We start from the raw sequence: 71653 nt of genomic DNA, 5'->3' as shown, positions 1-71653 counted from the left end.
GCAACTTTAGTCTGGCATTGTTAAATTGAGTGCATTCAGTCTGCACTGTTTTCCATACGCTTCAGGATTGGATATATAGCTATGTTATGAGACAGAGCAGTACCACACGTGGGACAAATACTTGTGCTACGTTATCATTACAGAAGGCTGACTCAGTACTGCTAATGGGTATATGTATATATATAAGTATAGTCTGTTTTTAACCTCTGAAGAGAGCCACCTGCTCCTTATTTTAACCTTAAGCCCCTGTAACCTTCTTAGGCATTGCCCTGCTGTGAGGGTCAGTAGGAAGAGGTCACCAAGCTCATGCTTGTTTCCTTGAAAGAACAGCCCCAAACATATGGGGATGGTTAGTCTGTCAAGGTCAAGGTTTCCTGAATATGGTGTGAACATGATGTTAGGGTCTAACTGAAAGAGTTTTGGGTACTGCTTGACAAAGTCAAAGATCAGTTTGCCTTCTCGGAGGTTAACTGCTGTTTTAAAAAGCTGTTAGGCGCTTAACCTTGATGGTGATAAGTTGCTCTTTTTAATATTTCTCAGATTAAATGAATTGTTATTCATGAGTTAAAAATAAATGCTCTCTCAATGTAAAATTTGTATATCTATTCTAATATCTCACCAAATGAGTTTTAATGCTTTATTTTGAAAAAGAGACAGTGCTGGGTTTGAGTATGTGGCCTGTCATGAAGAGAGATCTACGGCTTTGGGATTTAGCACTCGTAAAACCATTACCATAACTAAACACTAACAAGACTATTAGGAAAGGGCTGGTTTTTGAATTGGTTTTACATATGCTTAATCACTACTGTTGCTGAGGTTTGTGGTAAATCTGCCTCTTAATGTGTGAAATCAAGGAGCTTATTGTCACAATCGAGATTCAGTTAGGTTCTTTTCTCCCTGGTGATAGGTTCTCCGCAGAGCTGAGCTCAGCAAGAAGGACATTGGCTGTAATTTGGTGATGTCATCAGCGTTGTGTTTGTGTTTGTGTTTGTCACAACAATTCACTAAGGATAGCCAACAGCCTAAGGCAATGAGATGTTCATAGGCTACTGCTAAGATGTTTTACATCCTTAAGAACAGGGAGAACATTAGAAGGTTAGAGTTGAATCAGGAAGCCGTAACTGCGCAGTGCAAATGTGCAACGTTCTTCTGTGAATATATTTGTCTGGTTGGACCACCACTGCATTAAACAAATAAAGCACAGGCCCACACATCTTGATCCAGTTTTAGTCCCTTCCCTGGATTTTTTTTATTATTATTGAGCTCTTGAGAAACTTGGCAAATTCATGATTAACACTGAGTTTAGGCAAATGACCATTTCAAAATCCAAGGTAAACCACTAATTCATACTTATGGTGGAAGAGACAACCCTTGTTCACATATCAATATCATATAAGCAGATTATGCTGACCGAATTGTCACTCTTTATCGGGTATCTGTGTACTGTTTACAAACTAAACAGTCAAACAAACAAATAAACAAACACACATACATACATACAAACAAAATACGGTAACATTTTTAAGAGCCGTGACAGATGTGTACATGACATGACATAATGGCACCATTTGGTGCGAAGCACATTTCCGTCTCCTACTTTCATTCATATCTGTCTTTGTATTGTGTCAGGTCTTCAAAACAATCAGAAAATTTGCTTAGATTATCACGGACATATTTATCCTTCAAAATATGTCTGTTCCTTTTCTTCCCAAAGGATTGAGAGAGACAGGGAGTTTGCGACGAAGAAGGCAGAGAGAGCAAACCTGCGGATTCAGCTGAGGGACAAATACAAGATTCCTGGGGTAAACACCTCCTCATACTCTCGTTTCCAATGCTATTTTTCTCAATGTGTTACTTTACACAAATCCAGACAGACTGAATGACAGAACCCTTTGTATTGTATCTCCGTGTCTGACATTACTGGAATTGTAACCATCACTTTCTCTTCTTCCAACTCCATTCGCTAGATCTGTAGTAGGCTTAACAACTATATCAGCAACTCAGACTGGACTGTTTCATTTTTTATGGCTCAGGCTGAAACACGTCGGATGACTGGGGAGAGCTTTTCTGATTTAGTGAGATCTTCTCCGCCATTGCCCCGAGGTGGTGGAACGACCTCCCCCATGCAGTCAAGACTGCGGAGTCTCTTACCATCTTCCGCAGGAAACTGAAAACCCACCTCTTTAGAACACACCTGTCCCCCAATGCCTAACCTCCCTTCCCTGAGAAAAAAAAAAAAAAAAAAAAAAAAAAAACCTTTGTCTTGTATTTCTGTTTGTAAAAGTATTCCAGGGGCGCAATGCGAAAGGGCAATTTGACGCTCAGTCTTATTATGATCTCTGTTGAAGGTATTAGAAATCCGACTGATGCACCAATTGTAAGTCGCTTTGGTAAAAAGCATCTGCCAAATAACTAAATTGTAAATTGTAAATTGTACTGTATCGATCTACTTCAGCCTGATCTCGACTCATCTTCTCTGACGTGTTCCATCCTCTGCTCTCTGAGTGACAGTTATCTTTAGTCAGAATGAATTTATACTGAAAGGAAGGAAATTACCTTTGCAGAATGCTCAGGATGACGCTACTGTTCAGATGGCTGGGGACGACTTGGATCTGCCTGAAGACCTGGCCAAGATGGTGGAGGAAGATGAAGAGGAAGAGGAAACAAACGACTCATTTTTGGGTAAACTTCAGAACATGGATTTGGACTTGGACACAATTAAAACTAAAGCCCAGACCAGAATGAACGAGGCGAAGCAAGCAGCAGAGGAGAAGTGTGTTACCATGTAAGGACTCACTAACACGTCTCCTCAGGCCTTAACGTAATCTTTACGTTCAGGTAAAGCCTGCAGAACTGAACAAACTTCACAGAAAACCGATCATAGAAAGGTATTGCTCACAATTAGATAAAAAGGGCAAGATTTCATTCAATGTATTGTTTCATTCACTGAATAATTCTTATGACAACATTTAACACATAAACGTTTTAATAAAATTTAATGCAGTATGTCCACTACTGATCCATAACACATTTCACAGTGGTTTTTAAACATTTATAATTGATTTTTAAATGCTTTTAATGAGCTTATTTAAGTTCTGTGATACCTGTTTAATCACAGATAATGTTCTGAGTTAAATTACTCTCTGTCATGTTATAAATATGTGTTTTTCCCCAAGACTGTTGTTGTACTGAAATGTGTTTATTTATTTTTTAATGAACCATGTTCATCTTTTAATTTATGTTACTTTTGTGTTTAAATCTGCAAAAGATTTAGATGAAGTATGTCATTTACTGAATAGTAGTATGGCATGCATTCAAAACACATTTTTCATCAATTTAAACATCTCATGTGCACATGTTTTAACATTGAAAAGTAAGCAACTTTAGGATGTAAGAGTCTTAACTGGTTGTAACGACAGTCTTTGACATTGTTCAGTAACTGGGTTGAATTTGCAAGTACAAAGATCTTGTATTTTTTAAATTCACAGAACAGTGTTCTTGTACAAAGTTTGCTCAGATGGTGGTACATAAATCCAATATCAATAAACCCAAATTAAAACACACACACCCACCCACACACACACACACATGCACGCACGCGCACACACACACGCACTTAAGTCCCTGTTAAGGCAATTAACTGAACTAGTAACATAGCTAATTATGAAAGCTTCAGCCAAGTCACTTTGTGGTTAAATATGAAACTTAAAAGTTACAGTACTTATTGAATATGAAACCGATTGTGGGGCAGCTTTCATAATATTCCTAGTTTTTGATAGCTTGTTGTACTCGGAAACATTACTCAGATGAGTGATTGTTCAGGTAAGAGTTCATCTGAGGCATTCTCACAAAAGCACACAGGAGGAAGGGCTGGGTGAACTCAGCGAGAAGAAGTGAAGCTGTGTTTGGTGGTGGGGGCAGCAGGAAGGGTAAGGTGAGTTTGATTGACAAGCACCCAGACCTAGAGGAAGATTACACTACTCTCCAGATCATGTCAAAGACTTGGTAGGATTTGTCATCATTAACAGGCCTAAAATTACCACATAGTGAGCGGGGAACAAACACATCCACTGCAGAAAACACTGTGCCGTAAGTACGCTACAACATTTTTGGCAGTCAAAATCCCTGGTTCGCGACATCGATCAACAGATACATTTATAAAACTTCATCAGCGGTTGCTGTCCATAGTTTGTGATTAAAGTAAAATGAACAAACAGACAGACAGACAGACAGACAGACAACAAATTAAACATCACCAATACAACATCTAGAAGCAATATTTCCCTGCAATCACTGGAATTTTGAATTTTGGGCACAGCGAGTGATGCCTGATTTAAAGATGATTTTCTCTATGACAAGATTAATTGCTGTCTAAAGAGATGGCAAACAGCAAGTCATAAACAGTAACTACTGATTCAAGTACTGCCACTGAATTTAGTATCTAGTTCTGCAGGTTTATGAAAATAAGTTTTGGGTTAGGTTTAAATATATATGAAGGAGTGTTATACAAGTAATTTATATTTATATACCATGCATAACATTTCTGTGAAGCATTCCTCTTTCTAGGTCAGAGCAGAGGAATTCTCAAACTACTGCTGTGAAGTAATGCTCTACAACCAGATATCTTAAGCAAATCCAGCTTAAGACCTCAAACATACAATGAACCCAGGGTGCATGCACTGGGACTTCTCCTTCCAAACTTTAGAAACACTGTGGACCTTTAGAATTCTCATTCTCTCATTCTCTCTCTCTCTCTCTCTCTCTCTCTCTCTCTCTCTCTCTCTCTCCCTCTCTCCCCTCTCTTTCTCTCACTCTCTGTCTTTCTCTCTTTCTCTCTGTCTTTCTCTCTCTTTACCTGTCTACCTGATACACCCCCTTCATCATTCCTTCTATCTTCTTTCTCATTCCTTTTCTCTCTCTCTCTCTCTTTCATTCTGTCCCCTCTCCTTTCTTGTTCCATCCCTCTATCTCCTGGTAAGCTGACACAGCTCCTTCATGTGTTAGCTGCTTTGTCAGTAATAGGATCACAGGGGCTTAAATTGTCATCTGATAAAACTAAGCAGCTTGATAGCTACGCTGCTCCCCCTTAACCAATTTGTACTCAATTAGGATAATGAGGAAACAAGCAAAGAGGGACAGCCTTAACATATTAATGTGATACAATGATCATTACCCTCTACTTTGACGGCGGCTCTTGAACAGCTGAGGAACAATCAATTTGTTAGTCTCAAGTTGTTTCCAGAAATGAGCTGTAATTATTATTAGAGTGGTCTGATCCACGTTTAGTTAGAGTCTGGTCCGCTGAGGAAATGTTCCAGTCAATTACACCAAAAACCCATCACTGATTTTGTTATTCTCTGTTGTACATTTTTCTTAAAAGGTATTACCTTGTGTAGACACTGATAAATAACAAGATCAGCTAATGAAAACATGCATAAACAGATAGTGTCACTTTAAAGACTCATACTGAATGTGAAATGTACAGTAAATCTTTATGTTTTTATGAGTGTGTTGTTATAGCTCTACTTTTTGCAGCTGATGTAAAGTATTATTGTAATAAATATATAAGGCCATCACTTAGCCTGTCTGTTAAGTTTGGGTTATGGACACCAACAGTAGACAAAGAAGAAATAACACATTGCCATCTGAACAAAGATTCCGGTTTAGTTGCAGACCACCTCTTCCCATCAGCTTACTCAAAGTAATTCACCAACACCTTTAAGGATTTATTATAGGAGAACACTGAGAAGTTAGAGATAGAGATAGAATGCAGATCTCTTCGTGTGCATGCATACGTGTGCATTTATGTGTGCGTGTGTGAGTTTGTGTGAGAATGTTGTGTGTACAAGAACAGGATATGCTCAACCCAAACATTACTGAGCAGAAGAAAACACTAACATTTTATACATAAGAACAAATAAACAGTTTACTCCACCACTAAAGACACTCTTACCCTGTTCTCATTTTCTCTCTCTGTTCCCATTAACTCTAAAAATCAGACAGTTTCTTTGCATGGCTGTTTTTTTGTCTTAGGGTTGGGAAGGGACAAGGTCTCTTCCCAAGGATCCCACTGAAGAAGTCCATGACTACACCATGTGCAAGACACAACTGCATGAACAGAGTATGATATTATACCCAAGTATGAGACCATAGAGATTATATTAACAGCCGTTAAAATTTATGGCACACACCTGAATACTGAAATGTCACCTGTTTTGAGCTGCTGACTTTGAACAAACGTCTTCTATATGTTTACGCTATTGAAACCCACTTGATATGAAGTACCTACATGTTATATAAGGGCAACTCTTACTTTTCAGCCACTTGACATGGTTCTGACAATTCATACTGCCCAGGTTCAATACGATCCTGACATCAATGAATGTCAACATGACATCAGTCAATGTGACTTACACATTGGCTCTTTGTCAGAGAAAGGTCTCTAAATAATGTGGTTTCGGGTACCCTAAGGACAACTTATTACCATACTGTGTGTGTATCATCTCCTAGGAAGACTTACAGGCGTGTAGCTTTCCTAAGGCAATTACAACCAGCTCTTTTGGTGGTCACAATTGGAATCCACGAGGGTCCAAATGCTAACTACTAACACCTCTTTACCATCTTATGTTCAAGACTGAGTTCAGGCTGCAAAGAGGATTCATTTCTGCCGGTCTTGGAAGTCTTTTGGAGTTAAAGCTTCTGCTAATTGAGCACATGTAAATGATAAAATAAATGTGTTTCTAAGAGATGACCTGATTGACTCTCATTTACTAACACAGTTTTTAAGAAATACACTGTCGTGGCTGACACACCAACTGATATAAGGTAATAATATTTCTATGTTTATATATATATATATGGAAAAAAAAAACTTGTGTTTCTTTTGTGTATGCAGGTTACTGTAATTGTTGAAGCTGTTAAGGAGTAAGGACAAACCAAGCAGGTTTGTACATACTCCATTCCAAGCCATCCCATTTAGCAAGCCACAGCATACGGAAGCTTTCACTCCAGCAGATGGTTAGCTAGCTTTGTGCGCTAGAGTCAAGTCCAAGTCAATTATTTCTCTCTAACATTAGGGACAAATCCCACCCCTCAGCTATTCCTTTGCTCCATAAGTGGCTTTTCGGTCTGCTTTTTTCCTAGAAGTTTAGATATTCTATCATCCTCCTTCTTGGTCACTTCGACTTCTGCCAAAGCCGATCTGGCCATGCTGTGCCGTGAATAGATGTTGAGGACGCATTGACACACTCTCTCTCTGGCTCAGATCAAGACCACTGGGTCAGAAGTGAAAAGCCTGCTTCTTCACCACAAATAAAGTTCTGTTAGACACTAGGCTTTGAATCCACAGATGGGAATGTGTTCAGTTTGGACATTGCCATTGTCAGCATGCCTTACCTCTGGCAAAATAACATTATTTCCTCTAGAACCATGTCAAACACTACTGCTGTGATTTCAGCTGTGCCATCACACTGCATTAAATGTCTGTTGGGTTTCTTTCAATCATTGTTAGTGATACTGACAATTAGTGGGTTTCTTTATTTCACCGGCAAACTAGAAGTGTTAGACACAAGCTAATACACACACACACACACACACACACACACACACACACATATATATATATGTATGTATCTATGTATACATATTACTAATCTGAGAATAATTCAGTTAACATTCACTTAAACTTTTTTTTTTAATTTAGGTTTTTCTACATTCTCTTTCTAGTAGAAGCTCCTTCTAGTAGAACATTCTAAATGGGAGTCTGTGAGGCTTCTTAAACTTATCTTTAGATTTCATTAAGGTCAGAGGAAATCTCTGGAACAGGCTTTAGGCTCATTAAGGTGAGGGTTGATCTCTGTGACAGTTAGCCTCCCTGGCTTTAGCCTGTCCAGCTGGCAGTGAAGGGCCGGCTGTGGCTCAGGGAACTCAGGTCCTGTATCTGCAGCACAGTAGTGGTCCGTGCCTAAGTCTAAAGCTCTCTCACTTGTCCTACATGTCATCAACACAACGATAATAAGTTTATTAACCAGGGACAGTCAATTATTCTCAATTTCACCTCGTAAGGTCACCTGAGAATCTAATTAGCCAGGTGATGTCTATTGAGAATCTTTTTAAGGGGGTAAGGTCAATTTAAAGCCTGCTTATCTAGATAAGATCAAACGAACCTGTTTATTTTAGGTCGTGTCCATTAGGAATCTATCTGAACAAGTGAGGCAAGTAAACAACTCGAATCATGTAATACGAATTAATTCTTGAAGACCGTGACTGAGTATAACTTGCAGTACAGATAACAGGACATTAGCACTTGCTGCAGTCGACACAGAATTTGATGAGAGGCAGTGCGATGACTTTACTTTTCAGGAAAGCACAACATTCCTCCAGTGGAATCTGGTCCAGTGGCATCTTGGCAAAATATAACACATTACAGTTACAGGTGTCTAGTCTACTCCTTAACACTTTCTTAACACACATTTGCACAAAATGCAAACATTATTTTATTCTGTATTTTTAATTTCAATCGTGGATGCCACATTGTGTGAATGCACCATAATAACTGTACCCTGGCATTGCGCCACTGAAGTAGATTATAAAGGCCACAAGACTTGTGTGGCTAATGGCTGGCAATTATTTAGCACCGTCTGTGTGGTATTCAGTTCACATCATTACTGCTTCCCTAATGTGATCATATTCATCCAGCTGCATTTGCTTATATAATCCCATATAAGTGTTTAATCGTTTAATTGTTAATTGGACCATTTGTTGTTTAGAATCAAAGAGCAGATTAACATAGCCTTTTATATGCATAAAATATCAATATATTTACGTTACTAAATAAAGGATTTATTTCCAAGACTCCAGATTTTGGAATCTCAAAATCTTAGGATATTAGGAAAGTCGGGATAGGATGTAGCTGTTATGGTACATGAAATATGTAAACGTTTTATCTTATCTGGTTCCCAGCAGCACATTTATGGGACACTAAAGCCCTCAGTGACACTAAAAAAAAAAATCTTAGTACATTGTATGTTGTCTTTGTTAAGAAAGGGATTAAGGGACATTTTCAGCTGGACCCTATTATCATTTAAACAAAAGATTTCTGAAAGAAAGTTTTGTCAGGGCATCATTAGTCCAGACCTCCCTCTGTGGACCGTGCACGAGCCTCGTTTAGAGCAATTACTCGAGCAGAGAACAACTGTCAATCATTCTTAAAGGGGAAGGATTCCAATTAATAAACCTCTTAAGTCTTTTCCTTTTACCCCCATTCTCTTACACGGCGTGGTAGCCTGTACGCTGTCGAAATGGCTTCAGTCTGAAGATCAGGTCCTTTGGTCTTTTCTGGGATGCGATGTCTTTGAGTGTTTTGAATGTTTTGCTCAGTTTGATGACAGTTGCCATTTGATGGTAAGCAAGGACTGACAAAGCATATATTCAACCAGTTTACTCGCCCTTACCAAGGACCTTAACTTGTACAGTGTGGGGAAACAATGTGTGAGAGATTTTGAGTGCTGGTGGACCTTTGATTAAAAAGGTATGTAAAAAGTTTATTTCTTATTTTAAAACGTTGTTTTTGTTGTCATCTTCTACCTTCGAAATTTCTATTGATCAAAAGATTCATTTAGTTTGATTACGACACTCGTATAAAGGTGCAGGTCTTGACATTGTCAACACGTATTATTTACTTTGATCTTATTCTAATATAGTACTTTTGTGCAGTTCTGTGGTTCTAAAGACATCTCAAGACCTTATTCACTATCACTAATAAATACAACAGTAGTTTATTATTATTATTTATTCAAAAATAAATACAACATGATTCACGTATATTTAAATAAAATTCATATTTGTAATGTTCTGATGGAAATGATTGTATTTGTCCCTGAATATGTAATCTATGAGGTGTGAAGGGTGTAGAAGGAGCAAATAACATCTTGAGTTAATTTTGTCGGATTTATAATGCCACAAATCTAACAAAACTACATTCTCATTCTGATATGGCGGTCAGTGTTTTGCACACCATAAGCTGGATTCTAAACACGTAAAACAGTTCTTTAACTTTTTAACTGAAGAAGTTGTGAAGTTACAGGCCTGCTGATTTTCATTTAACTGGACAGGTTTGGAGAGGCATATGTGTACGTAGCATGTGTATGTAGCATGTATGTCTTTAGTGAGAAAAGTAACTGAAAATTACAGGCATGTAACTGAAAATATGTACAAAATTTAAATCTTCATCTCAAGTTTCCCTTTTGCCAAGTTAAAATGGATAATCAACATGAAAGTTAAAGAGCAATAACCTAGATTCAGCAATGCTAAAATTCAGATACAGAATCATAGTTTTACCTTGGTAAGTTATATTTAAAGTAATCATGTCCAATCAAGCCTCATCAGACTTGTCTCATCAGAAAGCATGAGACACAAAAGCATGTACAGGATTTTAGGAGTGACAATACCCCACCCAAAAGACAGGGCAATAGTTTGGACTTTTTGGTTTAGCATGTATATTCATCTCAGTCAGTTTGTATGAGTGTGACTAAACCACACAGATAAAATGAACGTTGTAAACTTTTACTCAGCTGTTTCCTCAATTCATATAAAGTAGTTGAGGACAGTCGTTGGTATTAATTACTGGTGTCTTGGACTAACAACTCTATCTTTCTCATTAGAGAGCACTCTTACATTGATCTTGGAGAGGCGCCTCTTTAAGCCACTGCCTGGCATAAAGTTCACTCTTGGTCACTTCCCACTGACCTATCCTTCCTTGACGAGGAATCGTGCCCCAGAAGGGTACGAATGCATCTGGCACTGGAGAACATGAACATGGTAGACGACGGCTGCCTATCAGACAACTACCATGACCAAGGGAAAGGAGGGGGTTCAACAATGGGCAGCCGTGTCCACAGCATTGATGTCATCCTGGGTTTCAGCAAGGACCAGGACCCCTTACTGAATCCAGCTGGGCCTGTTGGTTCTCATAAAATGGATGGAGAGGATCTGAGGGAGCAGAGCAAGCAAGAGACATCTAACACCTACGCCCACCTGCCTAGTCTCTCTACCAGCTCTCAACAATCAGGATATCATGGTGAGTCCTTTACATTTTTATAGTAAAGAGTGGTCATCTTCGTCTCATATTTGTTTTAATATAAAACTAGCGCTCCAGTTACTAATCAAGAATGTGATGACAATCAGCTAATATGAGTCAGGTGTGCTACAGCTTGATTATGGCAAAATATGACATGGTTGAAGGTATATCTGTAAAGGATTGGGGAAAAATGAAACAAATTCTACAATACTGATAAGCTCTGACACACAGTCTGTGTGACAAAATGTAATAGGCTCCATAAGCCTACATAAGCCTGTATGTTTTGTCATGAAGGATGCCAAAGAGAGTAAAACTTTTGTAGACTCAACAAATCTAAAACATAAAATATGTACTTTCAAAATGATTTTACTATTATACATTATAATGCAGGTAACAGAAACATTTTCCATGATATAAACTACCAGTTAGTTTATATATTCACAGACATGCTTAGGAAAGTTCAACAACAGCTTTCAGGACACCTGTTGCTTATTATTTATGCATGAGAAATTTGACTTTGAATTACAAAGCACAGAATTTATTACATAAACTATATAGCAATTCATTAATAAGCCATGAATGATTAATGTCAGAACATTAAATCATAATGAATTGATATTGATGTAATTGCCTTAATGCATTTGCCATTTAATTTACAGTAACCTGGCCAAATGTCAACAACTATTGGAAGTAATGATCCTAAAATCATAGATTAAGCCCTTACATTTAACTGAATGTCCAGTTAGTCTGGTCTGGGTATTGTATCAGGCGCTGATTGCTGACTTCATTGAATTATAAACATTATAGAGGTTCAGTGTACCTTTGGAAATGTCACTATCAATGGATGCTTTGTACTATCACGAGTGTAAAACATTCAACCTGACCTCGCGTGTGGAGATCAAAAAGTATTGCGGGCAAGAAAAGACAAAACATCAGAATAGGTCAAGTTATATGTCAAGCTTCTCTATATATCTCTCAGTTTATTATATTTCTTATATAAGTAGTCGATTATTCTTAGAAACTACCATAAGTATTATTCATTGATGTCTTCCATGTTTGTCAGCTCTAGAAATGTAGTTTATTTATTTGATCTGATTAGTTTTAATCAAAATCAGGCAACTCATTTGATGTAACGGGCAATGAAAGTATGAAAGAGTTTAATAATGAATTCTCAAGATCCACTCAATATGCATATTTTCACTCTACATGTTACAGGGCAGACATGTCATACACTGCTTTATGACTATAAGAGTAACTGTGCTTGAAATGCAGACAGTCTAAAGACATGCTAAAAATTCAGTTATCATTTTCAAAAATCTACTAGGATAATGAGAGCCGTTGAGCTCTTGTTATTACTCAGTAGCGCGAAACACTGAAAACAGATGACGGGCACTTTGTTAAAACAGAACTGGACTTCAAGGACTCAGCTGCAGCCCTCTGCCAGAGCAATCATAACGTCACAAAACATAATCTTTCAAAAAAATTGATCAAGAAACATGTATGTGGTTTTAGGAGTGCTGTCTTGGGAAACAGTTGATGTGGATCAGAATAAGTAATAACGTTAATAAAGAGTTGGATGTGTTTTACCTCAAAGAAACAATAACTTTAAACCAATGTTATGTTCAGAAATAACACTCTTTTGACTTTTTTCCTTTCTGGGAATCTTTGGAGGCTGTCCTGGTATTTTCCCGATTATTTTCCTTTGAGAAACTAAGGTGTAAACTGTAGCACCTCTAGTGTCAAAGAAAAATATGTTAACATAAGAAGTTCTCAGGCTTTATCAATATAGATTGCTGTCAAAACACATCGTGCACTGCTGGACTGTAGACAAACGGGATTTCTCTTCTTGAACGTTGAATCAGTGGAACGAAAAATGTATGGGCTACACTGTTCAAATTGAGGTTTTTGTTAAGAACAAAACACACGAAGTCTTGCTTATCAGTTACATTTGTACTGTAGAAATAAGAAATTGACATGTGCCGTTTCACGTTTTAAGTAGCCTACGTATACATTTGGGAATACAAATCATACAAACAGTAATTCGCTCATAAGCCTAAAAGTACTTTGTAAAACGATTAAAAATACCATCATAAAGTCATCTATAACAACCACATTTGGCACATAGACAGACATACGACAAATTTGAACATGATTTCAACTTTAAATAGAGAGGCTTCCAGTATTCTGCAGGAGGGCTGAAGATGAACTACTTATGTTTTGGTTTGTTTTGGTATGGTTTTTCCCCATATTCAGACCGTTCTCTTCTGGTATTTATCGACCTCGCTTCACATTGTCATTTGTTTTTAATCAGTTGACATTTCTGCGTAACTGTTTCAGTATCTATAAGAAACAATTACATGTTGACTGCATGCTAATATTTCGTAAAATGTTTGACGCTAATGGAGTTAGAAATCCTTCCCCTAACTTAAATTCGCTGAAACGTAATCTCAGCTCAATCAGCAGTTACATGGCAGGGATATTGGTCTAGATAAACCACGGGAGTTAATTAATGTTACGGTTGTAACATTTTCATGTTTGGTGCAGAACGTAGGCTATGTATTTTTTTTTAACCATTCAGCACGCACACGTCACAGTTTCAGTATGGGAAGAAGCTGTTAACTGATAAAAACGTACCTGCAAATTAATGAGCTTGCATAGAGTCCGAACGCACCAAATATTCGCAAGAGTAAAAAGAGATGGTGTTTAAATCTCCTCTTACGTACACGATTAAGTGAAAGAGCATGGCCTCAGCTTTGACTGCCGAGCTGTGCGTAGTGTATATGGTAATATGTAATGGAGTGGGGGAAACGTGAAACAGAAATAGGAGACGTTGCCAAATTCATAAACTTTATACAGATAATTAAACAATAACGACGCTGTTGTGACACTTGTCTTGATGTTTGTAGCATATTCATTAGTGGGGTCGCTACAATTTGTTTCCATCACGTCCCACGGTGTAAAAGATGACTGAAACAAGCAGATATTTGCAGGGATCTGCACTATAAGTTTTTCTGTTCTCACACTCCTTGATAACAATTACAGAGCCACACCAGTTGATCCTATTGAGCCAATATATTATAACACCTTTGTTCATGTTTGCATTAAAGAGGGACCAAATTGCTTTTACACATTTACCACTTTGCACTTTTAAGTGTCCAAAAAAGAGCTGATTATTAAAACTCTTTTTTAAGTCTTCACTTAGAAAGTCTGTTCAAATTGGATGTTTAGGGATCATGGACAAATCCCCCACCCCCATCCTTAACATCTCAATTCAGTATTACTATTTTGAATATATTTGAACGTGCCGGAAATCGACCTGATTCGTGGGGACTCTCAGCAGACTTGTATGGCCTTGCATTATTACACGAGAGCAGTGATCTGATGATAATCTCACCTAACTTAATTAGATTCATTTGGGATCAGCTCCAACTACAATGTAAGGCTGGCATTGCTCTTTATCTTTTTCTCTGAAACGCAAATCTCTCTCGCTCTCTCTCTCTCTCTCTCTCTCTCTCTCTCTCTCTCTCTCTCTATGAGTTGTCTCTCAGTAGAAGCAGGGAAGCTCTGTGAGGCTCTTAGGGGCTGGATTAGCATACCGGGCACATGAGGTCCCGCAGGTTTAAGGCCGCATCTGCTTGCCAGGTCTGGGATTACTCAAGGAAATACATGCTGGGAAACATGCACTGCTACTCAACAGGAACTTGTTTTACATGCTGTGAATTAATAAATTCTAATTGAGAAAGTGTGTCATGCTTATTTATAAACATACTGTATTTAATACAATTGTTCAGGATTAGAAGTGGCTTTGCTTTATTGCCATGAGTGAATTTATGAAGAAAACTCTACAAAAATAATTGTATCAAGTAAATTTCCTTACCTATATTTTAACAATTTATTTAGCTTACTCATTGTTACGCAGTATACTGTAACTCACTGGGCACTTCAATATATGAAAACTCAACACTACAATATGTAATAATCACATCAGTATGTATTGCCTAGCAAAGCAAAGGAGTAAACATGCAGACCACAGGACCAAAGATCTTCTCAATGTCAAACTCTTCCACATCACTGAGGCGGCTAAGCTAAAACTCAGTTTTCATGGCTAATATCCTTTATGCAGATACTGGACTGTTCTCCAGCGATAAGTGTGATGGGGATTTAGGAGAACTGCAGAGAGGCAGTGTGGAGAGCGACAGTCGATCTCCAGATCCTCCAGAGGAAGACCAGCCAAAAAAGAAACATCGGCGTAACCGCACAACCTTCACCACCTATCAGCTCCATGAGCTGGAGCGCGCCTTTGAGAAATCTCACTACCCTGATGTGTATAGCCGAGAGGAGCTTGCTATGAAGGTCAACCTTCCTGAGGTCAGAGTACAGGTATGTGAGGTTCAAAGCTGAAAGTAAAAGCCCTCCTCCAATACACCTTCCCTGCATCTCACCCTGTCTTCCCTGGTGTTCCCCTTATTTCACTGTTTCTTTTCACATATAGATTTAGGGCAGTTATCTGAGAAGGGATATTTTGGCTCTCTGTAATGGCATTAGGTTGAAGGCTTGCAAATGAACCTGTTAGTGGCGTTCGTTTGCAAAGGCGAGGTGTTAATAAATAGGATGTTATACAATGTGCATAAGTGACTTTGGATGCTCTGTCGAACTCTCAGTGAAGGCCTAATTGGAGTCACTAATCCAGGGGCACTTGAGATTAATGGACCATCTCGTACACACAACACCAGACCCTTTTGACCCGTTGTTAGCGTGTTTACATTAAACCACAATGATGCTGATTTTTTCTCCAAGGTATGGTTCCAGAACCGACGTGCAAAATGGCGTCGGCAGGAAAAGATGGACACAAGCAGTATGAAACTGCACGACTCACCGATGCTGTCCTTTAATAGACCACCCATGCCATCTAACGTGGGCCCAATGACCAACTCCCTCCCTCTGGACCCCTGGCTGTCATCACCCCTCACTAGTGCCACGCCCATGCACAGTATTCCAGGGTTGATGGGCCCGGGTCAAAGCCTACAGCCTGCCTATCCAAGTCATCCCGGTTTCCTCAACTCTTCCCCAGGAATGGTGCAGGGAATGCAGCCGATGCCACCTCCTCCATACCAGTGTCCACCCTCTTTCAATGATAAGTACCCATTGGAGGATGTTGACCAACGCAGCTCCAGTATCGCAGCACTAAGAATGAAGGCTAAGGAGCACATTCAGTCCATGGACAAAACCTGGCAACCCATGTCATGAAACCCCACATGGCTCTGAACTCTGCATGTGGGAGTCTTTTTTTTAGAATACCACTGTGATCAGGATCATCATAGATATGCTATTCTGGGTTTGTTTATCTTTTTTTGATGTAAGAGTTTCCCTGCTGCGACTGCAGTATTATGTATGAGAATTAAGAAGCCGTTCCGATTGTCTGCTCATCCGTCTACTGGAAGTGGACCTATATGTTACTGAAACTGATAAAGGCGTGTTGATTTTCCATGTGTAATTGGTTTAGTGGCAATGTGGGCAAGCAACAGGATCTCCTGACAACAAGCATGATCAAGCTGTTTGTCTTTACACGGGTGAGGTCATGCCAGCACAATACTGGACAATATCCGAATCACATTAGAGATGATGTTACATAAATTCCCGAAGGTAAAAATAATCACATCAGTGTTGGATTATCTCTCATTTGAGGAAATAAGGTGTCGTGTGAGATGCTTTTTGCAAGAGGTCTATGATTCGTCAGTAATGCTCTACACTGCTTATAGACCTTCGAGCGTTTGATTTTGTGATTTTGGCAGCCATTCTGTTGGTAGGATTACAGCCATGATGTTATTTAGCTTCTTAAGGTTTTCAAAGTTAGCATGTGCCACGCTCCTGTTTCCTTTCTGGTAAAGGCCATTTGAGAAACCAGGTGTCAGGGGTTGTCATGATGACTCGTTTAGGCACTCAGGAGAGGCTCTTCACACCTCATTAACTACGTTCAGAGAGGTTAATACTTGTCACAGACTCTTCAACACATGCTCCAATATGGCCCGGTCCTCTGTGTGTACACACAAAGGTGTGTCAACATTGCTCTTACACAGACTCATAAACACATTAGGCAACATTTGGGAAGTGTTGATCTCAAAAAGCATTCTTTGACAAAAGAGTTTTTTTAATACAATTAATAAACAAACCATCTGTCAAGCCTCTATCCTAACATGCTTCACTCCTGTCCACTTTCTACGTTGGTACTCCATGCAAACGTTGGGATAGATCTGAATAATGCTATACATGCATTTTGATATACAACTTGCTTCATTCAGAAATCATTGTACAGTGTTTAAGGCAAATGAAGACCGCAACCTATCCAAGTCTTTTAATTAATTTAATGGTGATACATTTACCTTATAAACCAGTTGTTCCACCGACACCAGCACTTGTTGCTAAGGATGAGGTCATGAACGCATCGTGCAGCTGTCACAGCCAGTGTGTGTAGAGACGCGGAAGGAGAGTGGGCCTGTGTGACATCCCCACTCTGTCCGCTCATTATTGATCGCTCCTCTGTGTAGAATTCTTACAGCAGAACAGGCCGAGTCTGGATAAATAGACATCACCATCAGAGATTGTGTGTGCTTCAGTTGTTATCCTGAATTAACCGCTGCTTCAGGAACGCTGCAGTCGGCTGCTTAAAGAACTTTTTTTTTTTTTACTTCACACGATTACAAATGTGGATTTCATGGTTGCTTTACTTTGGTATCCTCAGTTGATGATAAGAGCAAGTGATGCTGAACTCATTTAAGTGGTTAGTTGTGGATTATCCTAATGACTGCTCAAGGAGAGGAGATAGTGAAAAATTATGATTAACAAGAGGAAGACAATGAAATTGTGTAAACAACCAGCAACGTGGAATCTAATCAAATGCATGTATATTTTTTACTTCAAACTATGGTGATTACATTAAAAAAAAACTTTAAGCTTGAAATAAACTTTTTGTTAATGCAATGAATGTAATTCACTTTTACATTTTGTGTAGCTGTCTTCAAAGTGAATTGAAATATTTTTATGGAATCCTTTTATCTGAGGTTTTATTACTCATGGTGATCTGAGAAGCCAAAGACGTTTAGATTTTTATAAAACTGATCTTCTGAAAGGTTGTGAAAATTAGTGAGCTCAGTGAATTTTGTGTGATCTAAAGCATTTTTTTTTGTTTATATTGTAATTTTCTTATGCAGTCTTTGTTATCTAATTGTACATTACCGTTGTATTTGTTTTAGACAGATGTTGAGTGTCGAAAGTTTTGCACTAACAATTGCAATAAAATAACAATAGATGATTTAATTCATGATTGACTCCCAAATGTGCAGTGCTAAACAACTGTTGTTAGAGTATCAGTGCTCTCATTATGCCACATTACCATGCATTTATGCTGTAAAACCACAGAACATTTCAAAGATCTATTGAAAACAAACACAAAAAAAAATTCAAAACTTGCTGGTTATTAGAGCCACAGCACAATGGCCTATGTTGGGCTGAGAGAAGCATGACCTGTCCCCTCCCCTCTCCTCTGCACCCCTCTGTTTTCTTTTTCTCTTTCCTCTATGTTGGCTGCCTGGTGGACTTGAGCCAGCCCGTTAGGAAGATGAGCCTCCACTCCATCAGCCAACCCCAGGGGACAGGGGGAGAGAGGGGCTCTTACCTCTAAGGCCTAGTCCTTAATTACCCCCATGGCCTGGTTTCTACGTCTCCATATTAGATGTTTTCCTACAAGTCAGTAACAAAAGCATAAATTTAGTACCTTAGACTGGCTGGTAGAGAAAATGTTGGATTTATAAGTTTCAATCATAGTAGACTGAACAATAGAGTTGAGTTCATAATTGGTGTCCAAATACCTGTTTTTTTCAACAGAGACCTGTTTTCCCTGTCTTACTTCACTGTACCCAACATAAAGGGTCTTAAACAAGATTTACAGCAAAAAAAAAAAAAAAAAAACAAAACAAACAAAACAAAACAACTTGGTGGATTTCGCTTTCGAAAATTGGTTTATGGTCCTCGTAGTTTGAGGACCAGAGTTGCTCATCTGGCCCATGACCACATATTGTAGGAACAATAAGTGCTCGTTAGTGGGGGCAGTGTCCATGTGATACACAGTTTGCATGCATAGCGTGACCATGTTTGTGTGAGTCATGAGGCATGAGCAGTTCGGATCTTGAGCAGAATACTGATTAGTGACCATATGGGCTTGAGCAGCACATTCTGACCATCAGCAGTCACTATGTATGTACATGTTGATTACAGAATGATCAAAGAGTCTCCCTAACCCCTTACATGTTTTTCATGTGTTTGTCCTCTCCTCAGAACTATTATTTATGACTTTGTAAATCAAGAAATAAATACTCAGTTAATGTCTGGGGAAATGTCTGGGGAAACACTTACCTAATGCACTGAAAAGACTGTAGTTTCATATAGTCAATTTCCATTACAGAGTTTGAGGACATTTTCACACTTGGTGGCGTTTAATTTGTTTGTTGAAGTTTAAATCAGAGTTCAACCACATCTCTGAGGTGATGAATAAAATATTTTGAGAATAATAACTTTGGTTTTGACTTTCCAAAATCAAATAAAGCTTCTTGTGGTGCTTAAAATGATCCTAATGGTGATGGTCAGTGAACAGAAGGTGGTCAGTGAACAGTCTGCCAGGACTGTTCATGTGAATCAAATCTCCTCTGATGTAGCTGCTGGTCAGGGGTCAAGAAAGGGTCACAGTGGGGTGAGGGTCAGACCCTTGATGACATAGACTTAGTGTTGAATGCTTCAGCATGAACAAATACAGACAGCAGGCATAATGTACATCATTGGCTACCACGAATTTGGTCAAACATTGGGAGGTTTTATGAAAAAAAAAAAAAAACCCTTTGCTGATCTCCATAAGGAAATCACCATTGTCGCTGGCATATAAACTAGCCAATGTCTACCAGTGGCACAATGAACAAGTTAATGTATAGATGGAGGATTTGGGGTTCTTCTCTCACTTGAGCACTTGAACCCTCACTGAAAGAGTTAGGGTAGAGTTTTTGCTATACTGAGAATGATATTTGAACAAATCACGAGTCATCCAAACCCAAAGCTCAACTTCAGTGAACTAAAGTACTAGATGAGACTAGCAAGAACTTTGCCCCTCGTACGATTCTCTCAAAAGTTCTCACTGCTAAATGACCAGCTCTATTTTTCTCACTTGAATGAAAGTTTGATAATAATGAATTAATTGTCTGTCCTCTTTAATTGTCATGCTGTGAACTGTGTGGAGGCCTGGGCTGCAGTTAACTCGCTGATTAGGAGGACATGCTGTATTGCGATAATAATAAGGGAAGCCAGCGGAATTAATTGGGTTTGATTTCAACAGCTTCACAGTGCTCACAACTCTCTCACACGACAAAATGAGAGACCGGATGGAGGAGGGGTGTGTGCACCACTCGTATGCAGGCATACACGCACACGCTCCAGCACAGTAGTTCATGTGAGATGCTGGGGAGGGGATGTGGTTCCCAATCTAGTTCTGACAGCATTTCATAAGTTTGCTTACTGTTCAAAACATCTTAAAACATCTATCACTATCATAATAGTGATACGTTGTAAGTTAGATTTACTGCGGACAAATAAGATGCTTAAACAAACTGTTTAAGCGTTATAAAATTGATATGCAGCGTTCAATGACCAGACATGATGTACAATACTTCGTAGCACTGTTCTCTAGTAATGTATTACTGAAGCACTATCTGGATGAGGTCACTTGACGGAAAGCCTCGCCACGTGACCAGTGCGCACTGCAGAGCCGAGTCGCCATCCATGGATGAAAAACTGAATTGCAGTCTAGAACTGGTTGGCTACTTGGAGCACGAGCTAAATTTAAATTGAAAAGTTGTACGCACTACACCAACTACAAACAGTTTTAAATCAAAACTGAATTGCAGGAGGGAATTATAAAACTGTGCTTAGTGAACCGTACCTCACCCGAAGCGTTACCTGAAATATCAGGTGGAAGTGGCAAGTGGCTAAAAACAAAATAAGACTCTGATGAATAGATATAAATCAGATGGATATTTATTTCAACTTTGTAAGCATAAGCATGTGACTTGCATTGCATTGTGCCATAACACGTTTTTTTTTTTTTTTGCCACCCGCAAACAGTCTTGCTTCCTCAAGGAACCCGTTTATGGAACGTCGACGCCCCTCAAATTCAGAGAAGCAGTGGACGACCTGATCCTGAATCTGCGTCAGTCCTTCGTCGCTAAGGGCAATGAGCACAATGGAGGTGCCACACGCTGAATCAGAATCAGCATTTAAGTAAGCTGACTGCATATCCGGTGTAGGACAGCCAGACACTTCGTGGTCTCCTCTGATTGGTCCAAATAGTCGGCTTTCGACCCAATGAACGATAGACATCTGTTCACCCATGCTTCTCTGAAATTGCCAATAAACCTTCCAAGATCACGGTGATTTGGGCAGAAGTCTGACAGTGTAGACAAGTGTGCATTCGTGAGGTGTTTCAGCAAACAGCGAAAATGCGAAGCGTAGCTTTGTTTACGATATTTTCAGCCGCACTGTTAATACATTCAATCGACGGTACTGTGTTTTTCAAAGAGCAGTTTCTTGATGGAGGTAAGTTCGTAATTCGTCTCGTAAAGGTGATGTCACGGTGTCTCATGCAGAATATGGTGAAAATTCAGAGATGCTGCCTTTATTTAACTCCGATTTCTTGCTCCATTTTGTACATAGACCTGACACTAAATAATCTGTGGTGGGGTAATTCAGGGCACTTAAACGCACAACGTGTAGCAAAAAGTTTACCGGTCAGTCTCTCGCATGCAAGTATAGCACATTTTTTGCCACATCGAGCTCGCTGCCTAACAAGCTATTTTAGCACAGAATCTACAAGGAATGTAAACGATGCGTTAAATTTTTGTTGTCAGTAAATTTGATATTCATTGAAGCATGGGCTGTATAGGACTGAACTCACGCGAAACGAAAGTAACTCGTAGCTAGTATGAAGGTTAACCATAAGTTGCTGAGTTGTCTGAGCAGGAAGTAGATATATCCCTAACACCTAAAACAAAGCAGGAATTTCCTGTACTTTTTCGGAAATCTCGGATCACTCCTATGAAATGAAGCAAAACGTATTTCTCTCTCATTGCCTCCTATTAGTTGTAAAGGACTGATAATTTGTTAAAGAAGTACCTTACCACTCCCCTTCGGGTGCCAACCTCTTTACATTACTTTTCTGATCTTAAGTTGTGATGGTTGCTTGATTTTATTCAATTCTGTGCAGAGTCCATCATATCCTTCAAGTCCTTTAAGTTCTAATGTTGAGTTTGTCTTTCTCCAGATGCCTGGAAGAGCCGCTGGGTAAACTCTGAGCACAAGTCAGACTATGGTCAATTTAAGCTAACTTCTGGAAACTTCTATGGAGATGTAGAGAAAGACAAAGGTAAGCACTCCTGTTTTTTTTTTTAATGTATTGTAACCATCATCTGTCTTTCATCTCATTCATTCCTTTTTCATTCATTCGTTCATTTGTTCCTCTTGGCATTCTTTAGGGCTGCAGACCAGCCAGGACGCACGCTTCTATGCTCTGTCTGCCCGCTTTGAGCCCTTTAGCAATGAGGGGAAATCCTTGGTTATTCAGTTTACAGTCAAACATGAACAGAAGATTGACTGTGGTGGCGGATACGTCAAGGTCTTCCCTTCTGATCTCAATCAAGCTGACATGCATGGAGACTCACAGTACTACATCATGTTTGGTGAGTTGCAGGTCTATTTAAATGAAAACTGTCTTTGGGAATTGACAGAGGCATGAGTGTGTGTTTATGCATATGTCATCTGAATATAGGCGAAGCATCTACTCTTGATATTCCTGTATTTTCTGGTCATGTGGGAATGACATCAGAGTTGATCTAGATACAAGACGCCTACAAAGTCTTTGAACACCTTCAGACTGTCATGATTACAGCTGAATGGATAAAGGTTTTTGTAAACAAAGAGTGGTCTTACGCTAATGTCTCTTTCAAAGTTAAACAGAATTACAGGTACTCCTCAACTTACAATGGTTTGACTTACAATTTTTCGACTTCACGATGGTGCAAGAGCAATATACATTCAGTCGAAAATGCACTTCGAATTTTGAATTTTGATCTTTCCCTGGCTAGCGATATGCGGTACGATACTCTCTCGTGATGCTGGGCAGCGGCAGCGAGCCGCAGCCAGTCAGCCACCCGATCCCGAGGGTAAACGGCTGATGCTCTACAGCAGTGGTTCTCATTCCTGCTCCTGAGGGACCCCTGCTCTGCACATTTTCCGTCTACCTACCTGACTGAACTCGTCAGTGGCACTTTTGATTGGCTGAACACACCTGATTTAATCAAGAGCAGGGAAAGGTGGAAAACGTGCAGAAGAATGGTCCCCCAGGAGCAGGACTGAGAACCACTGCTCTACAGTGTGCTGTAGACAGCGTCTCTGAGCACGTTTAAGGTAGGCTGGGCTAAGTTATGATGTTCGGTAGGTTGGATCAGTGGTTCTCAACCCCAGTCCTGAGGGCACCCTGCTGTCCTGCACGTCGTTGTTTTAACAAGGGGCCCTCAGGACTGGAGTTTAGAACAACTGGGTTAGATGTACCGCATTAAATGCATTTTGATATTTTCAGCTTAAGCTGGGTTTATTGGGACGTAACCCCATCGTAAGTTGAAGGGCACCTGCACATCATGACAGCTCCTCACACTTTCTAACGCTGTTCATTTACGCACCGCACTGTATGTTTCATGATTTTTACGGTTGTCACATAACGAATTGCGTTATGACAACATCTATGTCCCCTTTGTCGTTTCATTAGGACCTGATATCTGTGGATACAGCACCAAGAAAGTCCATGTCATCTTCAACTACAAAGGCAAGAATCACCTCATCAAAAAGGAGATCAAGTGCAAAGTATGTACGCTCTTTTTGTTCTCTGAGCCTTTACCTACAGTCTAATGAAGGCGATACAACATCCATAGCACACAGACTGAATATGAACTGCACTATGACAAAATGCAGCGGAACCAAAATTGACACTCTGAAACCAGTTTGTAGGACTTGTTCAAAGTGTGAAGTCTATAAAATACCATATTAACACAATTGAATGTTTGTCTGATTCTCTTCCAGGACGATGAGCTGACTCACCTGTACACACTGATTCTGAACCCTGATCAGACCTATGAGGTTAAGATTGACAACGAGAAGGTGGAATCTGGATCCTTTGAGGACGACTGGGATTTCTTGCCACCTAAAAAGATCAAGGACCCCAATGCTAAGAAGCCAGAGGACTGGGATGACCGTGCTAAGATCGACGATGCCGAGGACACTAAGCCAGAGGTACAGCTTTCGTCTGCAGGCCATTGTCTTTGTTACACCTCTTCTGAGTTGACAAGAGTTTTAATTCTCCTGTGGTATTTTAGGACAGCCAGTGGTGTAATGTGTTAGAGAATGTTTACAATGGGTGGGGCTTGACCGTGGCTGGTCTGGAAGTCTGAAAAGAGAATGGATTACAGGTGGGATTTGCCCCACCCTAATCCTTCATTGTACTACCACCTTAGAGGTGTAAGATGGCCCAGCCTAATTAATATTGAGTATTTACCAACATATCAGATGATTTTCAACATGGAAGTGTTTTTTGTTGAATTTTTGTACCTTTTTTTCCCCCCAGATAAAATGCTTTGACTAAGTTTTACTATTTCAATATCTTAGCTTTGATAAGAATTTTCTTTTCTTTTTTTTGTTGCTCCCACAGGACTGGGACAAACCTGAGAACATTCCTGATCCAGATGCTAAGAAGCCAGATGACTGGGATGAGGATATGGATGGAGAATGGGAGCCCCCTATGATTCCAAACCCAGATTATAAGGTAAAACAATGAAACACTGCTGAGCTCTTCCTGATACTGCAAAAATGTGACAGTTGTGTGTTTTTTTTTTTTATCTTACTTGTTTTTCAGGTTATACCAGAATTAGCTTTAGACTTTAACGATTGGCAGTGAATTAATATTCTGAAACTTTTGTGTTTTTTTTTTTTTGTTTTGTTTTGTTTTGTTTTTCTCTCTCTGCAGGGAGAGTGGAAACCCAAGCAGATTGATAACCCCAATTACAAAGGTGCTTGGGTCCACCCTGAAATTGATAACCCTGAGTACAGTCCTGATTCTAACATCTATAAGTTTGACAGTATTGGAGTGATCGGACTGGATCTCTGGCAGGTATGGTTTTTTTATTTCACCTTTTTTGTTGTGTTGTATGTAGGTCAGCCATTCAACACAAAGTGTTCTAACTTCTTAACTTCTATGTGTTTGCAATTCAGAAGAGAGAGGAGCATTAAGAATCAGGGACAATATGTTCAGTGCCTGATGTGGAACATGTGATTATAACTTTTCAAAGTGATGTCCCTTATTTACGAAAATAACATACAACGAAGTTGTATAGGAATTTGTTATTCTGTGTGAAATGAGCTGTAATTATACCTGAATAACATTTCCAATACATATTTCCACTTTTTTTGTTGTTGTTTTTTTTAAACCTAGGTCAAGTCTGGCACTATTTTCGACAACTTCCTTATATCTGATGATGTGAAAGAAGCAGAAGACTTTGGGAATGAAACTTGGGGAGTTACCAAGGTACCGAACAAAATGTGATAATTGCTATTTTGGACTGTTTGAGTAGCCCGTAGAACCATACCACTGCAAACAAAAGAGTCTTACACAAAGGTCATACATATATGCTAAGTGCTGAAACAGATGAAGTGTTCATTGTGTGTAGTGCCTCTTGTTTGCTGTATCCAAACATTACTTATTTGCATCAATACAATTATTGTTGCCGTAGCTGAAGAGGAAATTTTGCTGCTGGTGGGAGATGCAACAATCCGCTGATGCAACACTTAACATGGCAATACATGTTTTCTCTGTTTTCACAGGGACCCGAAAAGAAGATGAAGGAGGAGCAGGATGAGAAGAAAAGGAAAGAGGAGGAAGAGAAAAACAAAGAGCAGGACACTGAATCGGACGACGATGAGGATGAGGAGGAGGAAGAAGAGGGAGGACAGGAAGAGGAGGAGGAAGAGGACAGTGAAGAGCCTCCTAAAGAGGACGATGAAGATGATGATGCACACGATGAACTCTAAACCAGGATGGAGGGTCTCTCTCCACAATGCACATTCAGTGGTTTCCAGGGATAGGAGGGCGGGGCATCATTCTGAAGTGATGTCATTTGGAATGTGACTCAGTCCCAGTCACTATTACATATATATAAATTTTTTTTTTTTTTTTTTTTTTTTTTACAGGGATAGAGGGAGAGTGGTACAATTATTGACTTAATGGATATTTCTGGGTTAAAAATTTCCTGCATTTCCCTCTCCCCAACCATATCATGGCATAAATGTTCCACAACAAAACTGCCCCTTCATAAACTCCTTAAATATAACCGATCATAATTGTTCGTCGTAAAGATTAGGCATCTCCCCTCTGAATGTTTTGGCTCCAGGGCCACACCGTCACTCTAATAAGCAGTCAAATGTCATCCGATTAACAGAGCTTTCCTTAAGTGTAGAAGGAAAATGCACACACACACACGCACACATTTTCTCACAATAAATCCACGGATGTATGAAACTTATCCTTCTCTATTGAAGTTACTGGAAAGGTTCTAGGCGTGAATCTTTGAGCCCTCCTGTTGAAATCTGTTGTCTTAAGATCTTTATCATGGTACAAATTGCAGTCAGACAGCGCTGAAAGAGCATCAGGTCTTTTGAGCCTTTACAAACAGTGCTGTTGTTTGATAGCGTGGTTTGCCGAGGACAGCTATCATTACCCTGAGAAAAGAAAAGACGATATTTCACAGTATCTTGTGTTCCATGCAGATTTTGTTTTTACTGTTGTGCATATGGAATTTTGAATTACATAAATGTCTTTTGGCACTGATTTTTTTTTTTTAAAGCAATGTACGTTTTGATTTTTATCCCAAACAATATGTTCTCGTATATTCCATCTATATTTATTACAATGCCTAGTTGTATGTTTGGAAATTGTGTATAAAATTCATTATCCTTTTTGCAGAATAAGTACTTCACACAAAGTCCCACTCATTAATTCATCTGTCTGTTTTCCTTTTCTACAAAGATATCTGACTGTTATTTTTTTACTTGAAATTAAAAACTGCCTTATAGAGGGAACGGTATCCTTTTTTACAGAAATATCTCGAAGCCATGGTAGAACTGCAGTCTACTCTCATCACTGTGAAATGTTGTCCCTGTGTGTTGAAAGTAATCATAGAATTTGTTGTACTGCAAGTCTTTTTGACCGAGCAGTCTTTCATGTGTCAGTGTCGTAAACGATGCCAAAGTTTTAATAAATGAATTTATTAACTTAAAGACTGCATTATTACATTACATATACACGCACCGTTTTTACACACAGAACTTGTAATTATATCATCAGTCATCTACACAATCTATGAAATAACTAGTGACTATTACTTCGGCATGGCACTGGCTACTTTATTTCTTATTCGTGTACAGTAAAAGAAGCCCAACCCTTGTAGTTGTTCCTGCCCGTTCTTCTGGTAGTATTAGCCTACGGATGTGCTCAGTACTCGCAGCAGTTATTCAGTGCTCCTCATTCTAGCCTGGGCTACAATGACGTGTATTAAAGGCGTGTATCAAACTTCACGACCTAGAGGCAACCCTTCCTGTGTTATCCTTTGTTAGAGAAAGTGTTGCTTAAAGAGAATGTGTCTAAAGCAGCATATCGCAAACCTAAATGTACTGTGTTTTTGAAAGTTGTCCGTTTGGCATAAATATAAGGTTTGTAAAATCGTACAATATGACAATCAGTCTACGTAATGTTCGGGTGAGGTGAACAGGAACTGTCACTTAACTAGCGCGTCCACGTTAAAAAGAATGTGCGCGTTCTAAACTTTGTAGGAAATATGGCGGCGCTCATGTCCCTGACTCAGGTAAAGTGTTTTAAAGTTTAATGTGTTGTTAATTCTTCCATGGCTCCGTACTGGAGGACTACTGAGAATTTGAGATTAGGCAGATCATCAAACCGTAGTAAGAACCCGCTTCAAAATGAATATGAGAACAATAAAAGAGGAAATGAAATCGGTTGATCGCATAGCATCTGTTTATTTCACCTTCTTGTGCGCTGACAGACTTAACCATTTAGCGACACATTAATAACTAAAAGCTTAAGACTAAGGAAGCTTTCTAGTTACTTCACTTTTCAGCTTTGTTCAATCTCAGCCTGTAACGAGACATGCAGTTTTCAATATCTCTTACAGTGTAACAAGTGCAGTCCACTTATTTCAATACAATTGTTTTGACTTTGCGCATAGCAACGTATGAGGCGTCTCTTTAGCCACTAATATTACATCCTGGGCATAGCAGTTCTAACCAGCCTGACTATGTTGCTAATATTTTGCGTCTAAATAAGCGAAGAATATTTATTTACAGTAAAATAAAATCAAGGAAAAGTTGCCTAACCGTTTTGTTTAGAGGAACGATGAAACCTGTCATTTTTGTCATACACCAATGCAGTTGCAAAATCTGTCTGAAAAACTTCCTTAATCAACACCCAGACTTTGTCTCCCTTAGATATCAAATGGAAACCCGGCATATGAGAATTATTACAGACAGGTATGTTGTGGGTGATATATTCCATCTTCTTGTCCAGTGGCCTTTGTTGATTACACTCAGGCTGAATACAGACTTTAGATGTTGAGTTGTACTGTTCTCGGTTGACGGGTGCAAGTGATGTGGTCATGTAGCATCCATAATTATAACGCCTGTTTATCGTGCTCGTTCGTGTGATGCGTTAGCCTGTAAAACCGTCTGTTCTTGACATGGTGAATACAGGTGGACCCAGCCAACACAGGGAAGGTGGGAGCTGCAGAGGCTGCACAGTTTCTGAAGAAATCGGGACTTTCAGACAGCACACTAGGCAAGGTGAGAGAGAAGCAGCCGCGGTTTATCAGTCACTCCTGTAGACCACCACTACAGAATGTGTAAGCAATGTCGTTACATTGACTGAAATGGTTTTCACACAGCTCAAACACCAGAGGAAGAGACGTTTCATAAAACCTCAGTGTTTTATGCAGTAAATTAAACTCCACTTAGTCTAAACTTATTATTTCCTTCAGTCCTTAAGTTGTTGGAGAAAAGAGTGAAAGGCGTGTCCTTTGCCAAAAACTTGTGTATTCTTTCATGTGATTTGGCTACAGTATGAAATCACATGATTCAGGATAGAAGAAACTGTTTTTGTCTCCAGTTTTGAGCTTTATTTATTAAGAGGAGCAAATGTGGACAAACACTTTAACGCTCCACTAGGAGTGATCACTCTGGGTAGTTTACATTATTTAAAAAAAACAAAAAAAACAGGCCTATATCTACATTCCTCCCTCTTTCTAGTTAAGCTCATTCTCAGTGTGTCACCGAGAGAATTAGAACTAATGACACATGGGGTTGTTATGTGTTACAGCAAAATGCTCACATATTCACAGAATCATAGACATTTGAGTTGATGGTGCTATAGTGTCTTGTCATTCTATTTAGGTCTTTGCTGAGTCCGTTACTCTACAGTAGTGTGTCTCAAACCTGTATAATAGATCCTTTTTAATCAAATGTATCTACTGAAAGACAAAATCATTAACTCTGTTGTAAAAGTACCTTTTCACTCTTCCATGAACCCCTTTCAGATTTGGGACTTGTCTGACCCAGAGAAGAAGGGCTATTTGGACAAACGGGTATAGTAAACTGTTGTCATGTTTGTCATATTTCATATTGTAATGTATTGTAACATTGTATCCCCATTGTAAATACATGAGCTCTGTGTTAACGGATGGGGTTCATAAAATGCTGCCATAACACCGTTTGACATACTTCCTCATTCATTTGGAGATCCCACAAGAGGCAACTTGGCTTTAAAGGGGATTCGCAAGGGACACCCTCTCACTGCTTGATGAAAGAACTTATTCATATACACTACCTCAAGTCTAAACTGACTCTCAGAAAAAAAAAAAAGAAAGTTGATTGTTGAGCCCCTTCTCATCACTGGAGTGACAGCACACAGAGTAGAATAGAGTATGTGATCAAATTTAAAAAAAAGGTTATTGCACTCTGCACATGTTCTGTGAGGGTTATGAGGTCAAGTGAGGTCATCCATCACATAAAATGATGCTCTTTATATCTGTCATGTTCTCCCTCCCTCCTTCCCTCCCTCTCTCTCTCCCTCCCTCCCTCTCTCTCTCCCTCCCTCTCTCTCTCTCTCTCTCTCTCTCTCCTCCTCTCTCCCCCTCTCTCCCCCTCCCTGTGTGAGTGTGTGTATAAAATCATGTTCATTTAGACTATGTTCATAGCTTTGATAAACTAATGGTGTGTTCCACAGGGCTTCTTCATAGCTTTGAAGCTGGTGGCCTCAGCACAAAATGGCAATGACGTCAGTCAGAACACTCTGAATCACACTATATCTATACCTCCTCCCAAATTTGTGAGTATTAGTCTGACCCAGAATCAGTAATCACTATAGTTATAAATAACTCCATGTTAGTCACTGAATATTTCATCACTGATGTCCATATTCCTTCACACTGCATGTTTTCTGTCTTACAGAGAGATACAGCTAGTCCTGCCCTTGGTAAGTCATCTGCCACCGGTGACTCCACTTGGGCTGTGAGGGTGAGATGATTATTATATTAAATGAATATATTTATTATTATATAAAATCAAATGATTTATTTGAGATTGGGATGTCCATCCTAATTTGATAACAGGCTGTCAGTGGGAAGATCCTTTAGATATCTTACAGTGGTCCCGAAGTGTTTGATGTTGCCACTGTAAAAGATAAAGAGATCTAGACACCTGTTAACCTTAGGCATCCTCTGGACCACGACTCCAGATATTAGGGTCATAACTGTTATCTCAGTATGCACCAGGTGGGCAATGCTCAGCTGCTCCCTGTCTCTCTCCACCTTTTGTCCCTCCAGCCTGATGAGAAAGCCAAGTTTGATGGGATTTTTGAAAGCCTGTCACCAGTCAATGGCCTGTTGCCGGGAGACAAGGTGAAACCAGTTCTGGTGAACTCTGGTCTTCCTCTGGAGGTGCTGGGAAAGGTAGAGAATTTAGTATTTATGTAACTGACTCAGATATTTATAATAAACTATCCGTTGTTTAGTTTCCATATGTACTTTAGTCCTCGGTTTTAATCCATTGCAGATTTGGGAGTTCAGTGATATAGACAGAGATGGACACTTGGACAAAGAGGAATTTGCAGTGGTAAGTTAGACTGTCAAAAAAAATGCCAAAGCCAGTAAATAGTTTCAGGTATTTTGATCATCTTAATGATTAAAGCTGTCACACCTCTTACACACTTTCAGATCAAGTCCTATCACATCTGTGAGCGGTCTTTCTGTTTGACTAGAGATTATCTCATAAGTAAATAAAGTCACATGGCAAGTTCCTAGATCCACACAGTACGTGCCTCCGCTCTAAGTGTTGGATTTTGATTGGCTCATGTTACCCTGTGTCGGTGTTGCTCCTCCTCAGGCAATGCACCTGGTGTATCGGGCCAGAGAGAAAGAGGCTCTGCCCTCCACGCTGCCCTCGTCTCTCGTTCCCTCGTCCAAGCGGAAGAAGATCGCGGGTGCTCTCCCTGGCTCTGTGCCTGTACTGCCATCTAGCCCTTTCCTGCTGAAAGAGAACTTAAGGCCTACGACTCCTGTTACGAGCAAGAGTCCGCTTACCTCCACAACCAGCCTCTCGCCGAAAAACTCATTCAAAAGCTCTACACCGGCACAGGTACACACACACACACACACACACACACACACACACACACACACACTTTGTCACCAACTGATACCTCAAACCATATCAGTTCTTCCAGGACTCTATACCAACACACACACACACACACACACACTTTTGTCACCAACTGATGCCTCAAACCATAGCAGTTCTTCCAGGACTCTACACCAACACACACACACACACACACACACACACAAATCCTGTCTCCAGCCAAAACACCAGCCTACCAGCCTGTCACATTAAGATTTCCTTGAGCTCAATATCAGAACAAGTCTGCATATACATGCATTAATTACTTTAAAATCAGCAGATATACACCTACACAAAAATTCAGACTTTTCACCTCAAAGGTGTTTTTTTTTCTTCCTGCAGTTGTTAATTGAATAAGGACTATAGGGTCGTTTCATATTCAGCCAAACATAGTTTCAGCACGCTCATGTGTGGAGAGCTATAGACAGCATGGAAAGTTGTCCTTAAGAGAGTTAGGCATGACGGCCTGCTGTAACTCTACCTTTGAATGCAAACGAAAGGCTAGAGATCACTGGAGCTGTCCAGCAGGAAGGAGTCTCATTCTCGTAACGCTGTTGCGCAAGACCCACCGTTTCTTCTGTTACAAACCTGATCACCCTGCTTTCTCTCTAAGGATCACTGCTTTTCATACCGGTCTGTCTGCATTCCACGCTGTACTGGCCTCTCAGCTCTGTTTCCTTACAGTACAACTAGTGTTGCTGTTCCTTTTTTCAGTTTCTTGTTTGTCAAGAGAAGATATTTAAAGCCTCTTCTGAACGATATGAGTGTATCTCTGATAAGTGTTAGGATATTCGTTTTTGGCACTTAATCATGCACAAGTAACTGCCAAGATAGAGGAACTCCTCAAGTAAACTGAGAAAATAGATGTGTATTTAAAGTAAGTGCTCCCACACAGGAGTGGTTTCTGAGCTAATTACAAAATGAGCTTGCTATTCTTAGGGTCAGGTAAAAGAATGTTTGTAAGGCCAGGTCCCCCAGTGGGATTTGGTCGCCATGGTTACAGGAGGTGTCAGTGACTTTGAAAGAGGGTGACCGTCAGGGTATATGGCTAAAGTTCTGTTGGCATGGCAATCTGAGAGGGAGACATCATCGGCTTGGTTCAACTAAGGAGTCTATACTCCACAACAGACCACACAAACAATTTGAAATGAGTCAAAGACCAAAAGCATGAGAAGGCAGTGGTGTTAGGAGCTTCACAGAGAGGAATACTGTGACTGTGTTGTAATGCATAAACCCTACAAATAAAATATGTATTTGAGAACACAATCGTGCAAAAACACACACACGCGGTTCAGTGAGTACTGAAAAAAAACGATAGGTTTGAACAAGTCATCCATCGACCTGTTGTCATCAAGAACACGTGTGGTACATCCCTAAAGAAGTGTACAGGCCTGAGTATATTGTTTTTCTCTTACTTTAATGGAATTTGGCTGCTCTGTAATGACATGAGATGCATTTCCCTGGCGTGATTTAGACCTGCTCAGCTCATTAGAAAAAAATCTGAAGTCATTTCACAATGCTTGCTTTCAGCCTATGGTGAAACATTTCCATTCTGACAGAGGTGGTCTCTTCTAGAATGACACGGCCCCCCCTCCACAGGGCTTGAGTTGTCCCTGAATGCTTTCATACGCATGAAAACTGTACCAATGAGAAGCCCTCTCTGTCCCTGGCAGTGGAGCAATGCCTCAGATCATGACTTTCATACCCGTCAACAAAACGTAACAGGACAGGATTTCTCTATAAATCATGGTTTAGAATCCTCTAGCAAAATTCCACAGACTTGTAGAAAGTAAAGCTAGGTGCACAGAGACAGTGATAGTGGCCTGTGGTCGTCCAACACCATAGTATAATGTTTCCTTTGCTTTGGCACTCAAAAGAACTGTTTGAAGAAATATTTAAGACGTGTGAGGATGTTAAACGCCTAAGGGCTGTTATTGATACACGGAGCCGGTTTTGCGAGATGAGAATGGGAGATCTGGTCCTATTGGGAGTGCTGTGGTGAATCAGAATGTAAACACCCTGATTTGACTGGCAGAACCGGGTGCCGGATGACAAGGATGTATGCAAAGTTTTTATTTACATCTGCACCTCTGCATGACAAAGAATCGCCTTGACAACACGCGTTCTTACTGGAAACAGTTGACAGTATGATTGCTGATATTTGCCTTTTTTGTTTGTTTGTTTGTTTGGTTTTTTTTTTTTTACAAGTTTTGGTAGGATTGTTTAACGTGTACATATTTGAGTGTGTGTCTTTTGTGTGTGTGTGTGTGTGTGTGTTTCAGCCTACCTCAGTGAACTGGGTTGTTCCTCTGGCTGATAGAGGGCAGTATGAGGAAATTTTTGACTTGGCTGATTCAGATTTTGATGGCTTGGTTGGAGGAGGTGAAGTCAAAGATATCTTCATCAACTCGGGTCTTCCACAGAGTGTGTTGGCACACATATGGTGAGAGACAGAGAGAAACAGCAACACAGTTGTTTGTAACCCCCAATGACTGTTAACCTTTCCCCCCGACCTCAGTGCTATGCATTGTTTTTGACAGCAAAATAAAAGTCCCTTTTGAGATTAGGCAGCCTTATAGGAATATTTATGTTCATGATCAAAATGTTATAGGATCTTACACTAGAACTTCACTACACTTCACTACACTACACTTCTTTTTTTTTTTTAAATTAAAAGAGCATATTTCAGTTTACATGTGTGTTATTTTAATTTAATGAATACAAACTGTTATTTCAGTTTATGGCCATGTAGACCTTGGTTAAAGAATCACTCAAACCTTTGCTGAGTGAATTGTTAGATACAGATTTATAGTGTTGTTATTGTCGTTTCTCTCTCTCTCTCTCTCTCTCTCTCTCTCTCTCTCTCTCTCTCCTTCTCTCTCTCTGTCCTCCAGGTCGTTGGCAGACACTAAACAGGCAGGGAAGCTGACCAAGGAACAGTTCTGTCTGGCCATGCACCTCATCCAGGAAAAGGTCAAAGGTGTTGACCCACCACAGAGTCTGACCCCAGACATGATCCCACCATCTGAGAGGGGCAGCACCCCAGCCTCTGTGAGTAGTGACTGATAACCTCTAAACCAGTGCTCTGTCTTTTACTGCTCTGTGTGCAGATGCTGCATTGTACATTTATTATTTTCAAAGACAGTTTGTTACACAGTGTCCGAGCATAATATTATTATTATTATAATCAATATGATCAATACTTATCACAGACCAATATCGAGTCTTCATATTAAATGCAATGTCTCATACTTAACATATGCACATGCTCTCTCCCTCTCCCTCTCCATCTGTCCTTTCCCTTTTTGTCATAGAGTGTCACGGGGTTCTCAGCGTCTGTTGGGTCTGAATTGGCCTCCCTAACCAGCTTACGCAGAGTAAGTGGTTGTTACACAGTGTTTTCTGTGTCACATGATAGTGCACAGCCCTCTGGTCCTCATCACAGGGACTGATAAAGCTACAGTCTTTTAACACACTCATGATGTCCACACCATCAGCTCTTTAATTAAATCCAACTATTCAGCTAGGCTTATCTTGAGTAACACTGCCACCTAGTGCCAATTTGCATGAATGCCACAAATCTGCTGGCCCTTACCTCTTTCTCATCTCACCTAAAGAAAGCCAACCAGTCAGCTAGTCTTATCTTGAGTAACACTGCCACCTAGTGCCAATTTGCATGAATATCACAAATCTACTGACCCTTACCTCTCTCTCACCTCACCTTTCTTTTCTCTTCTCTGTATGATTTCATTTGATTTTATATTGTATTCAATGCATAATTACTAGCGATAGTTATGAGTTCTTAGTCACGTACAAAAGAATAAAAATGTGTCTATCTTTGTGTCTGTCTGAGTGTTTGTGCATCTGTCTGTGTCTGTGCTTGTCTGTCTGTTTCAGAATAGTTGAGTTTGTGCATTTGTCATGCCTCTTTCCTGCTGAGCTTCTGGAAATGGGAATCTGTCACTTTTACCTGAATTTCTCTCTCTCTCTCTCTCTCTCTCTCTCTCTCTCTCTGTGTTTTTCCCTCTCTTTCTCTCTGTGTCTCTCTGAAGGACAGCACCAGCTCTACGGGGTCAATAGAACTGACGGGAATCAAAGAGCTGGATGACATCAGTCAGGAAATCTCTCAGCTGCAGAGGTGAGTACCCATGCTGGGAAAGACACAGAGACTGTTAATAATGAACAACAGGAGAGACAATGACAGTTACTGCCAGCGCACACTTTCCTTTTACCAAGCCTTGATTGTTATAGCAGAAAAAGTGACTCACCACTGGCCACTAATGTATCTGTCATCTGCCTGCAACATTTTCACAGTGGTGTGAAAAACTTGCCTAACCCTTTAGAATTGTCTGTGCTCCTATAGTCTTCATGAGATCTGCTCTTTTTTTTTTTAATGTCTTTATAGAGCGCGTTAAGCCAGCATTCCAGATTCTCTCTTTCCATTCTTATGAAATCAAAGTTTCGTCCAAGTAATACAGGAGCGCAGATCATTCTACAGGGCTCATAGCACTTCCTTTCACCACTTTGTATGACGTTTGGTTCCAGTTCGCTTAGTGACTTTTTTTTTTTTGCCCCACAGTATCAGTCAACTTGAGTGTCTCTTGACTCTCTATTAGTTCGGTCCTTGTCCCTCAGGCAGACTCTGCAGTTTTTCCATCGGTTGGAAAACAGATGTGACTTAGCTCTTTCCCTGACTCTGCTTTGTGTGTACTGCTCTTGCACAGCGAGAAGCGTGCCCTGGAGAAAGAGATCAGAGAACAGGAGGAGACGCTCCGTCACAAGAACAGTGATGTCCAGGTATGGCCATACACGTTTATAACGACAGCTCTCCGTAAAGTGGAAACCCGACTCAAACCTCTCTAGCAGCATTTTGGCAGGATTTAATTGGATGTGACGTGCTCATCTCTATCAGTTCCATATCTGTTTTGACCTTTGAATTAGTGTGCTTGAGAACACTTGACATATGTCTTTTACCTGAGGCATACACGAACAGGTTGTTGCCTGTAAACTAAGGAAAAACTTCAACTTACAAAGAGCTGGTGGATCGTTTTGACAGCAGTGATTTACAAGAACGGTCTTAAAGCCGTCGTAACTGAGAGTTGACGAAACCGTCTCTTTTGAGCGGGACGTACGGACAGATTCGCGGCAGGAAAACCGTGATGTGGAGGGTCCTGATGGGTCGGGCCCGAGCGCTGTCAAAGCCCCTGCGCTGACTGTTTTTTACCTCCTGTAGAAAATGCAGGGAGATCTGGAGCGTGAGAACAGCGGCGTGCAGGAGCTAGAGGGGCAGAAACAGGTTGCTCAGGACAGACTGCGTGACATGGAGCAGCAGAAGGCGAAGCTGGAAGACAAGCTGAACGAGGCCAAGCTGAAGTGTCAGGAAGAGAACAACAAGGTGAGAGAGTCCAGATGACGAGTCGACCGTAAAAACCAAAGGAAAAAGACGGATTTGCAGTAGCGTCTTGGATGGCCCGAACTGAACCGGGTTGTGTCTTAAGTTCATTGCGTGTTTTTGTTTGTTTGTTTGTTTGTTTTTTTGTTTTGTTTTTTTTTTTTTTTTTGGGCTGCAGATCATGACATTGCAGACACAGATTCAAACTCAAGAGGCAGATGTGCAGACTCAGGAGAAGGAGCTGAGCAGGACTAAGACTGACCTGTATTGCCTGGAGGAGGAGGAAAGACAGCTGGAGGAGAACATGCAAGCTGGCAAGGCCAAACTGGAGAGTATCCTCAAACTCCTCAGGACCTCCCAGGACGAGATGGATCAGGTCAGACACATACATACGTTCATACGTACATACCTACATATGTGTTCACATAAACAACAAATATATGTACGCTACACCTTCTGTAGCAGGACGGCCGAGGTGCATTAAGAGACAGTTCAGTTTCAGTCCAACACGACGTAGACACATTCACACAGTTCTTAAAGACAGCCTTGAGGAACGCTGTCATTACCTGTGAATTTGGTCCTCACATGGTTTAGTCGTAGATGATGTATCAATTAGTGTGTTCTGATGAAAAGTGGCCTCATTCCTGACTGTGAGTTTTGGTGGCCTGAGCAGGCTCACGGTAAACTCACCCAGATTCAGAACAGCCAGGAGGAGGTGAACAGAGCCATCGAGCGTTATAACAAAGCCCTGAATGGTAGCCTGAGCGAACTGAACAAGATCGAAGAGTTGGATGAGAGCAGAGACTTCAATACCACAGTAAGTACACAATGAATCCGTTTATTGAAGTATTTCTTTCATTTTATGGAGCATTTCTGAGTATGTGTCAATTCTGCTTCATATTTGCTAATCAGAATAGTATCTGAGACTTACCAAGAACTGACAGGGTCAACAGTTGAACGTTTTTACAGCTTTTGATGTGCGACTTATTATCTCATATGACAGCGGTTAGGCATGATCATAATTTTCTCATGAAAAATTAAGTTGGAAGTGTTTGTGCACTAAAGTAGACTACATATATGAGTACTGTAGAGAGGTTTGTTTGAGTTTCCATGAAGTCACTGTGGTTTTGCTTCTGTGAACATTATTAAAAAGTTTCAGATTTCTGGTAATCATGTTTTCAGAAATGGATCTCATCATGTATACATGACGGGGAGTGTGAAAACACACACACACACACACACACACACACACACACTTACTCCAGAGTTGCAAGAACCAGGCTCATGTAGATTTGCAAACCTATCACACAGCTGTATACTGTGAAGTGAAACCTTGTTCCCTAGAAAGTGCTCCACATTCCACATTATTGAGTCTAAACCATTTCCAGCACCGGAAATGAGTGAATGAATGAATGAGTGACCTGTTTATGGTGCTGGTACCATGTCAATATGAGTAAGCGCAATTCTCAACGTCCATATTACAATGATAATATTTTCTGCAGTAGTGTAAATAAAGCTCTGAATGGTGTGTGTGTGTGTGTGTGTGTGTGTGTGTATGTGTGTTTCAGGGGGATTCTTTCCAGTCTAAAGTGACCATGTTCAACAGCAGTTCTTCAGAACTTAGTGCAGACCCCTTCCAGACTGAAGACCCCTTCAAATCAGACCCCTTCAACAAAGGTTCTCCACAACCTTTTCTGTTTATAGGATTCTAACGTTGATTCATGATGTGAGATATAGGGAATGATTGTGTATAAAATATAATGGAAGAACACAGTTATTTTTCTGTGGCCAGTGAATAAGTATTTTGTTGAAGATTTGCACCAGCAAGCATGTTAGTGTGTGTGTGTGTGTGTGTGTGTGTGTGTGTGTGTGTGTGTGTGTGTGTGTGTGTGTGTGTGTGTGTGCACGCACGTGTATCAGATTAAACAGAATATAAGTTTTAAAGAGAGACACAGTGATACAGGAACCAACCTGGGTCTTCTTACCCCTGTAGCTGATCCTTTTGGAGGAGATCCATTCAAAGAGAACGATCCTTTCAAAGACCCGTTTGCGTCCCGCGATCCTTTTGGAAAGCCTGCGCGTCCCATGAAAGTAAGAGCAGAAATTCTAATTGTCATATTGCACATTTTTCTGCCTTTTTACATTACGCACTGTCATTTTATTTTGCTATTAATCATGATGTCATACTCATTAAATACTATTGTCACTCTCTTGATTTTTTTCTAGCCTGTATCCTTTGGAAAAGGTAGCAGCCTCACATCCACTGGTGCTAAGGCCAAAGATACAGGTACACCTACTGTCACTGCACCACAGCAATGTCCTACAAAGCATATCTGCTTTGTTCACAATGTCAGCTGTCATCCAACACAGATATTACAGTTGATCTACAGTTAATAATGTCTAGTTCACCTTACTTGCACTATTTGCTTTTACCTAATATGGATTTTTTTTTTTTAAAGGCAGCACCTAGTTTTATGAGAGGGCTTATCTCTGTATGACCAAACACGCACATTTCTCTGAGAATTGTCGTAAAGAGGAAGCTAACAGTCACTGTTTATACTGATTCTGCTTGTGTTTGAGAAAGAAGATTATTAGATAGTCAAGGGTGTTTCACAAGGAGCCTTAACGTCTGCACATGTGATGCTTCAAGTTTGGGGAGAAGACCACGCACGCATAAAAAGACAGATAGTCAAGAGTTGTGTAACTGTACTCTATGGTTAATTTGGAAAACCACCGATGATGTGATATTGTGTAGCCATGACTGAGATGAGTTAGCGTGAAAGCTTTAGTATTTACATTTTTGGTATATGAAAACTGAACGCAAATGATAAAAACGTAGCGCATTTCAAAGAAAGGTTTCTTGCAATGAGTCTGTAGGTTTTACATGATGAAATCAGAAAATAAAAAGTCATTGGCTCCACTAACGGAGAGTGTGACGGCAGATGCAGGACAGCAAATCATGGAAACGTCTAATGAAAGACCAAAGCTATGTTTCGTGTTCACTGTATACTATAAGTTCTCATCTGAAGAACTTTTTGTGCCTTTCTAAATTTAACATAGGCATGCATTTTATAATTTTTATTTTTAAAAGGTTGCGGCTTGTCATTTTTACCTGCAAGACTTCATATTTTCCTGTGGCTAAAGTCTATTTATAGTGGTCTACCTACACATTTAACTCCAGGGTTTCTCAAAATACCGCTGGAAAAACAGGAGGTGCTTTGTGACCAAACATAACGGAAAAATCTGACTAAGAGCAGTGCAGTGCAGAATCGCGTCGCAACACAAACGCAGCATAACACGCTCAGCCCCTCACTGTTCTCTCTTAAAACAGTTGCATTGAGGAGGTACGCTCTGTTTTTTGGGGGTTTTTTTCGTCCGTTTCGGAGGAAGCGGGCTTAAATTATTGAAAACACATACTCCCATACAGTCTCAAAAGTACTCACCTTCCCGTGAAACACTGGTGTTTCTGTGTGATTTGTTGGAATGCTCTCACACATGGAGTGTATACACACACACACACACAGCCTGGGTCATAGATTCGTAGATGGACTCTCTCTCTCAATGCCAGCCTTTGTGACAGCCATCACAACAAACAGAGTGTTTCACAATGGTTTGTTTTCTTCTCTTCTACGTTAAGTGTGCGTCAGTGTGTTCATGAGGTCATGAACATATTTGGCGCAGTGCTGAAAACAGAGGGTTAATGGTAACACTGTGAACACTGACTCTACTTAGTGCCGTAATTGACTAATCAGAGACATACGTCAGGCACATCACACGGAAAACAAACTCTGGGCTTTTGAACATTCGGGGTCATGGAAAAACGAAACTGTGGTGCCACATAGCTCCGCTCCTAAAATAGCATCCGAGTTCTTGGGTAAACAAAAACCCAAAGTTGGTAGAACCGTGTGGTTTGGCATTATTAAAGCTTTTACGCTACTCGATGTTTCCACATGTGTGTTCGTTGTGCCGTCTCCCATAGACCCCTTCGCGACAACGGACCCCTTTGGCAGTGACTCTTTTGGAGGGAAATCTGGGTTTGCCAACTTTGGCCATATGTCAAAGGTAGGAAAGAGTTGATTGTTAAAAGAACGTTTTTGGAACCGTTTCACAGAGTAATACTTTTCTTCGTTTTAGAAAAGAGTGGCTCTTTTAATGACTCCAAATTGCAAAATTTTAACATCTCTTTGAGGGTATTATTGTATATTATGTCTGAAGTATTATACCTTTTGTATTTTGTCATATTATTAATTTTATGGCTTACTGTAGACATACCGCAATGTGGACAGGGAACCGTCTCATACTGAATATTTGTACCTTTGGACTAATGAAGTGCCATGTCTTGAGATTGAGCTTTAATCAATGCTACACTTTTGGCTTTGTGAATAATCAATCACTATCTGCTTATTTACCATTAGTAAGTAGAAGAAACAGTGCTGTCAGGTATAATGATGTGCTGACATTGATGTGTTGACTAAACCATGTTTTCTATCAAGGGATCATCTGGAGAAACACCTGGGCGCAAGCCAACCTACCCTCTGCCTCCTCCCAAAAAACCTGGGCCTTCTAAACCAGCACCCCCTCCTTACAGTGAGTACTCTTGTGTGTTTGTTTTGCCTTGGTGCATGAGAGAGAGAGAGAGAGAGAGAGAGATGAAACATGCATGTTAGACAATATAACATTAATATCAGTGATTCACTGTAGTTGGGTATTGAAAGTATACAATTAATCCACATTTAACAGGAGCGTTCCAAATGTAATTTTGAAAGTTTTAATTTCCAATTTAACACAGAACACTGGAACCTAATTTTGTCTGATTTGCGAAACATTTAGTCAGTCTTTTTTTTTTTTTTATTTCAATTTGTAAACTTTCCAAAGATGCATTATACCAACATTTATTTATATATATATATATATATATATATATATATGTATATATGTATATATATATATAATCAGGTTGTCTTTAAATTACACGTCTGCTCTTGTGCCACCAAGCGGCCAGATGGTTGAACAAACTGTGTTCTTATGCAGGGTTTGTCCTTCTCCCACCATGCCAATCTCAAGTCTCTCTGATGCCTTTGGCACTGTCACAAGTCCACAGCAAAAATGATGCTGGGAAAAAAAGAGTAACTCAAGACTGCTGTAGGAAGTTCCCTCTCCCTCCGTCTTAGATAATTATATGTGTAGGTCAACTGAAATAATTGTTGGTAAACATCTTGCATCTAGGGGATCTCAAAGCTGATAGTTGGCAGTTAGTATGCAGTTACAAACTGTACGAGATGCAGCTGAAGCTCATGCACTGTTATTGACTAAAAGTGAAAGCACTTCCCTTTTTTGAAAAACACATCTCTGTGGAGTCAGTAAGCAAGCTGTGAGTTCACAGATAAGCTTCTCTTCAGTCAGACTTTTATATATAAAGCATGGTAATGATTGGAATGGGGAGAGCAGAACGAAACTACCTTAAAATGCCACAAAAACATTATGGTAATGGTTTGTGTTGGTTTTAATCGAAAGGTTTACAGAAGAATCACCCGCACAAGAGCATATGTGTAAGACATGATGATAAATTAAGACAAGATAAAGGGTTCTGTTTCTGCTCTCTGATAATTGCCTCAGCACAGAAAAGAGAAGTGGAAGTGTGTCTTAGCAAGGTGTGTGTGTGTGTGTGTGTGTGTGTGTGTGTGTGTGTGTATGTGTGTGTGTGTATGTGTATATGTATGTGTGTGTGCGTTTGTGCACACATGTGACTCTGTGAGTCTTTTCTCAACTTTTTTCCACTGTGATCTCTTTGTGAACTAGTTTAGCCTTTTGACCTAAGTCTTTGTACTGTCAGTGCAGGCTGAACTCTGGGCACACCGTTATCTTCATGTATGCATCAGCACTGACCTAAACACACACAGGCAAACACACACACACACACACATCCGCAAGATTAGAATGTAGTGTAGTGTCTGTATCTGCCTTTCTTAGTCCCTCAGATGCTAAAACCCCACAAAAACCTTCACACACACATCATACCAGTGCATATGATTAATTAGGAAAAGATGTGGTGTGAAAATGATTGGAGTCTGATTATAGGCCAAAATGTATTTTTACAGACAGTATAAATGGGCTCTTGCTCTTTTACAGGATGTTCTCCTCTTATTACCTGTTTGCCAAAGTCAAACAGGTAATATCAAAAAATCAAACTCTACTATAGTAGTGCATTAAAATTCCTACATTTCTGTTGACTTTCTACCATTTCTGTGCTCAGGTTGCTGAATCTTTAAAGTGAAACAATGTCTGTTGTAAATGCTCCCCTGACTGAAATGGGGGAATGGGGTATCTGCTGCACTTCATTTCTTAAAACACTCTTTATAATCAAAAGAAGATGGGCAGCTCACCTTAAAGCAACATTTTTGTTTGGTGTTGAATTTCAGAATCTACCACTGGAGTGCAGTCAAAGGAACTGTATGTCTGGTTTTGTACAGCATGGTTTTGGTGATTTGATTAGAAACTGTTTGGTTTCAGGTCTTAGCCAAAAGCGGACTCCATCGGATGCGAGAGAAAGGTTGCTACCTACATACGCATATTCGTCTTTCCTCTCTCACATCGTTTTATTACACGGCTTTTTGACGCGCTGTTTATACCGTAAGCTTAGCCATTTACATCTTCATTTACAATCCAACACAATCTGTTTTCTTTGGTTTAAATGCTACACGGTGTTTTGATCGCTTTGCATCATTTCTGAAGTGTTATTGTGTTGTCAGTGTAGATGCGGGTGTGGTCTTCTTGCGCTTTCATGGAACTTAGTGTAGACTTAAATGACCTTTGCATGATGACGGCCCTGTGAAGGAGTAAATTATGCGTGGTTTTCACACTCTCGAGGAGCACCGACCAATGTGATGTTCCCACGGGTGGCTAAAAGCATGCCAGCGTAGGATTTTGGTTTCCTCTGTCACTTTCTGTCACATGTGTTCTTTTATCTGCCTTCCTCTGTTTATCTGTGAGAAACTCCAGTGTTGCAGTCTCAGGGTTCAACGAGAGAGACCCGTTTCTGATCCGACCGACCACACTAAAGCAGACCTCTGTGTACAGTCCTCCGTAACAGTCGCATTTTTTAAGGTCTCCGAGGTGCCTGGGACTTTTGACTTCTTCCTGAGGTTTTATAACGTCGGTCAACTGCGGGCAACTGACGTATGGAATTTCACTGTGCCCGCGGCTTTTGTTAAAAAAAAAGTTATTTTTCAGTTGTTGTCATAGTGGGTTATGGTGGGTAATGGTTATGTCGTTAGGTTTTAATCTTTACTCTTTTTGCAGAAATGAAACTCTGGCCGTGGTTTTGGTGTACCACGAGTAAATCTAGAACTTTTAATAACCCAGCCCTTATCGCATGGCAGGCAAGGATGGGGAAAGCCCCATTTTCCTGATGCAAAATACATACAAATGTAATAATAATAATCATCATCATCATGATAATAGTAATAATAGTAGTCATAATTAGTATTTTCTCCTAAATCAAAACCGGAAAGCTGACAACAAACTGACATGAAACCTCTCATATCCGTGTATTCAGTTTGCTTTGTACATGGTTATTCTAGCATGGATATCTATTACAAGATCAACAAGACATCACTGAAGAGTTAAATGGTACTCCACAAGCAAGTCCCAGGGCATGGATTTGGTCAGGAACTCTTGGTGTGCTCTTTCTCTTGTGTTGCGTCTAGAATAGCTGTAATCTGTCTTCTCTTTAAACTGTTTTTAGGTCAAAATATCATGGTAAACCAGCCAGGGTTGGGGCCTCATGGCCACCACTTTGGTGCCGTTCGTGTTCCGACGCCGTTCGAGGACAGAGGTTTTTATCCCTCGTCCTCGTCTGGCAAACCCTCCAAAGGCTCCTCACCTGCCTTTACTGACTTCACCGCCGTAAGTGACGTCCGCTGTGACCCGCCCGTGTCCCGCTGTGTCTCCGCCCGCCCGCTGCTAGTGACAGTAGTGCTCACCACTCGATGTTTTGATCTCCTCTTTTTTTTTGTTTTTTCCTGCTTAGCTACTGGGATTTTCTCCATTTTATCCCGGCCATCCCGCCCCCCCGGCATATCTAGCTCTCTTTCTCTGCCTCCTTGGCTGCGACCGCTCTGTTGCACATGAATGTGTCAGCGGTCAGACATACCCTGGTTTATTCCCATTGTTTGTTGTTTAAAAATGCATTGCCATGCTTTAGAGATTCCTATACTGTTCCCGCATGTAGCATCTCTTTACCTTTGCAAAGCCTTACTGTGCATTAGATGCCAAACCAGTCCTGGGCTTTGAGCACCATGAATGAATGTGACTTATGCAGCAGAGGTAACCTACTCTGCTTGGGTTCTGTCAAGAGCCTTTTTGTATTTAAATAGCACTGCTAACAGAAGCAGATGACCAGCTCTGAGTTGGTCTCCTCACCTGTAGAAAAAGGTGAACAATTTCTGAATGCATTCTATAAATTCAACACATTCTTGAGTCAAATTAACAGTTAGTTCTTGGTGCACTATCACTGACCTCAGATTAACACACAAGTTATGAAGAAAAGAAGCTTAACCAAATAATTTCCTGTTTTGAAGCACTTGCCAGTAAACAGCCTCTACTGCTGTAATATGCCACAGATGCCTCACAAATAGCACCTTTTTTTTTTTCTTTTCAAATGTATTTTTAGATGTTTAGAGAGAGCCCTTCACGGGGTGATAGGATACCAAATAAGAGAAACCCAGTGTACTAATAAGATCTTTCAGATAAAATGGCCCCTCTCTTGTGCTTGCGACAGAAGAGCTATGTCAGCCATAGTGCTCTGAGATGGATACGCTGCATGACACTGTGGTAATGTGTGATGCAGTTGCATGTCATTGCTGTGCAATTAACAGCTTATGTAGTGTTTGTGTTTGTTCATTGCATGCTGTGTGCTTTTACGCGTGTGTGTTTTTAATCACGATTATAGTGTGTCATATGTTTTTCTCCCAGGCACTGAAAGTTTGAAGGTAAGGTGGCTGATGGAATCTGTAGCCAAAAGTGAACTCTTTGCATGTGTGGAAACCACAACGTGCACATACTCCACCCAATGAGCAAAACAAATCACTCTAAATCACACGGGGACCAAAAAAAAAAAAAAAAAAACCCGCAATCTCAAATCTGATTCACTCACTTGGTGGAAACGAAATGAAAAGAAAATTGAACACGATTAAAATGGTATTCTCATCAGGCAGTAATATCTGAGCCAACCACAGCTTGATTGGGAATGATGAGAGATTTAGTGTTTACATGTCGGTGTCAGCACAGGGCTATTAGACGCTGACGTAGTTGTATGAGTTAGGATTCTGATTCCTCTTTCAACTTTTTTTTTTTTTCTTTTAGAAAATCAAAGCTCAAATGCTTCTTTTGCTCAAATTATGCACATCCACTTTTGTGATTTTATATTTCTTTTTATTAAGTTTGATTTCCACCAATCACCACTCACAGAGTGCACCATCTTGCCTGTTGCTCATGAGGTACAAACACAAAAGCTGTACTGTATATTGTTAAGCTCTCAGCACAGCGCAATAGTCAATGTGAATGGTGCTGTAATAAACATATGATTTGATTTAAAGCACTCATTCCACCGCTTAGCATGTCTACTATTGTGTGTTGACTTACACTGTAAAGTTTGAATATCCACAGTAAGTAAATAATGATGTGTGTGAATGCCTGATGTAAAGCATGTATTAAGTTGTGTTTGTTTGTTTGTTTGCTCCTCATCAGTTCGGAAGTGAAGCTCAGCAGCTGGAGTGGGCGACGCGTGAGAGTGAGCGTGAGGAAGCGGAGCGAATCAGGAGACTCAGGCTACAGGAGCAGGAGGACCTGGAGCTGGCTATCGCCCTCAGTCGATCATACATGCCGAGAACGTGAGATCTGTCGTGTGCGCCCGCAAGGGCCTGGCTCCAGACCTCCACTCGCACGCTCCGTCGCCCTCCCAACAAGCCCAGAGCCTAGAACACAAGCCCTTTTCCAAGCCTCATGAGAATTAGTCCAGTTTCTCCTGCGGGACTCCACCTCCCAGATTCGTACTCCCACCATCCGAGTTCAGTCCTCCACTCAAATGCTCCTTTAAACTGTACTCATTCGTTTAAAACCTGAATGTTATCCAGGATTTGAGTTTTTTTTTTTTTTTTTTTTTATTAGAAATTGTTTATCCTGCTGCCACATACCTGTTCACTGTCATTCAGTGTGCACCCAGATGTGTCACAATAGCCACCGTAACACAGTGGAAGTCTTACTCTTCAGGTTTCATTGGGCAAGCAGGTAATTTGGGCAATACTCATTGCGCAATAGATGCATGAAGTCTTCATAATGTGTCGTGCTAAATTATGAATAGGGCTTCACAGTGTGTAAATAGCACCCTTTCCTCTCCTCTCGAGACCATATGAAAAAAGCTTAGTCGTGTTTGCTATAGCTTATGTCGCATTTGTATGTCTGAGCGTATCTCCAGCCTCCGAGCCTGCCTTCGCAAGCACCAACAACTGTAAATATTTACAAATACTTTGGGTTTTATTTTGTATATAAGATGTTAAAATAGTTTTCTGAAGACTCACTGTGTCTTGCTTCCCTGTACAATATGTATTTACGATGATTGATCTTAGTACGATGAAAAGCCTCTTTACTTAAACCTGTTCACTGTTTTTTTTTTTTTCCCTTTCTTGTTAGGGGCAAAGTTTATGCGTTCCAATGAACAGTTTTAACAAAACACTACATTTTTCATAGACACTTAAGCATCTACTTGGTGCTCTTTGTTTCTTGCGTACTACATTATACTATTGGCAGTCACACAGTAAGGATAAGGTAACAATGTGTAGACCGACCACTAACTACGTAGTTGCACTATTTGCATAGGCAACAGTCTGATTGGAGTTTGTCTGTGATGGAGGTGCTGTTGGTGCAGGGTGGTGCTTTGTGTTGTAAGAGCTAATGCTAAGGTAAGAGAGGCAGGCTCTAGATCGGATGTGTTTGGCTGAATGAAACCGCTGTGGAACTGCTGAATTATGAAGTCGCAATATTTACTTAAACCGAGAACTAGTCCAAGCCTGTATCATTTTCAGTCATAACCTGAGTCCATTGCTCAGATAGATACTCCAAACCTGGTGTAAGATCAAAGCATGTAATTATATTTGAAACGGCTATATTAAGCTTCAGTTAAACGACTCGCTGACATTCATGTAATGTTGCTTTGACCTCAATAGATGCACTATTTCTATTTGAGAGAGTTGAATTTAGCTGTAACTCATTTTACATGCTACTTAAACTCCACAGCCATGTTATTGGATTCATCATTTTAGTTTGAAAAATGACTCTTAACAATATGAAATGAATTGAAGTGGGTGCATGTTAAATGAGCCTTTATTTATGATTTCTTGTCTATCGAAGGTTTGACAGGGTGTGTTATAGTATTGTACTGTATATCTTGATCTTTCTTGTAATGTTTTTTTTGTATTTATACCTTATTAAAATGGTTTTCTGTTATTTACAGATAATTTTCACTGAATGCACTGTTGTATAACATTTGATTTCTTTTAATCATTTGGTTATTATGTCATATGTTAATGTTTATATCATGGGCATGGCTAAGGATAGCTCCCACTGATTGCACATTGATTAACTTCTTTATTAAAATATCATGACGTGCTTATTATATGTGTCTACTTTGATCTATTTGTATCAGTCTGGGTTCTCACTGAACAGCATGCGCTACAGTAAAAGCCAGGAGTGGAGCATTGGAGGGTTGCTATGAAAGCTTTCCGTGGTTGGTGGGCAATGCCTGCAACTACGCCTGCTGATTGGATGGCTGTCTCTTTTGGAATGGTCTGCCTCCCACCCCCCCACCAATATCACTGGTTGAGTGTGTGTGTTTGCGTGTGACAGTGAAATGATTGTGCTTGTAGAGCTTTTCTGTTTTGTTCTTTGTTGGTATGCATGTGTATCATAACTTAGGTAGGGTTGGACACTGTCCAGTCTTAATGAACAAACTTCCTGACTTTGATTACAGCATCAGTCAAAGGAGGTCTCATTTACTGTGACTGTTATGTGATTTGATTTTTTTCATATACCCTGTGGACTTATACAGCACAACACTTGAGTCCAAAACGGTTATTTTTCCTGGATCACTTCAGAGAAAAAAAAATCAACTGCACCTGAAGCTAGTACATCTTTGCAATTCTTGAAAAGATTGAGATCTTGGTGTGAAAATAATTTTAACAGTTGCTTGAATTTTGCAGAGTGGTATGTCAATTACTCTCATTTGAAATAACAGGAAATTCCTCTCTGAAGTTTTATTTACTAAGGTTTCATGAAAGAACTGAACTCAAAATAGCAGGACAGGGAAATGTCTTAAGAATGATGCTCAAATGACAGGAACAGATTGCTGGAATTCACTACTCCTTCTACTCTACTACAGTTATTCTTTTCATCTAATCTCATACATCCGTCATAAATGTCTACACATGGGGCCAATGTAGAGCACTTGCAAAACTTGTCCAGTTACATTTTATTACCCTATTCAGAGGGGTTTTTTTGGGGGGGGGGGGGTGTTTTCCCAGAGCATGGATAGTGTCAGGTAACTCAGTGAAATTCACAGTGACATTGCTTAATGATTTTCAAAAGCTCTGGTAAACACTTATTCTGTTCCATTAGCAGCACAAAAGTTTGTATACTAAACACACTTCCCAAGCATGTACCATCTGGTGCCTGTATAAAAATCTATGTAAATTCAGAACTCCTTTTAGAACTAGAATTCTCTGAAAAAGAAAAAAAAAAGAGAACTATACATTGCTGTTCATGCGTGAATGCTTGGTAGTAAAAATTACTATCCTAAAGGTTTAAAAAAGTGAAATGAGACTGTTGCTTTTGCACCTCGCTGAATGTGATATTAATAGCTATACTTACATTTCTTCTGCTTTATTTTTATTTATTTATTTTTTTTCTTGTGTGAAAAATTGGACCTCATTTTTGCACACATTTCAGAAGGGCCTTTTATAGTAAAAGTTGTAAACATATCTTTAATCACTTGTCCTGGGAACAAGTGCACGATGCCTCTCTTGTCAGATGTATTTGGTAAAATGCAAAACATTTGTCTTTTCAAAACATTTGCGTAACCATTGGGTCTGTGTGAAAAGTTAAAGGCTTGACTATCTAAACGGATATTGCCTTTTATGTAATTTTTGAGAGATTCCAATTTCTAGACAAATACATTCCACCTCTCTTTGAAATTCATTATCGGAATCGTGTTTTTAGGTTGTTTTTTTTTCCTCCAGTGGTTTCCTTGGCTTTTAAAATCAGTCAAAGAAAAATTGTCTATCTTAATATGATGACATCAAAGCGGTACTTAAGTGAACAATTTAAAGACTGCGACCCTTTGATGTCCATCTTGAAGCTCTGTCCCTAGAGTCTGGGATCCTTGGTTAGGAGCCCAGTGCCCCTCTGTCCAGACATATCTAAATTCACTCTCTGTAATTATGTAAATGTAATGTTTGTATTTATAGGCATAAGCCACAAGCTGCTGGCTTCATTCTTCTGCAGCTGGAAAGCATCTTGGTCTAAACTATAATACCAAGTCCATAAGCCTGAGTGGGGGTTTTAGAGTAGCAGTTGTGTACCCTTGACTTAACCAAATGCCATGTAATGGTCCATGGTTACCATAACCATCTTGTGTGCTGGATCTCAAATTTCTGGGGCATCATTTTCCAGTCGACATCAAAGCAGCCCATAATAAGAGGCTGGGTAGAATACAGTAAGCTTTAAAATGTGAGGCTGTTTTGAAAATGGTGCAACTTTCTCTCTGTGAGTCCAGTGTATGAGATGCAAAACTGAAACAAAATTAAACACATAATCCCAGTATATATTCAAATTAAGTTTAATATTTACACTAAATACAGTACTTAAAATACAAAATGTATATACATTTTACAAAAACACAGGACATCTAGCCCTGATGTGCTCATGTACAATGGGGCTTGAACACATTATTGTACTTTTATGATACAACATATTTGAATAAGAATTCCTTTTCCCCCCAAATAAAATTCTAATTAAGACTGTATCACAAAACCAAAACATGAACATACAGTCCCGGTCGTCAAATATTTGGAGGCAGTTTTTAAGAGCAAAACATTGTCATTGTGCATAGTCTATATGCTTGTATACTCATTCTCTTTCCCTTTTTTCCTTTTATGAAAATTTGCAAGTCGCCAGGCTTGTACTTATACAGCAGTTTGTAGGCTACTGTGGCTAAAAGGCACCATAGAAACTTTTACACTGTTCCAGTTTAACCAAAAATACACTTCAGGACCAGCCCTGCCAGATGGTGTCTGTCCCCCAAAAATGCTTTTACATGACCCTGAAAGGGCTCTGTCTAACCTACGTAGTACCAGCTACATTATTACAAAAGTTTAGGAACAATATAAATCTTTATCGACAAAAAAAAAAGTCTTTTTTCCCTTTAAAAAATAATTAAATAAATGCAATAATAACGTTTTGGAATGAAATACTCTTCAAATGCTCCATACTGAGAAAAGTCCTTGGAATCTTCACATGTGTCGCTTCATGTGCAAGGCCAGATGATCTGACCTGGAGAAGGCGCGCTCACACAGGTGGCACTGGAAGGGACGGTGGCCGGTGTGTTTGCGGAAATGGCGAGTGAGCTCATCAGAGCGAGCGAATTTCCATCCACAACCTTCCCAATTGCAGTGATATGGCTTCTCACCTAATGGATTCATAAAAATTGTTTGTTACACTTCGATAAATTCTTAAAACCGTGTATTGTAATAAACCGTTTAAAAAGTTGTGATCTCACGTAAAACACAAAGGCAGACAGTTACAGTGGGCTAATGATGACGAATAACCGCAGTTAAATTTGTGACCAGCGAAAAACTCTTACCGGTGTGCGTTCGGTGATGGGCTTTGAGGTGCGAGCTCTTGGTGTAAGTTTTGCCGCAGCCAGCAAAAGTACAGGTATGCGTTGCCGTGCGCTTCCTGGGCCAGGTGCGTCGTCCTCTTTTGGGCTTTGACTCGAGCAGCTCCAGTGGTGAGGATGGGGGTGTCAGCAGTGCTCTCTGAGTGGTGGGCTGCATGTTGATTGCATCCTCGAACATGGTAAACTGATGTCCTGTGTATGGCAACTGCATCTGTTGAGGCGCAGGGTGATGCGGATAAGCCGTGACAGAGTGGTAGTTCTGCGGGAAGACGGACTGGCACATCTGGGTCTGACATCCCGAGCTGCCCTGATCGTCCGGGCTTAGCGGAGGAGTGATGTTGCCTGCTGCCTGCGGAGAGACTGCTAGTCTTGGCTGATCAAAGGACATCATGCAGGAAACGTTGCCTTCTTGTTTGATTTTCTGACAGCTCTGGGGAACCATGCCCATAACCGGTCCATAGCCATCCATGGGTGGTTCAACTTTGATATCAACAAAGTCCTGTCTCGGGAAACCTGTCGAGTTGACGACAAATCGTCCGTGAATTGCATTGCTGTTTGCCATGCCGTAAGAGTTGTCAACTTCAGACCTTAAAAGCTCTGTCATAAGACTGCTGGTGTACGGTGGAGGCGGCGTGCAGTGCTCGGTCGACTGATACGTGGTCATGCCATTTCCCGAATGATAGAGGTTGCAGGATTCACTTGGTGGCAGGTGATAGTCCGCACCTGTCCCCGGTGGTGGGATAGTCTCCGGCCCAGTGGTGTTGGCCAGAATAAATTCTAGATCCAGATAATCACTCAGATCCTCGTCGTCTTTTCTACCACGGTAAGAGTCCATGTTCTGTACCATATCCAGCTCAGAGCAACTGCTGGGCAGCGGCTTGTCAGGTTCGCTTTTCCATCTCTGTGAATCAGCAAAAAACAGTTGGTTTGGTATGAGCACACAGTGTTTAAATGGCTTTTCCACTACCGTATGATACTAGCGTTTGAAACTGAAACACGGTTTACAGTAAGAAAAGTAAATGTGCAAAATGTCTCTGTCATTTAGATACTTACATTTTCCTTCGGATATGCGAAAGTTGAAATCGATGGTAGAATGGTCGCAGGTAGGGCCATCTCCATAGATCGACGTGAAATAAACGTTCTCTTTTTCCTTTGGTTAAAACGTACTTTGAGTTGTGTTCACTTTGTCTCTCTGGAAATATTAAAGCGTCTTTTCTCTTTCCATAAAGTAGTGCTCCAGAGTCATATACAGTTTGAATGGTAGGAGTACCTCCTACCTTATAAATATTATAGCTGAGAAGCTGGACCAATTGTACGTAGCGGAGGAAACACGTCCAGGATGGAGGTAGAGTCCCTAAATATAGTCTGAGTATATAAGGACGTCTCTTGTTGAACGCTCTGTCCAGAAGTCTGCTCTCTCTGACGGCTCTCTTACGAGCATATAAAGCAGGGAGAAGCTAAAGAGCTGTGACGTATTGACCGCCCCTCCTGTGGGGGAGCAGCGAGGGGTGTTTCGTGCGATTGTACAACCCTCGCATACCTAATAGCCTACCTAGAAACGAACCATAAAGCGAAACGGCATGACCGGCGCGTCTTAAGAACAGAGTAAATTTAAGACCATAACATTTGTACTTCTGTGTGTGACTTTTTTAGCTATAGCCTACATGTGTAACAAATTCGCCTAAATACATTCATTTGTCTCTGAAAACAACGAATGTTGCAGAAAGACTCCCGCATTTAATTACAGAGGATAATTATACTATCCAACCAAACAAATCAGTCAAACAAATATTCTTTTGAACCGTGATCTCTCACCCAAGAGCTTTCGATGAGACGTGACTCAAGTGTTCTGATAAAGCTGCAGTTAACTATAGCTTCATAGAAACCATGTTAGCGAGGACGTAAACGAACACCGCACAACAGTAAATTTATCATCAATAGACAGCTGTAGCACAATATTCCCGAAGCTGATAGACAGTTGTAGCACAATATTTCTGAACTTGATAGCGTACTTAAAATGCGCAGCAGTGGCAGACAGTACAGGGAAGTTCGTGAAAGACAAAATGGACTGTTACGAAGATCAACAAGACAATTCCACAATATTCTGTCAACATTTTTAAGGACGTTAAGCAAACTGGAAATTGTTTAGAACTTAACTATTTCGTGGTTTGGCAGCAACAAGACATTTGCACCTGCTCAAAGAGTGGCGCTCCCGAGGTCATTATCATGATTACGACGGGACCTTTGTCTCAGTAGGCTTGTCTAAACGCGGCCAGCAGGCGCCGGCGTCACCTGATATCCCTATGGCTCATCGCGGCCACAGGCACAAGCCATGTTAACATTTATTTAACTCTCCATTCAAGTGTAAATGGCTGGGAGGATTAGGTGGTCGGTATGCTGATGAGTGCTGTGCGAAGCATTCGTTTCGTTGAAGTGTATTCGACATACATTTTGTGCTCCTCTCTTTAATGTTTTTTTTTTGTGGCTGCTTGTGCAACAAAATAATATTGTAAAAATAACAGGTTTAATCAGCGTCGCCAAATTCACGTTACGTTGTGTCAGGTGAAAGGGGACGAAGTGGGCAGGCTTCTCCTAATACACCAGTAGGCTGGTTATCAGAAACTCATATTTCAGTGTTTGAAAGCAAATTCTCAAAAACATAGTCATCTGTTTCTCAAATCCCAAATACGAAATGCATCTGAATCATTCCTTAATCTGCAGTTTGAAAGCATAAATTCTTAATGGGAGCTGTTATCAGTCATATGAATCATTCCTGCCGTGGTGACTTTGACATTATCCTCCCTCATGGAAACAGATCTTTTATCTGATAAAGTATTGTTACCAATTTGACTGCATCTCTTTAATGCACTGGGATGCATCAAGTTAAGTATTGTCTAATTTATTAAAATGTATTGGGGGACATGAGATGGCCTATTGATTATGAAGATCTGCTTTCATGTAAACCCTGAGGTATACTGTCATCTCTTGGTGGGTCTTCTTGCAATGTATAACTTAAACTGACCAGAAAACATTATTTTAAAACATGAAAGTATGTGTTTGTTAATGTTCATCTCAAATGTAAGTTTGCGCATGTTAAAATCTAGCAGCCTTCAGGTAATCATAGGACATAGTAGCATGACTTGTTTCTCAAGATATGCAAACAGTATAACATGATACACTGTGGAAATGCAAAGGTTTTGGTTATATTTCTACCTGCTTGGAGTCCAATTTACTGTAGTCTAACGCAATGTCCTAAAGGCGATGTGTCTTTAGAGCCTGTGGGCTTTACTTATGAGACTTGTTTTCACAAAGAAACAGATGCCTAGATATGTCTTACACAGGTCTTCATTTTGCATTGATCAGTGAAACCTGTGGTTGTCTTTTTGTTCAGTCTTTTGTCTAAAAAAAAAGAGAAAAACTGTGCTGCGGACATTAGCAGTTTCTTACACATAGCAACAACAGTGTGATGATATACTGTCATTTATGAGGAAATACATTATCATAGTCAGGGTGGTTAACCATCATTTACCTTCTCTGTCCAATACTACAACAGCTGTGTGGCTGAATATTTCCTGGTGTTTTCAGACCTTATGTAAGACAGTGAATCAATGATTGAATCATTTCTCTTGATGCAATTCAGATTCTTTGTATATGTTCAGTGTTACTTATTCAATTGATGATCTTTTTTGGAAGGTATCTGCATTTGGTATTCAACACTGCTTGTACACTCATTTGAGCTGTGTGGCACTGTTTGTTTGTTTTTTTAAAATAAGCCTTTTAAAATACCTTCGCTTCCAGCCCAAAATGATTGTCAGTATGTGATATTCAGGACATTACAGTTTTTATTTTGTCTTACCTCTCTAGTCTGTGGTACATCTGTTACACAATGAGCATAACAAAATGTTATAAAACTATATTCTGAGAAGAGGACCAATTAGTCGAAGAATTTTACGCAAGTAAAAGTTTCCACCGGACAAAAATGAAAGCCTTACACGTGGGGTAATTATGCAGTGCTGCGATCATGTCGGTATACAGCGCTACATTTTTTTCATAGTGTTTGACGTTTGTTCAGATCCAGTATGACAACTCCTCAGTGCCAAAAAACATAATTTTACATGGTGTATGTGTGTGTGTGTGCGTGTGTGTGGTGTGTGTCCATACGTGTGTGTGCGTGAGCATATTTCTATGCGTTGGAGTTTATGCGTTCATACCCTCAGGCAACAAGTCAACCAGTTGAAAAACTGCCTCTGCCTCTTTTATGGCTGCCACCCAAAACATAATGCTCACCAACAGCAAATCACAATTTAAGTGTTTATCTTCTAAGTCTTTGTTTGCCCAAACATTGTCTTGTTTTCATTCTTTCTCACTTGAATTAAACCTCATATTGTTTATCAGAAACAGATTTGGTCATTTTCAACACGGTCGTTAGCGAAAGTGGAAAAATATTGAATCATTCAGATGAAATAATGAAGCACCTAATGGGAAACTGTTTCAAATTTATGTCAAGTCAGTCTGTCTATCATAATGAGCAATAAATTCTCAGAAATTTTGACTTTCATCACATCTTTTGTCTTTTGCACAATCATGAATCAATTGAGCAAGAAAAACAACTCTTGCAAAATAAGGTGTAGAAATGGGTTAATATACGTCCTTCAGACATGTATGGTGCATGTCGACGTGATTCTCTCCTGTTTTGAGTTTTAGCTGTGTTAATACAATATTTATAAATGTCAGTTAATCAAGAATTTATCCATATTAACACTGCAGTGACTTAGTACTCTTCACTTGTGATTTGTGTTTTGGGAAGGTTGTTACCAATTAGAAAATGTGATTACGTAGTGTAGTTTGCGGCCATCTATTATGGCTTTAAAAAAAAAAAAAAAAAAAAAATGTTTCACCTCATAAGGCCTAATGCAGTGAATGCTGGCTACCAGCAGTGCTTCTTCTCTGTTTTCAGTTTACATACATTTTCACTGTTACTTTCTCTGTACTGCAGTCATATTCTGCGCCTATGTGCCTTTGGCCCATTCTTTCCTTGCCCTGCGTTTCAGGTAATCACCTAGAGCTGTGCTCACTGACCCGAAAAGAGATTTATGACCTATACTGATAGGTCACAACTGTTTGGCCTTTATGAGGATCTCAGCAAATGTGAAGTATTATACCATTATGAGAGCTGTCTTGTTTAGACACATCTTATTTGGCCAGCTTTCAGCTTCTAACACAAACAAGGCTGGATCGCAAGAAATCTCTTTGGAGACTGGAAAACAATGTTTTGTTTAGAGCCCTTGACAGCAGTCAGAGGCTCAGAGTTATAGTAATTACTTAAATGTTTACTGTGTTAATGCATTCAACACAATTGCTGAATCTATTGATGCTTCGTTTCAGAGTAGATGAATTAGACACATATTTATATTTTGTAACTACAGTGTCCAAAGGGGGGGAAAAAAAGTGCTGCTTTGCTTCATGTTCTGCGTGTGTGAGAGAGAAGGAGTGTCACACTGAGAGCAAGAGCCAGAGGGAGAGAGACGTCCAGCCTAAGAGTGTGTGAACGAGAGTTTGAAACTAAGTGGGATCCTGCCTGGGCCTTTTATACCAGGGTTATTTTTAAACACACACCCCTTGCTTATTACAGAGTTTCCTCTCTGGACCACTCAGGAAGCAACCATGGCCCCGTTTCCTGCTCACACGCGGCCAGATTCAAAAAGAATCAAAGAATGATAGCATTGAGGCTCGAAGGTTTGCTAAAGAAAATAGGGGGAGGGAGAGAAAAATGAAAACCAGAGATTGGCTGGCACGTGTGTGTTCACTGGAATTCAAAGACCTGGCAGGTCTCCAGCTCTAATTTCAGTGCCCCTCAAATATTTGTGGAAAATTCTAGAACAGACCTGTGTTCACATTTTCCACTATCTGCACCTGAGTGGAGTACTGTTTTCACCAGTTCTTAAGCTGTGGGGACATCAATATATGCTTTTAGATGAGAATGAGACAATCGAAAAACAAAACAAAGCAAATCGTTGTTTTATGCTACCTTATGCTATCAATTGAAATGAATGTGTTCGGGTGATGAGTGGCTATAAACTGTTCAGCGTTACATAAGACTATGTTGTTTCTTTTGATTACATAATGTTGGCAAAACTTGATTCTATTAATGTCACTGTGCTTTAAATTCATTAGCTTATGAAGCAGAAGATCTATGTGGACACGTAAGTGCAGGTTTGTTCAAGTCAAATCTTTGATTGTATGGTTTAATCTTCAGATACATACAGAGCATTCAACCTGAAAGCTTTGACAAATGTTTCTGAGAAGTGTTTAAGACAGGCTCGTAGTTGTAACGTGGTACTCATTAATTTTGTTTTCTAAAGTGAGTGTAAGTTTATTTCCAAATATGAAACATGTAGTGGGCCAGGACCCATCTGATCTGGATTAATAGGGAAAAAATATTCATTTCAAATCATTTTTTTTTTCACATACACCATCACTACAGCCATGTTGCATTCCATCAGAATACATGGCACAAGTGCCTGTTTTAAAAAAGAAACCCAAACACATATTTCTGTGACCAACTGTAGATTGACTATGTGCTAAGGAAACCCACCCTCCTGAAAATATGCAACCAGGTCTAGTCAGTCACTTAAGCCACAATATTGAGTGCATAAGGATGTAATTGGGTGTTGGGCAATGGGTGATGGTTTCCATTTATTAGCTGTTAACACTTAAACATGACTCTGTTCTAGTTACACCACAACCATGTGCCTGTGTTGGCTGTTAAAAAGCTTTTTTTTTCATTCTGCAAAATGCATTGAAAGGTGCTTTCTATTTGACTGGCGGAAACAGAAAGTGTCTACAGATGATGGAATGATATGACGTGGTGATCTTGAAGCTATGGAAATTTTGAAAGCTAGCTTTGATTAATGTTTTTGAGATCATTTTTAATCATTTTTAGATTGCTTTTGTGTCTTGTGTTGTGTAAACCTTCAATGCCTATAGATGGGGTTTGTTTTTCTAAAGCCTTTTGCCTTTTCAAAAGATATCAGCTCCTACAGGTTATTTTTTTTAGCATGTCCAGTGGGGAGGATTTGTCAGTTTAACCGTGTTTGTCAATATGAAATGTAATTTTCATGTTTTTTGTCTCCCTTCAAACGCAACACAGCTATCATGTTTACTAAAACTTAGAGTCAGTCCAGTCAAAACACAATGCATTCAGTAGTTTAGGCATCCGTGATCTCCAAGAAATATTACGTTTTGGGTTTTTTTTCGCACACATCACATTCCTATACTTTCTCAAACGTATGTATGCATAAAACCATTCAGACTGTATCCAAAACACATCTGATCCAGGCTCTACTGGGAATACTCATGGCAGTAAGAGAGAAAACAGCATTGAATTTCAACAGGAGAGGAACGTTTCTGTCTTATTTCTCCTGTAAGCGGCCGCAGCTACAAACATGAGCACATTTAAACATGCCAGGCTAAACTTTGCCAGCTGAACAAACAGCACAAACCTGGCTTACACTCGGACTCTCTCTCTCTTACAACCATTTACAAAAACCTGGCCTACACTCTGACACTCTCTCTCTCTCTCTTACAACCATTTACAAAAACCTGCTGGACTCATCTAGCTGCCACTGCACTTTATTTCACACCTAAGCATTCCTCTACTTTCAAAGGAAATGGTTCGCATTTTCACCATTACTTAGTAACTGGCGCACAGTAACAGTATACGTAAACAGACTGATACACTGCAAATCTTCCTCTGAATAGGTACACTGTTGAGGAGTTCTTTTTACACTGTTGCGTTGAATCTACGTGAAGTGCATTTTGTCAGTAAGAGTTATGTACAACGTGACATGCTAAACATTGTAGCCTTTAAAGATAGTTCTTTTTTTTTTTTTATTCATAAGACTTGTAAGCGCATATCCCTGTCGGCGTAAGGTCGATGCGAAAAGTGTAAAGTTATGCAAACAGCACATTGCTTTAAGCCGTTAGGAACACATTTCTATGTCTCACAGAATAAATTGAAGTCAAAAGACCTGGCTCTGACTGTTCACACTCTGCTGGTGACTCATGCGTGTACTGTGGATGAGTTCAATTCAGAGGTGTCAGTTTTCTGTGGAAAAAATGATCATGACCTTGTGACCGAATGTAAAATCTGAAAGTGATTCTGTATTACCGTTTGTTACGTCATCCCTAATAGTTTCTCGTCACAGCATCTGTTTTTTTTTTTTTTTTTTTTTTTTTAGGAGACTTTTAGTGCTGTTGGTCTCATGGAGAAAGATGTCCTCAAACAGCTGGATCCTTGTAATTTCTGAGGAACACATTATACCATCAGTAAGGGCAGGAGCACAGAAAACACATCTGTATCTAACTAGAGTTGGATACACTAAACGCATTACTAACTGATCTGATATTTGGTTTTGGTTATGAATATCGTCATGAATAAATCATCTGATCTTACATTTGCTGTTAGAAGTAAAGTATTTAGGCAGCAGTCAGCCTACAAGGCCTGTCATGATCATTTCTATGTAGATTTGACTTCACAAGAGCAGTTCTTTTCCACTTTGGTTAATGTAGACAGGTCTATATCTTTTCCTTACTGTTACAAGAGGACGTTGACTCAGCACTGAGTTCAATCTATTTGCTCTTTTGCCCCGTGCCAACTCTTCGTCATGGTGACGACACCTTCCTTTGGGTCAGTTTGTTTTCCTGTCCAACTGTTAGATTCTGTCTTAAAAGGACATAAGAGCAGCGATCTCACCTATCCACACTGAGGTTTCTCTGCGTGTATACTGAAATGCTTCAACTACATTTCAGCTATGAGGCCTCAAACTCAGACAACACCCTCAAATACAATAGTGCTGGATTGATTCCAGGTTTCATCACGTCTTCTTCTTAGAAATGTTTATGTCAAGTCGTGATGACAAAGTGAACTCACAAATATAAGCATTACAAATGTATTGTATTGACACCTCACCCAATCACAAAGGAACACTTGAATACAAAATGAAAATCTGTTGCATTCACTGTGACCAATCTATTGTACTGCAGTGCATCATTGTTCTGACTTATTATCTCCAATGGACAAAACATGACCATTCTAAAATGATCATCACTCAAAGGAATGCATTATGTCAAAAAAAACCCACCTCATTTATTTCACGATTATGAGGGAGTCTAAATTACACCCAATCACATGAGCTGCACCGCTGTTGAGTATGACTGACTGGTCATTCTTTCCAAACTGCTATACACAGCCATACAGATACAAAGTTGGGGTGATAGAAAGGGGATTTGCCAGCTATTTAATGTACAGTTAAAACAGTTATGCGTATTGGGGAGCTTGTTAGGGTGTATCCCCTAATGAGTAATTATGAAGTTTAGGCTTGGGTGGCTATGGCCACAAAAAACTGTTAAAAGGCTGTTAAATTAAACCAAAAGCCGGAATGGAGATAGGTGTGTGTGCACGCGACGTGAATCTGCAGCACGCGCCACACAAGTGTTCGTAAGAAAGAAAAAAGAAAACTAGTAAAAAAACTAGTGTTTTTCATTCGTAAGCCCCAACTGTTCTTGTGGTCTGGCGATATCGATACCTCCCTGAAATAGTTTCTCGCTTTCATGATTAGCTGGCCTACAGGTAACGTTTGCAAGCAGCACTTCTGGGTTCTCCGCGGCAGGAAGTGGTGTGTGTGCTGCGGCCTGGATTTCCTTTCATCTGACACGCCCTGAGTGTTAGAATCAGAGCTGGTTTGATACCAGCTGCAAGGTTTCACAGTAAACACCATGATTGAGCCACAAGAATGTTACACCCAAAAAAAAAAATTCACTGTTAATCATTTTAAATCACTGCCAATGCAGTATTTGCTTTATGATTACCAAAATACAGACGTTTCAAAGCGCCAGGTCTGGGATCAGCGATAGATTTTTGACACGAATATATGAAAAATCTCTCTCTAACAAGACTAGACAGTTCTTTTTCTGTGCACGAAAAAATGCAGAAGAATAAAGTCTCGTCCTCTGTCTGAATTCAAATACTAGAAGATCCTTTGAGCTCCAAAGTTCAGGGCACAAAGGCCTATAGCCATACTTGACTTTTGCATATTTCTTGTTGTCATGATAGATTGCTCGGTTCTCACAGATAGAAACCATGAATCATCTTGTTATGTTTGGATGTGCATGAGAGAACTATCTGTACAACTGTCTGCCCTTCGTAACTGTAAAAGACAAAAACGAGTGAGACTGTGGGTGGCTCTTTCTGGAAAATATAGATTTCCAATTCAGGCATAGGCCGGTTTATTTATGCCACGAAATATTTTAGCTCAAAAGAAAAGAAGAAAAGAAAAGAAAAAAAAACAAAAAAACATGACAAAACATCAGAGTAAGTTTCGGTGTCTAATTCTGTTTTGATTCAGGGTTTTAGTACATATTTGTTACAGTTGCTCGATAACGACAAAATAACAACTCTCTCTGCCAGCGCTTAGAAAAGAAAATGTATTTCAGAATCAACCCTCAGGAGAACTGTTCCATCTTTTGTATGCTTTGAAAGGGCTCCTGCTGAGACCAGATCCATGAGTTCAATACATTAGGATAAATGATCCCCGTGATCTCCGCGTGCATAACAAATAAACCACAGTCAGATTCCTCACGGAGTAAATAATTCAATTCGTGCTTCTTATCTTTTGGAGAGTAGTGTGAAAGTAGAGTGAAAGTAGTGTGCTTCAAATACTGTATGTGTGATATCAGGTGTGGTCTTTTTTTCCGTCCTCTCTGTTTCTTCGATTCTTTCTTTTATACTGGACCGTTCAGTATCACACAATTAAGATCTGTTAGATGAAGAAAATAGGTACACATTCATATAAAAAACATTAAAAATACATATAAAAAAAACGTTCTGTGTGACCCACAATCCTTTTCAGTGCTGCATATGTGCATTGTGTGTTGAACCGATGTCAGATACGGTGTTATCTGGACGGATCATTCTGGTGTGGCTGGCAGAATCATCCACTTGACTGGTCTAATGTGATTAAGTGGCTTGGACTGCTCCTGCTATGTCTGTGAGAGTTTGGGTTTCTTCCATGGGGGAATCTCTGACATAAGCAGCCTGATCCAGAGTCTGGAGACTGAGTGGTTCTTACTTGTCACCCCACTCTGCTCCCATTCCATATTGCCTCACTGGAGGCGCAGTCTGTGTTTCACACACTCAAACATTCGTCGCCTAGCAACGACATGAATTTTGAAAGAATTGGGAGGCCTGGAGCATGTGCTCATTTTTCAGCATTCTCATCAAGGGGGCTTCCCTGGAAGGGACTGTGTGAGTTGTGGGTTAAAGGCCACGCTAGTGGTTAAGCTGTGAGAGACAGGCGAGGTAAACTCAAACTGCCTTGAGAAGACTTCTATCTGCCCTCTGTCTTACACAACCTTGACTCATGCTAAATCATTCAAGTGACTTTTTGATGCCCGGAGCTTAGCTTGTCCACTGGTCACTGAAGCTGTCAGCCCCTGTAAGGTTTGTCAACTGCAAGGTTACCCTCAGGCCAGAGGCGTCTTAACAACTGGGCCTCACCTGCATTAAGATTCTTTTTTTTTTTCTATTTAAGTTGAGTGTGTGTGTGTGTGTGTGTGTGTGTACATGTCTAGACACTTCAGTTAAAGCTGAGCTAGGCTTTGTCCACGGCCTGTGTTAGAGGATAAATGCACTTCAGCTTAAATACACGTTAGCTAAAGAATGTCTTCCCTCAAGATACACAGACCACGTATGGTTGCTGCTACATTCTCTGATAATAAGATAATCGCTCGAGAGGTCGTCAGTTAAACCAGTATGACACTGAAGTGACAGTTTCATGTGTGATCAACGAGGCTTCATTCACACCAGATGGCTAAGCAAAGTAATATCTGAAAACTCCAAAAACTGAGGACTAGTTTATGAGCACGTACGAGGATATTCAAGCAACATTCTAAAAGTGTGTATGTAGGGTTGGAAAAGGATCAGTTGCACATATGAGATGCTCTTTTCTTCCATAAACTCACTCCAAAAACTAGCAATACATTTACACCAATACCAACTATGGATTTACATCCATATTAGTGATACATTTTAACCAGTAATAGCAGTCCGTTTCCCCGTGTGTGTGTGTGTGTGTGTGTGTTTTCTCATTCAGCTCTCTTTTTTCCTACTCTCTCTCTCCAGGCTGTTAAACGATGTGTTTCCTCTAACGTAGAGCTGCTTTGAAAAGAGAGGATGAGTGAGTTAGTGAGTGAGCGACTGAATGAGTGATGAGAGAGAGATAGAGAGTGATAGAAAGAGAACGAGAGAGAGAGAGAGAGAGAAGAGTGCATACTCATATTTGTCCTGTTCAGTATGACTAATCTCAGTTCCTCTCTGTCTTTCTGAGAGAACTTTTTACCTGCCTATGTGCTACATAAGTGTTCCCCTCAACTTTCATTTGCCTCTCAGTGGATCAGCTTCCGACCTTTTGATATAATACCATCAAATCCCTTCAGTTGAAGCCTATGAGCACTTACATTACTAGAAAAGTGTCAATCATCTCACCTTGCCATAGGTGTTGGCCACAGATGAGTAGCTGACAGCATTTCACTTTAGCCCCCGGTTAGGTGAAAGGTCAACCTTGCCTCAAGGCCTAAGTGCTTCAAAATACTTGTCACTCCACTTAAAGCTGCTCCTTTAAAATAAAGAAACTGACTAATATAAACAAACAACAACGGAGTTTTAGATTTAAATACAGTCAAATGCCTTGGCGTGTGAAATATAAAGAGACAAGTGAAAGGGGGAGGTAATGTAGAGGACAAAAAAAACAGTAAGTGCCTCTCACTCAGGATCTACACTTATTTGTCGGGCCAAAAGATTCTTGTCCTAAAACAACCAAAGCTAAGTTCTGTTCTCTGTGTCCAACTCATCCAAGTCCTAATTTCTTTTAAATGAGCTTAATCACAACTTCCTTCGGCATTACGTTTCATCCAAGGCGAGGTAGCCCCTCTCAGCTGGCTGGAAAAATGTCTGCACATGTTTCTGCTGTAGTGAAAAACTTTGCTAAAATCACCTTTCTCCGCTGTTTTTTCTTTTTAAATATCATGAGCAAAATAAGATCCAGCAGCGTGGTTTGTGGACAGATGATTTTGTGAAAGGCAGTTTACACAGTCCGAGGTGGTAAACGTAGATTCAGCAGATGTGTCGTGTGCAGATGTATCTCACAGGGGTAAATACATTCACGTAGAACAGCCCAAGCCACTTCTGTTACTCACCCTCTTTACTGTCTCATTGGTTTTTTGGGTTTTTTTTTTTTTTCCTTTTTTGTTAGCAGGCAGAAAAGAGAAGACAGAGGTCAGTTAAAGTGATTCAATGCGATCTCCGACACACCAGCGTTTCGGCAGTCTTTGCTTAAGAATGTAATACATGCTTTGTTGTTGGTGTGTAGCTGCGGTAAGAGTGTGTCAGAGGTCGTTAGAGCGTGTGTGCAGATGGCAACGTGTTATTGAGGTTGAAGCGAGGAATATGTGGTAAGAGAGTGGAGTGTATGTGTCCCACAGAGGAAGCCCATAAGACCTGCTCGCTCTCTCTTCATCAGGCAGTTTTCACTGCAAACGTTTTAGGTCAGACCAAAAGATGTTTTGTAATCCAGCATCAGGTGTAATGAAGCACACCAGTACACCTCTATTCTACTACTAATTCCACTATCCTCCACTCCTACTACTAATATTACTACTAGTAATACTACTGCTACTAATAGTAATAATTTAGTTAATATTACAAAGGTTGTGTCTTGCTTGTCAGAGGCCACCTGCTACACATAAGGCCAGTTTAACTCTTAATGATGAAATCTATTTGGCTCACCTACAATTACACACTCACTGACACACACACAAACATATACACACACGCATACACTTATACACACACACACACACACCCACACACACAAACAGCTGTGCAATGATTTCACTCTCTGTAGTTCTGTTTTCTCTCCTGAAACAAAAATGGCATTTTTTAAAATCCAACTGCCTGTTTATGCTCAGTCAGTGGAAGTTTAGAGGGCCTGTCATTTGGATGTGATTTTCATTCTCAGTTGTTTTACAGTGGGTCAATTTGTGGTCTATGAACTTAATGCTTAATTTCAGTCATTAAAATTACAGCATGTGTGAGACATAGATGTTATGCTAACATTACAAAACTAAAACTGTGCAGGCATATGTGTGTGTGTGTGTGTGTGTGTGTGTGTGTATGTGTGTATTGGGGAACGAGAGGTGGAGGCAAGATAGCATGTGTTAGACATATATGTCATGCTAACATTACAAAACCAAAACTGTGCAGGCGTGTGTGGTTGTGTGTGTGTGTGTGTGCATGTGTGTATGTGCGTGTGTATGTATGTGTGTATGGGGGAACGAGAGGTGGAGGCAAGATAGCATACTCACCACATGGGTAACCCACACCTGCCACAATACAATAGAACATCAGAAACCAAGCTGTAGAGTAAACATTCACCTTGGTCAACAACATTCAGTGAGCTTATAAGCCTTTGGTATCATTTATGCAGAGGCTCCAATCTCCAATTCATCAATGTGCTGCCTCAGACTTGGCACAGCAATGCACAACCATTACATATCAATGCCCAACCTTCCACCTCCTTTTAAAACTAGTTTAAAGGAGGTGTAGAACCCACCAGCTGTTGAATGAATGTTGACTCGTCAGAAAAAGTCAGCAGTTACACACATGCTCCAGGGTGTTGGTTGGTGTGTAGTGCGGTTTAACGTTGGCTGTTTTTTTACTCATAAGTGTACTTTCAGAAGTGCTCCTCAGAGGAAGTTACGGTGAAAGTGTGTGAAAGCAAATAGCTGCAGGGGCTGCAAACACCGCGCACACACACACACACACACACACACACACACACACATATGGGCACATACAGGCACGCACACACGCGCGCACACACACACACACACGTGTGCCCATGTGCACTAGGTAAAAAGATGAGTCAATGACTTTCAGATACACATTTTTGCTGTATTCATTTATAGCTGAAAAGATTCTTTGTTCATTTGCAGTACCGTTGTAATGACTGGAGATCCTGTGTTGCGTCCATATATGTATATATATATATATATATATTTGACTCAATCATTTATACTGCTAACCATTAATGCTGTTACTGTGTAAGACATTTGTTATTCTCATCTGAGGGCCAGCACAAATGTGTTATATATGTCCCTTTTTTTCTCTTTTGTATTTATTTTCAAAGTGAGTTTTGTCCATGGAAGGCTGAGGATTTTTTCCATTCGCGTGTTCGGCACATGCTGGGCAGTCTATTGTGGGCCTCCGTAGAGGCTTGTTCGGGATTATATCTGTTTTATTACAGTGTTGAAAAGACGTGGGCCATGACAAGAATTTACCACCAATGTTCCCACAAATATGAGGTAGTGATTCAATTTCCTGTATATATATGTGTGTGTGTGTGTGTGTATGTGTGTGTGTGTTTTTTTTTTCTCAGACCTAATAAACATTTGAATAGAAAAATGAGGTAGCCCTGAGTTTTGAGCGCAGACCCCATCATCACTGACCGTATTTAGAACACGCCGGAAACATCCCGTTTGGGTGCGGTGCCCTATGAGGAGCCCACAAATGATGGGTTGGTGGGGGATTGCTCTAATCCTGTAAGCTAAGGTTTTTAGGAAGCACTGCATGCTATCTTTGAGATGGAAAAGAAAAGGACAGATGTATCCCGAGCGAGCCTGGACTTTTGACTGACCAGTGGGAGAAATAGTGGGTGCACTACGAGGCAACAAGCTACTAAAGTTGAGGCCCACCCACCCCATGGCAAATAAAATAACATCCCCTCTGCCTGTATTTTAGGCCTCGCTCTCTCTTTATAACATATTTACATAACTATGAATAATATGGAAGCTTTTTTGATAATCCTTTGGGACATACGCAGAATGAACAAAAAAAGAAAAAGCAGTTATATATATCGTTTGGTCAATTGGCCTCGAACTTATATGTAGGTCATATAAACAAACCATCACGTTATAATTTTACTTTTTGAAATACCCAAACCATATTTAGTGATACCCACTCTCAATCTGTCTGAATCGTCGAACCTCGAGATACACAGAGATGAAAGACAAAAGATGTCTTATTTAAATATAATTCCAGAGGCAGACGGTGTTCTATGTTTGTTTTTGCTTTGGTCCTTTTCTCAAAGTTTCTTGGTGACGGTACGTAATCCTAAGTAGCATTTATGTGATGTGCCACTTTTAGCTGAGGTGAGTCAACCTCAAAGAGCTTGTCTGAGTCTGTTTCTTCTTAAAGGAGTCTTTCTCTCTCTCTCTCTCTCTCTCTCTCTCACTCTCCCTCGCACCGGAACGCTCTGTGATTCCTACACGTCGGCTTTTCTTGGAATGTGCGCAGGCTTTGGGATTGTTCTTTTTCCTGTGACTCCACGGTCCCTTTGTCTCTAGGCCATTGCGTGCTAATTAGGGAATTCCGCCAGCGCTCCACTTAGCTCCCGTGCATTTATGATGGCATGAACACATGGTATTTTTGGGTCGTATCGTCATGCCTGCCCCCTTGTAGAAATGACATAGAGAGGCCTGGCATTAACTACGGCAAATGCCCCCACATCAGAAGGCAGGTCAGAGTAGTCACGGAATCGCAGCAGTTAACGCATATGGCACAAGACCAAAACTGCCTACTGTCACGTCCATTTTAACTATCATCCTCACCCACATCCATAATGTACTCATAACGTATGTTACTCCTTTAATTTACTCATTCATTTATCATTGTCCTCTGTTCAGTAGGTGAAGACTTTGATTAATACACCGCCCTCTTCATAAAAAACTTTTTTCAGGCAAATTCATGAGGAAAAAAAGTTGATTCATTGCGTTCAGTTGTCTTTTTTGAGTTAGAACTTTATAGGGTCATCATGTTCCTGTATTTATTATATTTTTATAGATGCAGTTGCCAGTGGAGAAATACAAAATACTCTGGTATTGTTAGATAGTATCATCTAACTGTGTAATAGCAACAGATGACCTAACTCCATATAAAAGTTGCATATTACTTAGTCATATTGTTAATATATAACAACTAATGTTTCATACTGGTCACCTTCAGTTTGGGTTTAACTCTGTGAACGCATGCTTACACTATTTTTCATAGCTCATGAGTCATTTTCTGGCTAAATCTTTTAGTGCTAGTGAAAAGATGTTATTCTGGTGACTCAGACGGGATTAGTAATGAACTAGAAGCAGTGTGAAAGCCACAGGTTCCTCTGGGCACAACTGTAATGGTCAGCATGGAACCTGTGTGCTGTTTGAGACTCTGGAACACTGTCTCTCTTCTTTTATACCTCCCCTCAAAATAACCGCTCTCCTATTGGCTGAGAAAAAATGCTCTCGTTGAATCACACTGAGCCAATCAGACAGTAACACTTCCTGCTTTGTGAAAGATGTTTCCTGTTGATAGCGTAGGTGCTCGTTGGACAGGCCTGGGGGGTGGGGGGGGGGGGGGGGGGGTGAAATAGAGCATTGAAAAGTTGCCAGTACTTTTCTGACCTTCAGGCGGTCATTGTGGAAACCCTGACGTTGTAGCCATATGGATGAGGCAGCCACATGAGGGGTATTGTTTTGGATGGGAGACTAGACACACAATGGAGACACAAGGCACTATTAGTCTCCTTCTGCTCACACAAAGAACTGAATGAGGATCAGAAACTGAAGACTTTCCTATGTCTCCTTATGCCCCCAAACTGATCAGAGGTCAGGGTTTCACCCTACATTATACATAATATAATAGAAAATATTATGTCAAGTGATCCTCAAAACAGATCTTTGATCACTGTTACTGCTTCATCAGTTTGGAGAGTTAAAAACAGGTTAAATCAGGAGAAGCATTCTTTTATTAACAAAACATATCAGGACACACACACACATACACACACTCAAACTCATTTGTAAACAGATTGTTGCTAGGAGAGCCTATGTGAAATCAAGACGGATGATTGCTGGCTGGGGGGGTGGGGCGGGGTGGGGGGGGGGGGGGTGTTAAGTCAGCATGTTACAGTAAAAAGGCAGACGAATAGAGGTGTTCACACACACACTTCACAGACAAATGCACGGACACACACACACACAAACACACACACTCACACACACACATCTATGTGCACATACACACACACATCTATGTGCACATACACACACACCGTCAGAGAGAGAGAGAGAGAAAGAGAGTGAGAGGACGTATATATACCAAGCCATTTCCTCTATTTTTATAAGTCTGAAGGTCAAGACTTGCAAGTTGGAAAGAGGCATACATAGCATGCACATACACAGATGTCTGGAAGGAATGCTCTATTCCCCGTCTCATAAGTCCGTCATAATTAACTACAGTTTGTTGGTGGGTATTAGTTCTTATGGAAATAGCTCCCTTACTATAGGTCTGTGCTTGCACACTTAGATTTTCCCAAAGCACTAATTAATTAACTCTTCAACATATGCCACTGGGAACATTAAACTGGCATAGTTACTTCAAAATACAGACTAAAGTCTATTTCTGCACAAGGAAGAATAAATCACAGTATTAAGACATTGCAAAGTATATAAACACAGTGCAAAACAGAGACCTGTGTAAATCCCCCACACCCAGACAAATCCACACTCTGTTTTGTGCTCATGTGAAACTGAAAAGCTGTGCATAAAATTTTGGGTGCTCTGATTCAACTTCAATTTCATGTTATTCACTTAAAATTACAAATAAATAATGATTACGGCCTAAAATATACAAAGGGATATTGTTTGACTGTTTACTGTGTGCACTGTGTTGTACTGTGTACAGGGTTGATAAGCTTAGAGAATATACACACACTCACACACACACACACACACACACACATACATACACCTATGTGTGTGTGTGTGTGTGTGTGTGTATATTGTCCACAGTTGTTGTGCCACTCATTGCAGCCTGGCACTCACAGATCGATGCTAAGATCAGACGCCCGATACCATAACTGTCCAAACAGGAACATGGGAGCATCATGTTTTTTGAGGTATTTATTGTCACCTAACCAGACCCTGAGGGCAGATGATCATCAGTGTGGTTCATGATCCTGGATTGTTGTGACAAGACATGCTGCCTGTCAGCCAGGTCTTTCCACAGAAAGACACTCAAGAAACACATGGTATTGTGTCTAGTTTGTGCAACAAGGAAAGCACTGCTCTTACAGTAACTGTCAAAATGAGTCACTCACGACCTTTTCCAGTCTCTCCTTTCCTCTTTGCTGTGCTACTAACTTTTTTCCTTCCCTTGAATTTTGTGGTTTTTTTGTGAGGGTGAGAGAGAGTGCACTGAGAG

At 40.2% G+C, this 71653-nt stretch overlaps 5 protein-coding genes across 5 annotated transcripts in view; 4 read left to right on the top strand and 1 right to left on the bottom strand.

Moving 5' to 3' along the window:
* The window catches only part of cplx4c (complexin 4c), a 4865-nt gene extending 2076 nt beyond the window's left edge, over nucleotides 1–2789 (top strand). The window contains exons 2-3 of the mRNA XM_030775798.1: nucleotides 1715–1802; nucleotides 2565–2789. Coding sequence (XP_030631658.1) covers nucleotides 1715–1802; nucleotides 2565–2789 — 313 coding nt within the window. The remainder of the gene's footprint in view (nucleotides 1–1714; nucleotides 1803–2564) is intronic.
* A 7999-nt stretch (nucleotides 2790–10788) lies between these two features.
* Nucleotides 10789–16324, top strand: rx2 (retinal homeobox gene 2). Its single transcript, XM_030774680.1, has 3 exons — nucleotides 10789–11077; nucleotides 15201–15457; nucleotides 15875–16324. Exons 1-3 carry the CDS (start codon nucleotides 10789–10791, stop codon nucleotides 16322–16324), a joined length of 996 nt encoding a protein of 331 aa, XP_030630540.1.
* Nucleotides 16325–21507: 5183 nt separating this feature from the next.
* On the top strand, nucleotides 21508–27484 carry calr3b (calreticulin 3b). The gene is made up of 9 exons (XM_030773890.1): nucleotides 21508–21709; nucleotides 22434–22535; nucleotides 22645–22848; nucleotides 23934–24028; nucleotides 24245–24454; nucleotides 24870–24983; nucleotides 25185–25328; nucleotides 25650–25742; nucleotides 26039–27484. The coding sequence occupies exons 1-9, from the start codon at nucleotides 21613–21615 to the stop codon at nucleotides 26243–26245; spliced, it is 1266 nt and encodes a 421-aa protein (XP_030629750.1). The 5' UTR covers nucleotides 21508–21612; the 3' UTR covers nucleotides 26246–27484.
* A 517-nt stretch (nucleotides 27485–28001) lies between these two features.
* eps15l1b (epidermal growth factor receptor pathway substrate 15-like 1b) lies at nucleotides 28002–47479 on the top strand. Its single transcript, XM_030775351.1, has 23 exons — nucleotides 28002–28074; nucleotides 28715–28756; nucleotides 28976–29065; nucleotides 29815–29862; nucleotides 30504–30605; nucleotides 30728–30793; nucleotides 31102–31227; nucleotides 31331–31390; nucleotides 31661–31912; nucleotides 34237–34397; nucleotides 34849–35005; nucleotides 36007–36092; nucleotides 36679–36751; nucleotides 37188–37349; nucleotides 37525–37722; nucleotides 38020–38163; nucleotides 38915–39023; nucleotides 39340–39437; nucleotides 39573–39633; nucleotides 41326–41408; nucleotides 41840–41933; nucleotides 45091–45251; nucleotides 47094–47479. The coding sequence occupies exons 1-23, from the start codon at nucleotides 28048–28050 to the stop codon at nucleotides 47238–47240; spliced, it is 2547 nt and encodes an 848-aa protein (XP_030631211.1). The 5' UTR covers nucleotides 28002–28047; the 3' UTR covers nucleotides 47241–47479.
* Nucleotides 47480–51237: 3758 nt separating this feature from the next.
* Nucleotides 51238–53529, bottom strand: klf2b (Kruppel like factor 2b). The gene is made up of 3 exons (XM_030773943.1): nucleotides 53347–53529; nucleotides 52258–53194; nucleotides 51238–52083 (listed from the first exon to the last, which is right to left on the bottom strand). Exons 1-3 carry the CDS (start codon nucleotides 53410–53412, stop codon nucleotides 51908–51910), a joined length of 1179 nt encoding a protein of 392 aa, XP_030629803.1. The 5' UTR covers nucleotides 53413–53529; the 3' UTR covers nucleotides 51238–51907.
* Nucleotides 53530–71653: the final 18124 nt, after the last annotated feature.

This window comes from Chanos chanos, chromosome 5 (assembly GCF_902362185.1).
Source record: "Chanos chanos chromosome 5, fChaCha1.1, whole genome shotgun sequence".
NCBI classification, from domain to species: Eukaryota; Metazoa; Chordata; class Actinopteri; order Gonorynchiformes; family Chanidae; genus Chanos; species Chanos chanos.
The sequence above is the reverse complement of the archived record's forward strand: the minus strand, read 5'-3'. Positions and strand labels throughout refer to the sequence as shown.

Bases quoted from the DNA above. Each gene is read 5' to 3' on its own strand.
- klf2b (XM_030773943.1), bottom strand. From the start codon at position 53,412: ATGGAGATGGCCCTACCTGCGACCATTCTACCATCGATTTCAACTTTC. The intron at 53,195-53,346 runs GTAAGTATCTAA...GCTGATTCACAG, and splicing joins TCGCATATCCGAAGGAAAAT to AGATGGAAAAGCGAACCTGA. The intron at 52,084-52,257 runs GTAAGAGTTTTT...TGAATCCATTAG, and splicing joins CCATCACCGAACGCACACCG to GTGAGAAGCCATATCACTGC.
- calr3b (XM_030773890.1), top strand. From the start codon at position 21,613: ATGCGAAGCGTAGCTTTGTTTACGATATTTTCAGCCGCACTGTTAATA. The intron at 22,849-23,933 runs GTGAGTTGCAGG...TCGTTTCATTAG, and splicing joins ACAGTACTACATCATGTTTG to GACCTGATATCTGTGGATAC. The intron at 25,743-26,038 runs GTACCGAACAAA...CTGTTTTCACAG, and splicing joins AAACTTGGGGAGTTACCAAG to GGACCCGAAAAGAAGATGAA.
- rx2 (XM_030774680.1), top strand. From the start codon at position 10,789: ATGCATCTGGCACTGGAGAACATGAACATGGTAGACGACGGCTGCCTA. The intron at 11,078-15,200 runs GTGAGTCCTTTA...TCCTTTATGCAG, and splicing joins TCAACAATCAGGATATCATG to ATACTGGACTGTTCTCCAGC. The intron at 15,458-15,874 runs GTATGTGAGGTT...TTTTTCTCCAAG, and splicing joins TTCCTGAGGTCAGAGTACAG to GTATGGTTCCAGAACCGACG.
- eps15l1b (XM_030775351.1), top strand. From the start codon at position 28,048: ATGGCGGCGCTCATGTCCCTGACTCAG. The intron at 34,398-34,848 runs GTGAGAGACAGA...TCTGTCCTCCAG, and splicing joins AGTGTGTTGGCACACATATG to GTCGTTGGCAGACACTAAAC. The intron at 39,024-39,339 runs GTTCTCCACAAC...TTACCCCTGTAG, and splicing joins ATCAGACCCCTTCAACAAAG to CTGATCCTTTTGGAGGAGAT.